Source organism: Bubalus kerabau, chromosome 6 (assembly GCF_029407905.1).
Source record: "Bubalus kerabau isolate K-KA32 ecotype Philippines breed swamp buffalo chromosome 6, PCC_UOA_SB_1v2, whole genome shotgun sequence".
Classification (NCBI taxonomy): domain Eukaryota; kingdom Metazoa; phylum Chordata; class Mammalia; order Artiodactyla; family Bovidae; genus Bubalus; species Bubalus kerabau.
The window spans coordinates 38289054-38361142 of NC_073629.1; positions in this window are offsets into that span (position 1 = coordinate 38289054).

The following is a 72089-nucleotide window of genomic DNA, read 5'->3' on the forward strand; positions in this document are numbered from 1 at the left end:
GTTGTTTAAAAACAAACAAACAAAAAAGCAACAATGGTTTAACATTGCAGCTGCCTAAGGAGGCAATACCAGTTGGACAAACAAGAAACCAGAAAAATAAATGACCCAATCAAAAAATGGGCCGAAGAACTAAATAGACATTTTTCCAAAGAAGATATACAGATGTCTAACAAACACATGAAAAGATGCTCAACATCATTCATTATCAGAGAAATGCAAATCAAAACCACTATGAGGTACCATTTCACACCAGTCAGACTGGCTGCGGTCCAAAAGTCTACAAGCAATAAATGCTGGAGAGGGTGTGGAGAAAAGGGAACTCTCTTACACTGTTGGTGGGAATGCAAACTAGTACAGCCACTATGGAGAACAGTGTGGAGATTCGTTAAAAAACTGGAAATAGAACTGCCTTATGACCCAGCAATCCCACTGCTGGGCATACACACTGAGGAAACCAGAATTGAAAGAGACACATGTACCCCAATGTTCATCACAGCACTGTTTATAATAGCCAGGACATGGAAGCAACCTAGATGTCCATCAGCAGATGAATGGATAAGAAAGCAGTGGTACATATACACAATGGAGTATTACTCAGCCATTAAAAAGAATACATTTGAATCAGTTCTAATGAGGTGGATGAAACTGGAGCCTACTATACAGAGTGAAGTAAGCCAGAAAGAAAAACACCAATACAGTATACTAATGCATATATATGGAATTTAGAAAGATGGCAACAGTAACCCTGTATAGGAGACAGCAAAAGAGACACTGATGTATAGAACAGTCTTTTGGACACTGTGGGAGAGGGAGAGGGTGGGATGATTTGGGAGAATGGCACTGAAGCATGTATTATATCATATATGAAACAAATCGCCAGTCCAGGTTCGATGCACGATACTGGATGCTTGGGGCTGGTGCACTGGGATGACCCAGAGGGATGGTACGGGGAGGGAGGTGGGAGGAGGGTTCAGGATGGGGAACACCTGTATACCTGTGGTGCATTCATGTTGATATATGACAAAACCAATACAATATTGTAAAGTTAAAAAATAATAAAAATAAAAGAAAACATGCAAGAAACTTGGTAAACTTAAAAGGAAAATATTTAAAATTAGCTATATGTAAAGGCTTTGAAAAGCTATGACATACCCCTAGGATCTGAGGCTTCGCAGGTGGTGCTAGTGGTAAAGAACCTGCCTGCCAATGCAAGAGACATAGGAGACTCACGTTCAATCCCTGGTTGGGAAGATCCCCTGCAGAAGAAGATGGAAACTGACTCCAGTATTCTTGCCTGGAGAATTCCATGGACAGAGGAGCCTGGCAGGCTACAGTCCACAGGGTCACAAGAGTTAGACAAAACTGAAGCAACTTAGCACACAAACTCCTAGGATCTAGAAGGACATCTGGTGTACAAGATTGTGTGCATACACATGAAAGAAGCATCACTTACCACTGGTTAAACTTGAGGCTCTGTGAAATTAGGAAGTGACAGGTAAGGCAAAGTTTCAAATTGCTAAAGCATTAAAGTTGTGTCCCAACATACTTAGAAAATCCTAAGGAAATGATAGAGCCTTATTCAGTTCAGTTCAGTCGCTCAGTCATGTCCGACTCTTTGTGACCCATGAATCACAGCACTACAGGCCTCCCTGTCCATCACCAATTCCTGGAGTACATTCAAACTCACACCCATCAACTTGGTGATGCCATCCAGCCATCTCATCCTCTGTCGTCCCCTTCTCCTCCTGCCCCCAATCCCTCCCAACATCAGAGTCTTTTTCAATGAGTCAACTCTTCGCATGAGGTGGCCAAGTATTGGAGTTTCAGCTTCAGCATTAGTCCTTCCAATCAACACCCAGGACTGCTCTCCTTTAGGATGGACTAGTTGGATCTCGTTGCAGTCCAACAGACTCTCAAGAGTCTTCTCCAACACCACAGTTCAAAAGCATCAATTCTTTGGCGCTCAGCTTTCATCACAGTCCAACTCTCACATCCATACATCATCAATGGAAAAAACCATAGCCTTGACAAGACGGACTTTGTTGGCAAAGTAATATCTCTGCTTTTCAATATGCTATCTAGGTTGGTCATAACTTTTCTTCCAAGGAGTAAGCATCTTTTAATTTAATGGCTGCAATCACCATCTGCAGTGATTTTCAGTTCAGTTCAGTTCAGTTCAGTCACTCAGTCGTGTCCGACTCTTTGTGACTCCATGAATCAAAGCACTCCAGGCCTCCCTGTCCATCACCGACTCCCGGAGCTCACTGAGACTCACGTCCATCGAGTCAGTGATGCCATCCAGCCATCTCATCCTCTGTCGTCCCCTTCTCCTCCTGCCCCCAATCCGTCCCAGAATCAGAGTCTTTTCCAATGAGTCAACTCTTCGCATGAAGTGGCCAAAGTACTGGAGTTTCAGCCTTAGCATCATTCCTTCCAAAAAATCCCAGGGCTGATCTTTAGGATCGACTGGTTGGATCTCCTTGCAGTCCAAGGGACTCTCAAGAGTCTTCTCCAACACCACAGTTCAAAAGCATCAGTTCTTCAGCGCTCAGCCTTCTTCACAGTCCAACTCTCACATCCATACATGACCACAGGAAAAACCATAACCTTGATTAGATGGGCCTTTGTTGGCAAAGTAATGTCTGCTTTTGAATATCCTATCTAGGTTGGTCATAACTTTCCTTCCAAGGAGTAAGCGTCTTTTAATTTCATGGCTGCAGTCACCATCTGCAGTGATTTTGGAGCCCAGAAAAATAAAGTCTGACACTGTTTCCACTGTTTCCCCATTTATTTCCCATGAAGTGATGGGACCAGACGCCATGATCTTCATTTTCTGAATGTTGAGCTTTAAGTCAACGTTTTCACTCTCCTCTTTCACTTTTCTCAAGAGGCTTTTTAGTTCCTCTTCACTTTCTGCCATAAGGGTGGTGTCATCTGCATATCTGAGGTTACTGAGATTTCTCCAAGCAATCTTGATTCCAGCTTGTGTTTCTTCCAGCCCAGCATTTCTCAGGATGTACTCTGCATATAAGTTAAATAAGCAGGGTGACAATATACAGCCTTGATGTACTCCTTTTCCTATTTGGAACCAGTCTGTTGTTCCATGTCCAGTTCTAACTGTTGCTTCCTGACCTGCATACAGATTTCTCAAGAGGCAGGTCAGGTGGTCTGGTATTCCCATCTCTTTCAGAATTTTCCACAGTTTATTGTGATCCACACAGTCAAAGGCTTTGGCATAGTCAATAACGCAGAAATAGATGTTTTTCTGGAACTCTATTGCTTTTTCGATGATCCGGTGGACGTGGGCAATTTGATCTCTGGTTCCTCTGCCTTTTCTAAAACTAGCTTGAACATCTGGAATTTCACGGTTCACGTATTGCTGAAGCCTGGCTTGGAGAATTTTGTGCATTACCTTACTAGCCTGTGAGATGTGGGCAATTCTGCAGTAGTTTGAGCATTCTTTGGCATTGCCTTTCTTTGGGATTGGAATGAGCCTTATTAGTTCATTGCATTTAAGCCTTATTAGTTCAATCATTAGCTGAACACTAACCTAACTGAACATACATTTCAGTGGTGACACAGGAAAAAGAATTCAGTGGGATAACATATTCAAAGTGCTGAAAGAAAGTCAAATAAAAATTTATAAGCCACAAAATTATCTTTAAAAATGAAAGTGATATTAAGATGTTTGTAGACAAATGCTGACTGTCAGTAGCAGTGTTGCTCTACTAGAAATACTAAAACTGGTCTTCAGGTTAAAATGAAATTACATTATACAATAACTCAAATCTGTGTGTACATCCACATACATTCACACAATTAAAATATCAAAAAAGGTAACAACAGTGTTCCATACAGAAGACCATATATTTTTATTTGTAAATGCTTTGCATATCTGATTTAAAAGTCACAGAGATTTAATGATGAAACCATTTTAATGTGTTTATAATGTAGAAAGATGTAATTTATATGATAGTAATAGCACAAGAAAAGTGGAAGTGCCAGAAATATATTGGACACAAATTATTATACAATGTTGAAATTAAGTTGGTAGTAATTCAAATGATATTGTTTTAGGTTAAGATATTGCCTTATTCTTACCAGGCTGTCATAACAAAAAAACATAGATCAAATTTCTTAAACCATATAAATTAATTTTTTGCAGTTCTGGAGGGTAAGAAATCCAAGATTAAGGGACTGGCAAGATAAGTTTCATTCTAAAGTCTCTTTTCTTGGCCACCATTTTGCTGTGTGCTTGCTTATGTGCACACACAGAGAGAATAAGTTCTTGTGTCTCTTCTTATAAGGTAGGGCCCTCATGACTTCATCTGAACCTAATTATCCCTCAACAACCCACCTCCTAATACCATCATGTTGGGCTATGGGACTTCAATATATGAAACTGCTGAGGTGGGAAGAACACAGTCCACAGCAAATATTAATGCAATCCCCAGGGCAACTAATAAAAATAATGATAATTCAAATAATAAAAGACACAAGAAGGAATTTAGAATAAAGTACTAGAAAATATTTAACACTAGAATGACATACCACTTTGCACTCACTAGGATAACTAAGAACAAACGGAGAAATAACAAACATTGGTGAAAGCTTTTAAGAAATTAAAAATGCTCATATTGGCTTTATTCCTAATAGTCAAAAGTGGAAACAATTCAAATGTCAACTGATGAATGGATAAACAGAATGTGGTGAATCAATAAAATGGAATGTTGGGTGTGTTAGTTGCTTAGTCATGTCTGACTCTTTATAACTCCATGGACTGTAGCCTATCAGGCTTCCCTCTCTATGGAATTCTCCATGCAAGAATACTGCAATGGGTTGCTGTTTCCTTCTTTAAAATGGAATATTACACAGCTGTAAAAAGAATAAATAAATTATATACACTATAACATGAATAAATCTGGGAAACTTTATACTACTGAATAAACCTGTCATGAAAGGCCACTTTTTGCATAATTCCATTTATATTGTGTGCAGAATAGGGAAAACATGGAGACAAAGAATAGATTTAGTGGTTACCAGAGACTGGGGAGAAGAGAGAGTGGAGAGTGACTATTAATGGTTATAGAATTTTTTTCAAACATAAAGGACTATTTTAAAATTAGTGGTGATCACTGAGCAATTTTGTGAGTATAATCAAATCCACAGAACTGTACACTTTAAAAGGGTAAATTCCATAGAATTTGAATTATATACAACAACTTTCTTAATCTGTCCCTAAAAATAGTCTTCTTGGTAAGGAATTTTCCCTTTTGATTTTCTTGTCTCAAAGATCCAAGGTGGGGAAGGAGTTGGGGAGGATTCAGTTCAAACTCTCTTCATTACATTTACTGGGGATAGAAAGTATTTGCTCAGAGACAATCAAAGGAACAGTTGCAAGAACTTAAAATTTATACATCTCTGTTCTACTTGCTTCACAGAAATAAATGATACATGTTGTAAAGCCTGTATATGAATTACTATAATATCAAGCAGATATAGTGAAGTCTATAAAAGCAATACAATCTCATCCTGTAGGAACTCAAAAGAGTGAAAAATCCAATCCATTTAGAGCTTTAATTTTTTTTACATTAAAAAAAAAAGATGGCTGTCAAAGCTTGTTCTCAATGTCTGTGAGTCTATTTCTATTTTGTAAGTTTATTTGTATCATTTCTTTTTAGATTCCACATGTAAAGGATATCATATGATATCTTCCCTTCTCTGTCTAACTTATTTCACTTAGCCAGGGGGATGGATGGGGAGAAGAAACTGCTTTTTGCTTTGCATTTCTGAATTTCAGCTTTATTTTTGTAATTTCACACTATACGGATTTACGGAATACAGAAATATATATATATATATATATATATATATATATATATATATATATATATATAAAAGTTCTGCTTAAGCATTTAAAATACATGATTGATGGCTGATTACTAAGTCCATGGAACTTTAGCCAACCAGACCTAGAGAACTCTGCTTATCAGCTCTTCACTTCTACCCTTAGCTCTGCAGAGTTATATATAACATTACAATTACTGTACTGTCTGCAGACATCTGCTTGTTGACTTAACCATTGAGTAGTTCACTAATTAGGGCAGGCCTTTAAGGACTTATGCTAAAAATCTGCTACTTTAGACATTGTTCATTATGCAATTCTGTTCCTTATTTAAAGCACCACAGGACAAAATTCTCCTAGAAATTTGGTTAAAAAATAAAAGAAGAAATTTCTCTTAAATAATGGACAATTTTGTTATAAGGAATAAGGATATATTGTACAGCACAAGGAAATATAGTCATTATTTTGTAATAACTTTAAGTGGAGTACACTCTATAAAAATACTGAATCACTGTTTATACATGAAACTAATATGACATTGTAGATAAACTATGCTTCAATAAAAAAATAAAAATAATATTATTTATTAAGCTTATTATCATTGGGTATCTTAAATGATTGGTGGTAAATTTAAAACTCACCTCATATTTCTATAAAATTATGACCTTACTCTTCATAATTCTTACTATTTCACATTTCTAATCCATCGTGTATATAACAATACCTATACCAAACTCTTGACACCTAAACCTATACTTACATTCACTTCTATTATCACATCTGCACATTCTCCCATATCTATATCTGTACCTATATATCATCTATATATCTATCCCTGTATCTAATTCTGTTCCTATTACTTTTATTATTTCCATACCTGTGAGACCCGGGTTCAGTTCCTGGGTTGGAAAGATCCCCTGGAGAAGGAAATGGCGATCCACTCCTGTATTCTTGCCTGGAAAATCCCATAGACAGAGGAGCCTGGTAGGCTGAGTCCATGGGGTCGCTAAGAGTCGGACACTACTGAGCCACTTCACTTTCTTTCTTTCACGTTCAGTTCAGTTCAGTCACTCAGTCCTGTCTGACTCTTTGCGACCCCATGAATTGCAGCACTACAGGCCTCCCTGTCAATCACCAACTCCCGGAGTTCACCCAAACTCATGTCCATCGAGTCGGTGAAGCCATCCAGCAATCTCATCCTCTGCATCCCCTTCTGCTCCTGCCCCCAATCCCTCCCAGCATCAGAGTCTTTTCCAATGAGTCAACTCTTCCCATGAGGTGGCCAAAGTATTGGAGTTTCAGCTTCAGCATCAGTCCTTCCAATGAACACCCAGGACTGATCTCCTTTAGGATGGACTGGTTGGTTCTCCTTGCAGTCCAAGGGACTCCCAAGAGTCTTTTCCAACACCACAGTTCAAAAGCATTAATTCTTCGGCGCTCAGCTTTCTTCACAGTCCAACTCTCACATCCATACATGACCACAGGAAAAACCATAGCCTTGACTAGATGGTCCTTTGTTGGCAAAGTAATGTCTCTGCTTTTGAATACACTATCTAGGTTGGTCATAACTTTCCTTCCAAGGAGTAAGCGTCTTTTAATTTCATGGCTGCAGTCACCATCTGCAGTGATTTTGGAGCCCCAAAAAATAAAGTCAGCCACTGTTTCCACTGTTTCCCCATCTATTTCCCATGAAGTGATGGGACCAGATGCCATGATCTTAGTTTTCTGAATGTTGAGCTTTAAGTCAACGTTTTCACTCTCCTCTTTCACTTTCATCAAGAGGCTTTTTAGTTCCTCTTCACTTTCTGCCATAAGGGTGGTGTCATCTGCATATCTGAGGTTATTGATATTTCTCCTGGCAATCTTGATTCCAGCCTGTGCTTCTTCCAGCCCAGCGTTTCTCATGATGTACTCTGCATATAAATTAAATAAGCAGGGTGACAATACACAGCTTTGACGTACTCCTTTTCCTATTTGGAACCAGTCTGTTGTTCCATGTCTGGTTCTAACTGTTGCTTCCTGAATTGCATTTAGGTTTCTCAAGAGGCAGGTCAGGTGGTGTGGTATTCCCATCTCTTTCAGAATTTTCCACAGATTATTATGATCCACAAAGTCAAAGGCTTTGGCATAGTCAATAAAGTAGAAATAAATGTTTTTCTGGAACTCTCTTGCTTTTTCAATGATCCAGTGGGTGTTGGCAATTTGATCTCTGGTTCCTCTGCCTTTTCTAAAACCTTGAACATCTGGAAGTTCACAGGTCACGTATTGCTGAAGCACAGCTTGGAGAATTTTGAGCATTACTTTACTAGCATATTAGATGAGTACAATTGTGCAGTAGTTTGAGCATTCTTTGGCATTGCCTTTCTTTGGGATTGGAAAGAAAACTGACATTTTCCAGTCCTGTGGCCACTGCTGAGTTTTCCAAATTTGCTGGCATATTGAGTGCAGCACTTTCACAGCATCATCTTTCAGGATTTCAAACAGTTGAACTGGAATTCTATCACCTCCACTAGTTTTGTTCATAGTGATGCATTCTGAGGCCCACTTGACTTCACATTCCAGGATGTCTGGCTCTAGGTGAGTGATCACACCATTGTGACATTGTACAGGAAGTCATGTAGATCTTTTTTGTACAGTTCTTCTGTGTATTCGTGCCATCTCTTAATGTCTTCTGCTTCTGTTAGGCCCATGCCATTTCTGTCCCTTATTGAGCCCATATTTGCATGAAATGTTCCCTTGGTGTCTCTGATTTTCTTGAGGAGATCTCTAGTCTTTCCCATTCTGTTGTTTTCCTCTATTTCTTTGCATTGATGGCTGAAGAAGGCTTTCTTATCTCTCCTTGCTATTCTTTGGAACTCTGCATTCAGATGCTTATATCTTTCCTTTTCTCCTTTGCTTTTTTGCTTCTCTTCTTTTCACAGCTATTTGTAAGGCCTCCCCAGACAGCCATTTTGCTTTTTTGCATTTCTTTTCCATGGGGATGGTCTTGATTCCTCTCTCCTGTACAATGTCACAAACCTTCATCCATAGTTCATCAGGCACTCTGTCTATGAGATCTAGTCCCTTAAATCTATTTTTCACTTCCATTGTATAATCATAAGGGATTTGATTTAGGTCATACCTGAATGGTCTAGTGGTTTTCCCTACTTTCTTCAATTTAAGTCTGAATTTGGCAATAAGGAGTTCATTATCTGAGCCGCAGTCAGCTCCCGGTCTTGTTTTTGCTGACTATATAGAGCTTCTCCATCTTTGACTGCAAAGAATATAATCAATCTGATTTTGGTGTTGACCATCTGGTGATGTCCTTATGTAGAGGCTTCTCTTGTGTTGTTGGAAGAGGGTATTTGCTATGACCAGTGCATTCTCTTGGCAAAGCTCTATTAGCCTTTGCCCTGCTACATTCCATATTCCAAGGCCAAATTTGCCTGTTACCCCAGGTGTTTCTTGACTTCCTACTTTCGCATTCCAGTCCCCTATAATGAAAAGGACATCTTTTTGGGGTGTTAGTTCCAAAAGGTCTTGTAAGTCTTCATAGAACCCTTCAACTTCAGCTTCTTCAGTGTTACTGATTGGGACATAGACTTGGATTACTGTGATATTGAATGGTTTGCCTTGGAAACAAACAGAGATCATTCTGTCGTTTTTGAGATTGCATCCAAGAACTGCATTTCAGACTCTTTTGTTGACCATGATGGCTACTCCATTTCTTCTAAGGCATTCCTGCCTACAGTAGTAGACATAATGGTCATCTGAGTTAAATTCACCCATTCCAGTCCATTTCAGTTCGCTGATTCCTAGAATGTTGACGTTCACTCTTGCCATCTCCTGTTTGACCACTTCCAATTTGCCTTGATTCATGGACCTAACATTCCAGGTTCCTATGCAATATTTCTCTTTACAGCATCGAACCTTGCTTCTATCACCAGTCCCATCCACAACTTGGTGTTGTTTTTGCTTTGGCTCCATCCCTTCATTCTTTATGGAGTTATTTCTGCACTGATCTCCAGTAGCATATTGGGGACCTACCGACGTGGGGAGTTCCTCTTTCAGTATCCTATCATTTTGCCTTTTCATACTGTTCATGGGGTTCTCAAGGCAAGAATACTGAAGTGGTTGGCCATTCTGTTCTCCAGTGGACCACATTCTGTCAGACCTCTCCACCATGACCCGCCTTTCTTGGGTGGCCCCACATGTCATGGCTTAGTTTCGTTGAGTTAGACAAGGCTGTGGTCCATGTGATTAGATTGACTAATTTTCTGTGATTATGGTTTGTGTGTCTTCCCTCTGATGCCTCTCACAACACCTACCATCTTACTTGGGTTTCTCTTACCTTGGACGTGGAGTAAATCTTCAAGGCTGCTCCAGCAAAGTGCAGCCGCTGCTCCTTAGCTTGGATGAGAGTACCTATGCCTATAAATGCATATCTATCTGAGACTGAAGTGTTCTTCATGGTTTGACTACATTTTTGCTTCAACCTAAGAACTAACGTGGTAGTAATAATTGGCATGTATTAGGACAACACCACATTTTACTTACTGGTTGACCTGAAGATTTGCAATAGGCAATTAATTTATATTTCTTGTATTAATTTTTTGTAAGTAAATATATCCTTATCAAAATTTCCTTTTGCAAAGTTGATTATTTTTTCTCTGACTTGCATATAAAACCACAAGTAAAATTGGAGGTTCTGGTGAGCTGCTGACAATGTCTTAAAGAATTAAAGGATCCTTAGAGATTCAGCAAATGAAGAATGAAGGCTGGGAATAAACACGTAGTTGGCAGCTTCTAGACATGGGGATTTTTTCTTCTCTCTGAGGTATATGCCTAATTTATACAATAGTGGTACATTGGGCAGGGCTAATTTCTTTTAGATTTATTTTTCTTCCTTCTATCTTTTTCTTAAACTTCTTACCTCTCTGTAGAATGACTCAAAAGATAAACTGTTACATTATCAGAGGAGTTTAATGAACAGTAAGCCTACTGAATTTAACTAACCTGAGTGCATAAGCATTTTTTCCTTTCTTTGAAGAACATGTTAGACAACTAATGAATGGCAAGCATGTGCACCATGTTTAATCAGGTCCCTGGTGAGTAATTTAAAAATAATAAACTTTGCATAAACATAGGTGATTATAATTACAACAAAAGCCAGGACAGGCCATACTACTTCCTACTTCCAAAACCACTATGAGAATTCTTATTGTCAAGCTAGTGTTTAGTGACATTTATTACTTTTGGCATTTTAAATTTCAGCTATTTTTTCTAGTGTATAGTGACATTTTTTCCATGGCTTTAATTTGCTTTCTCCAGAAAACAAATGACCTTAAATTGGCCCTGAATATTCATTGGAAGGACTGATGCTGAAGCCGAAACTCCGATATTTGGCCACCTGATGCAAAGACCTGTCTCATTGGAAAAGACCCAGATGCTGGGAAAGATTGAAGGCAGGAGAGGGGGACAACTGAGGATGAGATGGTTGGATAGCATCATTGCCTCGATGGACATGAGTTTGAGCAAGCTCTGGGAGTTGCTGATAGACAGGGAAGCCTGGTGTGCTGCAGTCCATGTGGTCACAGAGTCGGACATGACTGAGCGACTGAACTGACTAAACCAAATGGTCATTTCTATACTTGTTTTGTTCAAGCCTTCCCTCTCCCCCTCCCCTTTTTATTGAGCTGCTTTTTCCTTTTTAGTACTAAGTTCCAATTTATTCCTTTTTCTTCAGGTACTGTTATAATTTTCATATGAAATTATGTTGTCACATTTTAGCCATCTAACACTGAATTTACTCTACCTCCCTAAAAATCATGCAAGTGATTCTGAAACTCCAGGTGAGCATGGGAATTAAAATTTCCAGCATTATAAAGATTTTGCACTATTATAAGGATTCACCTGTCAACTCCTTTCCCTCGCTCTCTCTTTCTTTGCTCCAACTGGGATGTCCATCATCTCTGACCCATGTCCTTTCTGTGGCCTTTGAAGTGGTCCCACTACCTTGTCTCTTGCTCTTTTGGTCTGTCTTTCTTAACTACATTGGAGTGATTTATCATAACATAAATCTATACCAGCAATTCCTCATCTTTTAATCAGGCACAGCTCCTAATTAGCAGTACCATTTCAGTGGCACTGAGCCAGATTTAACTAGTTTTATCCTGTTCATTTCTAGTGTATGGGATGTAACACCTGTGAATGCTAGGGACTGATGGCCAAAGGGATATTCATGTGGCTGCCTCCAAGATGCTCAGTGAGAGAAGCATAACCCAATGGTGACACCAGCCTGCCATCACTTAATTCCCTCCATGTACCCCCCCTCTGTCACCAACACACTCCCAACCATCACTGCTCTACCTTTAATATTTGATTTCAGAATTCAGAAAACTTCACTATTTTTTTAAATTTTATAATATGTAATTACTAAAAGTAATTAATTGAGTGTCCCTTTTGTGTGAGGCATTAGGGTTAGGAAATAAAATTTAGGGAAGAATAAGAGGATGAGATAGCTGGATGGCATCATCGACTCGATGGATGTGAGTTTGAGTGAATTCCGGGAGTTGGTGATGGACAGGGAGGCCTGCTGCTGCTGCTGCTGCTGCTGCTGCTAAGTCGCTTCAGTCTTGTCCAACTCTGTGTGACCCCAGAGATGGCAGCCCACCAGGCTCCACCGTCCCTGGGATTCTCCCAGGCAAAAACACTGGAGTGGGTTGCCATTTCCTTCTCCAATGCATGAAAGTGAAAAGTGAAAGTGAAGTTGCTCAGTCGTGCCTGACTCCCAGCAACCCCATGGACTGCAGCCCACCAGGCTCCTCCATCCATGGGATTTTCCAGGCAAGTGTGCTGCAATTCATGGGGTTGCAAAGAGTTGGACATGACTGAGCGACTGAACTGAACTGAACTGAAGATTATAGCAACTCAATGAAGGTAATGTAGATGCAAGATATGTACAATGTGTTTGAGAAAAAATGTTGAACAGTATTTGGAGTATTCCCAATTTTTTTCCACTCTGCAACTGGACCATTTGACACTCCTGTATCCATGCTTTGACTCTGATTTTCAGCTCTATCCAAATTCCTTTTTCTTTCACAGCAAATTCTACAAAAACAATCAAATCTCTTTATAACACTTTCCTTGAATCCTTCCCATGCTAAAAGTTTTTTGATGTACCTTCTAGATATTGTGAGAGTTTATTTTTATATTTCTTTTTTTCTCATTGTTTCCTTTCTACCATGAATTACACTATTCTGCGCTTTTATAGACTCTCCCACTTGATCTGGACTCCACATACTTTTATAGCATAGGAACTCAACAGATGTTACAATTTTGTTGAACATGAAATATCTGAACTTTGGTATGAAGTGAGGAATAAAATTCACCTTTTCATAAAATAGCTCTTTAGGATGATAAATAGGTTAATCACTGCATAGAATACTGATCTGTAATACTGTGGTATATAGACGCTGAAGCAGAGAAATATTTCATTCATTCATATATATTTTCATTCAATAAATAGTCATAAAGAGATAACTATGTATCCACCACTTTTAGGCCCAGGACTCAAGTGATACCAAGGACTGCATTGTATCCTCTCAAAATTTATATGTTGAAACCTTAACCCCACAATGTGACTAATATTTGTAGTAAGGAAATAATTAAGGTGAAATGGAATCATAAGGGTAGGATCCTGATGCAACAGGATTAATGTCCTTATAAGAGGAGACACCAGGGAGGTGACTCTGTCTCTTTACCTTCTGGTGACACAGGGAGACGGCAGCTATCTGCAAGTCAGGAAGAAAGCATTCACCAGGAACTGTATCAACTGGCATCCTGAGCTTGAATTTCCCAGCTTCCAGAACTATGAGAAAATAAATTTCTGTTTTGAAGCCACACAGTCTATGGTATTTTATTAGAGTAGTCTGAGCAGACTAATACAAGTGGTGAGCAAGAAAAAGTCCTATACACATTCTAGTGGGAGAAACTAGTGTGAATGCTATTAGAATGAATTATGCCTGAGGGCCAATTCCCCAACTTAAGCCCTTATTAAAAGCAATGAATGAATGAATGAACCGAAAGAAATATTAAAAGTTTATAGATATCTCAGAAAAGAAAAATAAGGTAGTTAACTTGAAAGAAGAGAAAACTATCAGAGAACATCTTGAAAGAGGTATGAATGAAGAGAAGACGCTAATATTTGAAGAGGTCTGGGAACCATTACCTATTATGAGAAGATGAAATTGAGAGACATAACTAAATCATTTTTGGTCAAGTGTTAAATTAGGGAGAAATAAAAAGGGACTGTCCTGAGCTCCCTGGGAAGAGTTTCCCCAAAGGTTGAAGGGAATGAAGAAACGAGGGAAGGTTACTTTCAGTTCAGTTCAGTTCAGTTGCTCAGTCACGTCTGACTCTTTGCAACCCCATGAACCGCAGCATGCCAGGCCTCCCTGTCCATCACCAACTCCCAGAGTTCACTCAGACTCACCTCCATCGAGTCAGTGATGCCATTCAGCCATCTCATCCTCTGTCGTCCCCTTCTCCTCCTGCCCCCAATCCCTCCCAGCATCAGGGTCTTTTCCAATGAGTCAACTCTTCGTATGAGGTGGCCAAAGTATTGGAGTTTCAACTTCAGCATAAGTCCTTCCAATGAACACACAGGACTGATCTCCTTTAGGATGGACTGGTTGGATATCCTTGCAGTCCAAGGGACTCTCAAGAGTCTTCTACACCACAGTTCAAAAGCATCAATTTTTTGGTGCTCAGCTTTCTTCACAGTCCAACTCTCACATCCATACATGACCACTGGAAAAACTATAGCCTTGACTAGACAGATCTTTGTTGGCAAGGTAATATGTCTGCTTTTCAATATGCTATCTGGGAACAATGAACTATTATGAGAAGATGAAATTGGGAGACATAACTAAGTCATTTTTGGTCAAGGGTTAAGTTAGGGAGAAATATAAAAGGACTGTCCTGAGCTCCCTGGGAAGAGTTTCCCCAAAGGTTGAAGGGAATGAAGAAACGAGGGAAGACTGCTTTAGGATCATTGATATGGTTGGTCTGATCCTGGCCTCTGGTTTCTAGAAGAACAGTTGCTTTATTGCAAGGCAAGGCAAAGGTCTCAACATTTAAGAACGGTAGAAGAGACGATAGAGAAACTAATTTTCAGACAATAGCAAGTATGTGCGTGCTGATGGGGTTTTAGAAGTATTACTCAGAGAGTAGCAGCAATTGTGTGTAATCTGAAAAGCTAGATAGACCTACTATTATCCTGGACCTTCATCCTATATTCAGGATATTATGTCCAAGAGAAGTCAAATTTACAATTATTTCAAAATTAAAGAATGGTTAGTGTCTATATAGTAGATTCTCTTTGGTTGTTTGGTAGCATGGACAGTTAAAAGGGCAGAAGGTATTCAAAGAGAACATGAGAAATTTAACCTTAGCTTTAGTGATTATTAACCTAAGGATCCATGCAGTTATCATACTAGTAGGAAGAGCTAACATTTGTTGCACTTTCACTTTTTGTCAGATCTTGTGTTCTACATAAATGATCTCAACTAATTCATTCCTTTCGAGTGTCCATGTGAATTTGTCTTTTCAGCATTTGCTGAAAAAACAACACAGAGTGTTTCATAAACAAATTGTGAATTACTCTTTAAACCAAAAAGGATATTCACTCATGGAAAGACTCATACTTTGTTATTGGCTCTCTATTCTTCAATAGGCCTATCATTTACTTAAATAAAGGCAAATTAGCACAATCATCTGATTTTTAATTGGCATAGATCTGGGTGGAAGAGGTAATGCAATAATCAAAGAGTGGTCTTTAAGATGATCTACCTAGCTCATAATGATGAGTTTAAACAAATAGGTACAAAACTAAATATATTTTTATTATCATGTGTTTTATCATTCTTCTTACTTGGAGGGTAAATTCATAATTATTTCATGTATTTTGTCCCTTTCCACACACAAATATGTTAATTTAACAGTTTTAACTGAGGAACAAAGAGATCATAGATATAATATTTATGGAACTCTAAGCTGGGCTATCACACTAAAATGAAAATTTTGAAGAAAAAAAATCTGGTTACATAATTCTTAATTCATTATCTACATTCAGAATCTTAAAGAATTATGTCATACATGATTAAAAGAAATTTGAAAGATATGTTTTGGAGATAGCTATTGGCAAACTATTGTGAGTCAAATAATTCCCAAGTGTAAACAATAATGGATGCCTGACACTTATTTCAAGATTAGTGAGATAAGCTTTAAGAGAATTGAATGGAGATGTTGGCATGTATTTCCTGAAGTTGGTATGATAAAGAGGACACTTTTGACTCCTGCAATTGAAAGGGAAGAGGTGGGATGACCAGCCCTTCAAAATGTGAGCAAAGAAGGAATAAATGAATTGGGCTCAGCTTATATTTCCCAATTTGGACAAAAGATATATTCCCCAGAGATGAGGTATGGGGCACATGAGTAATACAGGTGGCTTTAGGTTTTCTTGGATCATGTCTGAGAGGGCTGCCCATGGGCTGGAAAACTCAACAAAGAGAAGTCATGGTTATCAGAAGATTCTTTGGGGCTGCTAAATAAGTAAGCAGCAAGACAGAGGAAAGTGCAAAATCTGTATCAAGAGGAAAAAATATGACAGATCACAAAGGATTGAATCTCTGAAGAAACCATATGTGATAAATTGCTTCAAAAACATTTGACAATTTGTCACAAGTCCCTATAACCACACCCTTAGGAAGTCCTTTCTCATGTGGACTCTGTGCTTGGTCACATGTTTTGTTTTTGCCAATGGAATAAAAACAAAAATGACACAGGCAGCAAATTTAGAACTACTGTGCCTCAGGGACAGCCTTCCCTTTCCAGGTTCTTTGTACTCTGCCATGTGAAGAAGCCATATTACCTTCTTGAAAGATGCAACATTAAACACAGCCAAGCCTGCTGTTCCAGGTTATATTAAACCTACCTCCAAACATATGGGTAAGGCCTTCTGAGACCATCAAGTCCCAGTGTAGCCATGATCTGGTTTATGAGCCAACCCAATCAAGAGAAGAAAAGCCCAGCCCACTCAATAGAAGTACACAGCTGATCTGTAGACTCATGAAATATAATAAAAAGCTGCTGTTTTAAAACACCAAGTGTTGGGACAATTTGCTCACAGGGAAAGTTAGTTGATAAACCATAGAAGTCCCATCTGAAATAAAGGAAGCTTTAAATATTAGCCAGGTCTAAACAGCTTAGTGTCACTCATGGCAGAAGCAGTGATTCAAGAATTTTGCCCTGCCTCCTTATCATTCTTGACTCTCTTCACTTTCCATTCCAGAGAGTTCAGAAACATCAAAAGTGAGCTGAGAAGGAGAAGGAGAGAAGGAGCAGCCCCCTCCACCAACTGCATACCTGGATGCTGGAGGGAATTAAGAATTAGCTTTAAACACATCAAAATGGTTAGAGTTTTGAGTATTATATAGGAGTGAACAAAATAACTTACTGTTCAGCAACTCTCAGTGAGGATGATGAAGTTAGGTGTTATTTGAAAAAGGAATGAAACAGCCTGAATTTTCATCCAGGAGCAAAGAAAAAAGCTTCTTCAATACATTTCAAGAAATACTTTTTTTTCTACCCAGTGAAAGCTCATTTCCTGATATCCTGATTATTTATAGATCAATTAAACATCCAGCAATTGTTTAGTAGCCATATATATATAATTTATATATATAATTTATAATATATAAGCTATATATTTAGAAGATAAATATATAATTAGAAGATAATTTATAAGCTATAGTTTCTTTAGTGTTCTGTTTTGAAATGTATGTACCTGCCATGCAATCAGTGAACCTCGAAAAGCTTTCTTCCTTCATAGGTTCACTGCTTTACCTTACAACAGAGTGACAACTTAAATGTCCTTAATGGTATTATGCTTCATTGATACTGGAAACAGATGAGCCTTAGTAACACTAATCCTTTTCCACACGGCATAATTATAAAATGGATGGAGTCTTACTCACATTTTCTTTTTTTTTTTTTTAATTTTATTTTATTTTTAAACTTTACATAATTGTATTAGTTTTGCCAAATATCAAAATGAATCCACCACAGGTATACATGTGTTCCCCATCCTGAACCCTCCTCCCTCCTCCCTCCCCATTCCATCCCTCTGGGTCGTCCCAGTGCACCAGCCCCAAGCATCCAGTATCATGCATCGAACCTGGACTGGCAACTCATTTCATACATGATATTATACATGTTTCAATGCCATTCTCCCAAATCTTCCCACCCTCTCCCTCTCTCACAGAGTCCATAAGACTGTTCTATACATCAGTGTCTCTTTTGCTGTCTCATACACAGGGTTATTGTTACCATCTTTCTAAATTCCATATATATGGGTTAGTATACTGTATTGGTGTTTTTCTTTCTGGCTTACTTCACTCTGTATAATAGGCTCCAGTTTCATCCACCTCATTAGAACTCACATTTTCTATGTGAAATTTAGACACAATTAGCAAGGTAAAGAATATGGTATTTCACATTTTGTATGTTACACTATGAATTCTATATCAGGATATACTTTATTTTTACCCTATTATTCCTGACACAAGGGAAAAAAATGAGCACTGTTCACCAAAAGTATTTGTTTATTAACAACTGAAAAAACGATAACCACAGAGCTGAGCTTCATTCCCTGTATATGTAGCCCACCTAGTATGGAATCTTGATTTATGTGGAAGTTTTCGTTATTTGAAGAACTACAAGGATCGTCTTTTCCCAACATTACTTATGGAATTATCTGAAATATAAAAATATGTTGCTCTCTAAAACATAAAATATTTCTGTCTTCACCTGTGATGAGGTTAGATGTTGCCATTTTTACTGTTAAAAGGAAAACCTTAAGTCAGATGTGTTTTGAATGAATTCTTGATTCACAATGGAGCTGCTCACAGCTAAAATGAAATACGTGATACATTCACTATTGTTTGTTCTCTCAGATTTCTAAATACAAAGACAAAAAGGACAGAAAACACTGTGTTTGGTATAACCTTGAGAATCAATCCTAACAGTTAAATGTCAAATTGCTGAGTTACTTTCTCTTATTATCTTCCAACTATTCTACATTCTTTTAATTGATTCAGTGTTGTAAAGATAAATACCTTGGGTTACATGTAACACAGAATACAGCACAACATAATGCAATTTCATATATAATCTTCTGTAATTGCATATTACACATGGCTGTACATGAAAGATAGAAACAATAATAGGATATGCAAAAAATATTTAGGCCAAACCTTATTACTGAAATTATATTGTGAAAGATCCTGAGATAGTTTTTGATCTACTGTGTCCAGATGTAAGCAATGAGATGATCAAATTTCCCAGATCTCCCTGGTTTTACATTAGATACAGTAGGGGATAACTGGCAAAGGGGCTCACCTTCCCAATAGTTAGAAGGAATTCTGGGCATTTTAAGGAGGCAAACAACTAATTCACAGTGAAAATTGATACATAAGGAGTAAGACATCATTAAATTGCCTGAAGACCAGCCACTATATGATAAAGGCAAGGTATCAAAATTGACCTTGCTATCAATATGAGACTGGACAAAACCTTAGGCATGAAATGGATGTCAGCTCTTTGAAATGCAAACAAGTACACAGGTAGCTTAACATCATTTGTTGTTGTTGTTTACTCAGTAAATCATGTCTGACTATTTTTTGACCCCATGGACTGTAGCAGGGGGCTTCCCTGGTGACTCAGTGGTAAAGAATTTGCCTGCAATGCAGGAGACACAGGAGACATGGGTTTGATCCCCAGGTTAGGAAGATCCCCTGGAGGAGAGCATGGCAACCCACACAAGTATTCTAGCCTGGAGAATCCCATGGACAGAGGAGCCTGGCGGCCTATGGTCCATGGGGTCACAAAGCATCTGACACGACTGAAGCAAATAAGTACACATGCATGGACTGCAGCCCTCCAGGCTCCTCTGTCCAAGAACTTCCTTCTCCAGGGGATCTTCCCAACCCAGGGATCGAACCCATCATCTCCTGCATTGGAAGGAGGATTCTATACTCTTGAGCCAACAGGAAAGCCTTAACATCATTTAGCCAGGACCAAATTTTAATGGAAAAAGGGTGGTAAAACACTTTCATTTAGGTTGAAAATAATTTTTATTATCAATGTTCAACAAAATACACAATTCCAAAAACGTAATGCCTTATTAATTTTTCACTGTTATTGCTCTAATTGCATTGCCAACCTCTGAGAGTTCTCTATTCTGCAGATACAGTTTAGTAATAATCTAACTCTTCTAAGTTGACAAATAATCAGAGTTTGACTAGAGAAATTAAGAGACTCATACAAAACTGATTCTATGATGAGTGTATAACAGTGTTACTACAAAATCAAGGATTTTGTCCCTATCCAAGGCGGTCAATATCAATAACCTCAGATATGCAGATGACACCATCCTTATGGCAGAAAGTGAAGAGGAGCTAAAAAGCCTCTTGATGAAAGTGAAAGTGGATAGTGAAAAAGTTGGCTTAAAGCTCAACATTCAGAAAACGAAGATCATGGCATCTGGTCCCATCACTTCATGGAAAATAGATGGGGAAACAGTGGCTGACTTTATTCTTTTGGGCTCCAAAATCACTGCAGATGGTGACTTCAGCCATGAAATTAAAAGACGCTTACTCCTTGGAAGAAAAGTTATGACCAACTTGGATAGCATATTGAAAAGCAGAGACGTTACTTTGCCAACAAAGGTTCGTCTAGTCAAGGCTATGGTTTTTCCAGTGGTCATGTATGGATGTGAGAGTTGGACTGTGAAGAGAGCCGAGTGCCGAAGAATTGATGCTTTTGAACTGTGGTGTTGGAGAAGACTCTTGAGAGTCCCTTGGACTGCAAGGAGAACCAACAAGTCCATTCTAAAGGAGATCAGCCCTGGGATTTCTTTGGAAGGAATGATGCTGAAGCTGAAAGTCCAGTACTTTGGCCACCTCATGTGAAGAGTTGACTCATTGGAAAACACTCTGATGCTGGGAGGGATTGGGGGCAGGAGAAAAAGGGGAGGACAGAGGATAAGATGGCTGGATGCCATCACTGACTCGATGGACGTGAGTCTGAGTGCACTCCGGGAGTTGGTGATGGATAGGGAGGCCTGGCATGCTGCGATTCATGAGGTTGCAAAGAGTCTGACATGACTGAGTGACTGAACTGAACTGAAGGCTGTCACATGTTTCCTAATGGTAAAAAGGTTGGAGGGCATGAATCCAAGGACTGCAGGTTATGATCGGAACAACATTTCTATAAATGTGAACTTTTAAATTTCTAGTTATAATAAGACAGATTATTAAAGTTTCTTTAATTGCAACCCACACTGTCTTAAATAAAATTTAAATTCCCTTGAAAAAACCCTCGCACACACATAAACAATTTCCTATCTGTTTCATTAAGTGGTGTTGCAATCAAATTATCAAGATCAGAAAATGAATGTGCAACTCGCTCAGTCACATCTGACTTTGTGATTTCATGGACTGTAGCCCACCAGGATTCTCTGTCCATGGAATTCTCCAGGTAAGAATACTGGAGTGTGTTGTCATTCCCTTCTCCAGGGGATCTTCCTGACCAGGGATCAAACCTGGATCTCCCACACTGCAGGCAGATTCTTTACCATTTGAGCCACTGGAGAACACTGAGTTAAACTGGCAGGAGTTGATAATTGAATTCTTAAAAAAAATTATTTGTACCTTTATTGAGATATAACTGATATAAAATAAGTTTAAAGTGTATAATTTGATGATTTGATGCACATATATATTGTGAAGTGATTGCCACAATATGGTTAAATAACATATTCATCAGTCTACATAGTTGTCTTCTTTCTATTTGCCAGTGAGAACATTTTTTTTTTAATTTTATTTTATTTTTAAAGTTTACATAACTGTATTAGTTTTGCCAAATATCAAAATGAATCCGCCACAGGTATACATGTGTTCCCCATCCTGAACCCTCCTCCCTCCTCCCTCCCCATTCCATCCCTCTGGGTCGTCCCAGGGCACCAGCCCCAAGCATCCAGTATCGTGCATCGAACCTGGACTGGCGACTCGTTTCATACATATTTTACATGTTTCAATGCCATTCTCCCAAATCTTCCCACCCTCTCCCTCTCTCACAAGATCTACTCTCTTAGGAACTTTCAAGGATAAATATAACTGTTAATTGTAATCATCATGCTGTACATTAAATCCCCAGAATTTATATATCTTATAGCTTTAAGGTTTTACAATTTGACTACCTACTTTCATTTGTATTTGGCAACCAAAATTCTGTATTATGATTCTATGAATTTTGATTGTTTTAGATTCTACATATAAGTGAGATCTTACAGTATTTGTCTTTGTTAGTCTGACTTACTTCACTTAGCATGATGCCTCAACTTTCATTCTTTTCATGAAAAATGGCAAGATTTTCTTCTTTTTTATAACTGAATAATACTTCAATATATGTGTATATATAAAAGTGCCCATATATTCATTTTATATGAGTCTTTATTCATTTGTTTACCATAGGCACTTAGGTTGCTTCCATATATTGGCAATCATAAATAATGCTGGAATAATCCTTGGTGGCTCAGCGGTAAAGAGTCCATCTGCCAATGTAGGAGACACGGCAACCCACTCCAGTATTCTTGCCTGGGCAATCCCACAGACAGAGGAGATTGGTGGGCTACAGTCCATGGGATTGCAAAAGAGTCGGACAAAGCATAGTATCTAAATAACAAACACTGAAGTGCAGGTATCTCTTTGATATCATATTTTTTTTCCTATGGATATATATACCCAGAAGTGGGATTATTGGATAATATGGTAGCTCTATCTTTAATTTTTGAGGAATTTCCGTACTTTTATCCATAGTGTCTGCACGAATAAACATTTGTCACAACAGTGCACAAGGGTTCCCTTTTATCCAGATCCTCACCAAACTTCTCTCTTATCTTTTTGATACTAGCCATTCTAACAGATGTGAAAAGGTATCTGTAAGTCATTTGTATATCTTCTTTGGAAAAATACCTATTAAGATCTTTTACTCATTTTTAATTGGATTATTTCATTCCTTTGCATGGGAGTATCCAGCTGTCTAAAGTTCACATTTTGAAGAGACTGTCTTTTCTCAACTGAGTATTCTTGGCTCCCATATCATATATTAGTTAGCTGTATATGCATGAGTTTATTTCTGGGCTCTCGATTGCATTCCACTAGTCTATGTGTATTTTAAATGCACATATCTTTTTCCATCCTTTACTCTCAGCCTATATGGCCTATATGCAAAAGCAATTTTCTTATAGGCAGCATATCATTGAATGTCAATTTTCTTTTAGTCCACTCAAAGTTTAGATGTTTTTATTAGATAATTTAATTTCTTTAAAGTTAACAGTGATAGATAAGGACTTACTGTTGCCATGTGACTCACTGTTTTAAGACTATTTCAAATAATCTGCCTTTGAATTAATTTATTCTTCTGCTTGGCTGAGCCTATTTTTAAAGCTTTTTAGTAAATTTTTAAATTTAGTCATTGTATTCTTCAGCTCTAGGAATTCTGTTTAAATTTCTGAATGAACTTTAATTTTTTTGTTGTTGAACTTATTTTCTTTTTGTGTTATTTTCCAAATTTTGTTCAGTTTTCTCTCTGTGTGTTCTTATAGTTCACTAAACTTTAAAAGTATTATTCTTAAATCTCTATCAGACAGTTCATAAATATCCATATCTTCAGGGTCAGTTATTAGAATTTTATTAGTCACTTTGGTGTTTTCATGTTTACATGATTTTGTGTGATCCTTGTATCCCCATGTTAGTATCTACACATTTAAGTAAGTGATCTCTTCTTCCAGACCCAAGTTTGTTGTTATTAGTTGCTAAGCCATGACTAACTCTTTTGCTACCACATGGACTGTAGCCTGCCAGGCTCCTCTGTCCATGGAATCTTCCAGTCAAGAATAGTGAAGTGGGTTGCTATTTCATTCTCCAAGGATCTTCCTGATCCAGGGATCAAACCCACATCTCTTTTGTCTCCTGCATTGGCAGGCAGATTCTTTACTGCTGAGTCACTGGGGAAGCCCAAATTTCAAATTTAGATTTAGGATAATCCATTTGTTTTTGTTCATATCAGTTCCAGATTGAAACATAAACACACATAAAATATAGAGCAACAGTTTTCCACTGCTTTATATATCAGTATAATTAAATAAAAATGCCCAAATTGCTGCTACCACATACGTCACAGTTGAGTTACATAGTCTTAGAAATTCAATAAATAGATTTTAATACAAAATGAATTATTTTCATCATATGGATTCTCAAAATGGTCACCAGTAAACTTGTCAATATCTTTTCACCTCAGTAAAATACATGAAAACAAACTTTTCAAAGAGAAAAAAATTGTGACCTATTCACTTCATTGTAATTTAAACTTGCAGGTAAACTCAATTTCAAAAAACTCATTGACTTAGCAATAGATACTTTTTATTATTTATTTTGTATTTATGGTATTTCATATTCAATACCACCACCTATTTTTCAGAGCCCCATTTCCCTTGTATCATTGTCTCTTGCAATTGTCCCTTTACCTGTCTCTCGCCATCTCTGCTAACTTTTCTTATGGAGTACTGTTATATGAATATTGTCAACAAGGCATTACTACATCTCCAAAGTAAAATCCAAACTCTTGAGCGATATTCAGAAGTGACTCCAACATAATTTGTTGTCCCAATCTTTTCTCAGATATCCTTATATACTCTAATGCTCCAATCACCAATTTCCTGAAGAAAAAAAAAAAATGTCTATTTTCTGCCATTTTATGATCTCCTATAGCAATTTTCAGTCTCTCTCCAACCATTATAAATATCGAGTTTGCCATGTCTCAACTCAATTCCCACTTACTCACAAAGTGTTCCCTAGTTATTCAGTGCATGCAACTCCTTTCCTCTGAAGATCTCTTAAATGTTCAGCATCTACTCAATGCCAGGCTCAATATTACTCATTGTGGTCACTTCTTTTATGGAGAGTTTTGGCTGAGTGTGGGAAGAGACACAAGTAAAGATATAATAAAAATATAATACAGCAGGTTATGGTAGCAGTCCAGGTTGGTGTGAGAGTATAAATAGGTGATGCTGACCAAACAAAGTGAGAGAAAGGAAATCCTGGAGACCTGTTCTGAGTCTTGAAAGATAGGGAGTTGGTGAAATGAGGATAAGAAAGGTATTCAAGCTGTGCTGTGCTTAGTCTCTCAGTCGTGTCTGACTCTTTGTGACACTATGAACTGTAGCTGTCAGGCTCCTCTCTCCATAGGAATTCTCCCAGCAAGAATACAGGAGTGGGCTGCTTTGCCCTCCTCCAGGGGATCTTCCTAACCCAGTGATTGAACCCAGGTCTCCCGCATTGCAGGCAGATTCTTTACCATCTGAGCCACCAGGGAAGCCCAAGAATACTGGAGTGGGTAGCCTATCCCTTCGCCAGGGGAGCCTCTGGACCCAGGAATCAAGCTGGGGTCTCCTGCAGATTCTTTACCAGCTGAGCTACCAAGGAGGACACCTATTTCCCACCTTTGGAAACAAGTTCATGTACTAGGTGTATTGTTTATTATGCACTAAGCATATATACTTCTCATTCATTCAAGACATAGGTGCTGAGTATATACAAATATGAAACTTTTAGCTGCAAAGAACAAAAATTCTCTTGATGGGTTTCAAGATTTTTTATATAAAACAATATTTTTGAAAGTAATATAGCTTCAAGGTGGACCAACTTGGTGGCTTTAACAATGTTAACCATTACCAAGATTCATTCCACCCTTCTATCCTGCCATTTGTGTTTTACTCCCCACTCTTGCCTGGAAAATCCCATGGGTGGAGGAGCCTGATGGGCTTCAGTCCATGGGGTTGCTGAGGGTCAGACACGACTGAGCAACTCCACTTTCACTTTTCACTTTCATGCATTGGAGAAGGAAATGGCAACCCACTCCCATGTTCTTGCCTTGAGAATCCCAGGGACTGGGGAGCCTGGTGGGCTACCATCTATGGGGTCACTCAGAGTCGGACATGACTGAAACAACTTAGCAGCAGCAGCAGGAACTCAAAAAGGAATCAGAGAGGATACTGTTTCCTTTCATGTATCAAATTTTAACAGTAAGGAACTTTTTTCTTTAAGTTGGCAAACAGATTTTCAAGCCTCAGTGGGGAGAATGTGTCACATGTCAAACCCTAGCCAGTCACTTGCAAGGGGAGTTGGATCATAAAGATTGACTTAGATCAACTAAGAATTATCCTCAGAGCTGAAGAGAGAAATGCAGTTCCTTGAGTCTTGTGTGGATGTAGTGCCTACCTAAACCAAACTGGACTCTGCTAGTAAGGACAGCTATCTGCAAGACTGACTATTTGCCATGCATCATGCATGAGGCTAGGAAGGGAATGTTGAACAAAACACATCATTCTGACTTTAAGAGGCTTTGAAAATGCTGAGTAAATCGTTTTAAAGTCACACAAGTAATGACAACAAATTTTTATTTTTTAAGAAAAATGTACAGGGAGATGTAAGAGCAATAAAGGCTAGATTTTATTTAATATGGTGTACCAAGCACAGTGGCTGTGATGGGTGATGCAGAAGCACAGCGGCTGTGACAGGCGGCCCAGAAGCTGGGCAAGAGGAGCTACCCCATGTCCAAGGTCAGGGGCAGTGGAGGAGAGGAGCTACTCCACATCCAAGGTAAGGGGCAGTGGCTGCACTTTGCTGGAGCAGCCCTGAAGAGATAGCCCACGTCCAAGGTAAGAGAAACCCAAGTAAGATGGTAGGCACTGAGAAAGGGCATTAGAGGGCAAACAGACTGAAACCACAATCACAGACAACAGCCAATCTGATCACACGGACCACAGCCTTGTCTAACTCAATGAAACTAAGCCATGCTGTGTGAGGCCACCCAAGATGGGCTGGTCATGGTGGAGAGGTCTGAGAGAAACTGGTCCACTGGAGAAGTAAATGGCAAACCACTTCAGTATTCTTGCCTTGAGAACCCCATGAACAGTATGAAAAGGAAAAAGATAGGACACTGAAAGATGAACTCCCCATGTCGGAAGTTCCCCCAATATGCTACTGGTGATCAGTGGAGAAATAACTCCATAAAGAATGAAAGGTTGGAGCCAAAGCTAAAACAACATCCAGTTGTGGATGGGACTGGTGATAGAAGCAAGGTTTGATGCTGTAAAGAGCAATATTCCATAGAACCTGTAATGTTAGGTCCATGAATCAAGGCAAATTGGAAGTGGTCAGACAGGAGATGGCAAGAGTGAACATCAACATTCTAGGAATCAGTGAACTAAGGTGGACTGGAATGGGTGAATTTAACTCAGATGACCATTATATCTACTACTGTGAGCAGGAATCCCTTAGAAGAAATGGAGTAGCCATCATAGTCAACTAAAGAGTCCAAAATGCAGTACTTGGATGTAATCTCAAAAATGACAGAATGATCTCTGTTCATTTCCAAGGCAAACCACGCAATATCATGGTGATTAAGTCTATGTGCTGACCAGTAATGCTGAAGTTGAACAGGTCTGTGCAGACCTACAAGATCTTCTAGAACAAACATCCAAAAAAGACGACCTTTTCATTATAGGGGACTGGAATGAGAAAGTAGGAAGTCAAGAAACACCTGGAGTAACAGGCAGCTTTGGCCTTGGAGTACAGAATGAAGCAGGGAAAAGGCTAATAGAGTTCTGCCAAGATAACGCACTGGTCATAGCAAGCACCCTCTTCCAACAACACAAGAGAAGACTCTACAGATGGATATCACCAGATGGTCAACACCAAAATCAGGTTGATTATATTCTTTGCAGCTGAAGATGGAGAAGCAAAAACAAGACTGGGAGCTGACTGTGGCTCAGATCATGAACTCCCTATTGCCAAATTCAGACTGAAATTGAAGAAAGTGGAGAATACCACTAAACCATTCTGATATGACCTAAATCAAATCCCTTATGACTATACAGTGGAAGTGAGAAATAGATTTAAGGGACTAGATCTGACAGAGTGCCTGATGAACCATGGACAGAGGTTTGTGACACTGTACAGGAGAGAGGAATTAAGACCATCCCCAAGAAAAAGAAATGCAGAAAAACAAAATGGCTGTCTGAGGAGGCCTTACAAATAGCTGTGAAAAGAAGGGAAGCAAAAAGCAAAGGAGAAAAGGAAGGATATATCCATTTGAATGCAGAGTTCCAAAGAATAGCAAGGAGAGATAAGAAAGCCTTACTCAGTGATCAATGCAAAGAATTAGAGGAAAATATAGAATGGAAAAGACTAGAGAGCTCTTCAAGAAAATTAGAGATACCAAGGGAACATTTCCAGAGAAGGCGATTGCACCTCACTCCAGTACTCTTGCCTGGAAAATCCCATGGACGGAGGAGCCTGGAAGGCTGCAGTCCATGTGGTCGCAAACAGTTGGACACGACTGAGTGACTTCACTTTCACTTTTTACTTTCATGCATTGGAAAAGGAAATGGCAACCCACTCCAGCGTTCTTGCCTGGAGAATCCCAGGGACGGGGGAGCCTGTTGGGCTGCCATCTATGGGGTCGCACAGAGTCGGAAACGACTAAAGTGACTTAGCAGCAGCAGCAAGGGAACACTTCATGCAAAGATGGGCTCAATCAAGGACAGAAATTGTAGGGACCTAAAAGAAGCAGAAGGTATTAAGAAAAGGTGGCAAGAATACACAGAAAACATAACAAAAAAGATCTTCACAACCCAGGTAATCACGATGGTGTGATCACTCACCTAGAGCCAGACATCATGGAATGTGAAGTCAAGTGGGCCTTAGAAAGCATCACTATGAACAAAGCTAGTAGAGGTGATGGAATTCCAGTTGAGCTATTTCAAATCCTGGAAGATGATGCTGTGAAAGTGCTGCACTCAACATGCCAGCAAATTTGGAAAACTCAGCAGTGGCCACAGGACTGGAAAAGGTCAGTTTGCATTCCAATCCCAAAGAAAAGCAATGCCAAAGAATGCTTAAAGTACCACACAATTGCACTCATCTCACACACTAGTAAAGTAATGCTCAAAATTCTCCAAGCCAGGCTTCAGCAATACGTGAACCGTGAACCTCCTGATGTTCAAGCTGGTTTTAGAAAAGGCAGAGGAACCACAGATCAAATTGCCAACATCCTCTGGATCATCGAAAAAGCAAGAGAGTCCAGAAAAACATCTATTTCTGCTTTCTTGACTATGGCAAAGCCTTTGACTGTGTGCATCACAATAAACTGTGGAAAATTCTGAAGGGGATGGGAATACCAGACCACCTAATCTGCCTCCTGAGAATCCTGTATGCAGGTCAGGAAGCAACAGTTAGAATTGGACATGGAACAACAGACTGGTTCCCAATAAGAAAAGGAGTACATCAAGGCTGTATATTGTCACCCTGCTTATTTAACTTATATGCACAGTACATCATGAGAAACGCTGGGCTGCAGGAAGCACAAGCTGGAATCAAGATTGCTGGGAGAAATCTCAATAACCTCAGATATGCAAATGACACCACCTTTATGGCAGAAAGTGAAGAAGAACTAAAGAGCCTCTTCATGAACGTGAAAGAGGAGAGTGAAAAAGTTGGCTTAAAGGTCAACATTCAGAAAACTAAGATCATGGCATCTGGCCCCATCACTTCATGGCAGATAGATGGGGAAACAGTGGAAACAGTGGCTGATTTTAGTTTCCTGGGCTCCAAAATCACAGTAAATGGTGGCAGCCGCCATGAAATTAAAAGATGCTTACTCCTTTGAAGGAAAGTTATGACCAACCTAGACAGCATATTAAAAAACAGAGACCTTACTTTGCCAACAAAGGTCCATCTAGTCAAGGCTATGGTTTTTCCAGTGGTCATGTATGGATGTGAGAGTTGGACTATAAAGAAAGCTGACCACAGAAGAATTGATGCTTTTGAACTGTGGTGTTGGAGAAGAGTCTTCAGAGTCCCTTGGACTGCAAGGAGATCCAACCAGTCCATCCTAAAGGAGATCAGTCCTGGGTGTTCATTGGAAGGACTGATGTTGAAGGTGAAATCCCAACACTTTGGCCACCTGATACGAAGAGCTGACTCATTTGAAAAGACCCTGATGCTTGGAAAGATTGAGGGCAGGTGGAAAAGGGGACGAGAGGATTAGATGGTTGGATGGCATCACTGACTCAATGGACATGGGTTTGGGTGAACTCCAAGAGTTGGTGATGGACAGGGAGGCCTCGCATGTTGCCGTTCATGGGGTCGCAAAGAGTTGGACACAACTGAGCGACTGAACTGAAGTAAGTTTTCTATGATGAAATGCATTTGACCTATACTTTGAGATCTAAGTCACAGAAAGGAAATAAAAAGAAGACAATTTAAAGAAAATTTTATTCCTAGCAAAGGAAAGAGCATCTGCATAGGCTGTGAGGCTAGTTTTAGTATAGCACCTTTGAGGAATGGAAATTCAGCATGAAATCAAAAGATGTTGATGAAAGAACTTATCAATAAGATTTCCTCCTTTTCTGCTAAAAGCCTTTCATTTGTGATCTCACCCTCATGTTACCTATGCTATATTCAAGCATCAAGGTAATAAGGAAATGGAAGTGTGAATTGAAGAAACTCTACTGATAGCATATCAGACTCTTCACCATAATAGTTATTATACTTCATGCTGTGTGTCAACCTTTCACTGCTCATTAATTACTCACCTATAGATCAGTCCTTGCTGCGATGCTTCTGGGAACATAAGATACCACAACACATCTGTTATTTTCAAGAATGTAGAGCAGGACTTCAAAGCCCCAAATTTAAATAGGTCACACCTCTCTAAATATTGTTTGGTATGATCAAGCTGTAGGAGCATTTCCTGATTTCCTCATGCCCCAGTGTTGGTTGAGGCAAGTGGGGTGAACGGTAGAACTGCTGTTTTCTCCTGTGGATGTTAACCAGATATCAGCAAAAAGAGTATTACTGTGCTTTCAATTAAAAAAACAAAAAGATAAAATAATGCTAAAGCTTAATATCAAAACATATAGAATATACTGCAAAGGTTGAATTTTAAGAAAAAATGTTTTCAAAAGGAAGAAAATGTGTAATATCAAACTAAGGTAAAACTGCTCGTCTATAATAATACTGCAAACATAATTCATCTTAGTTTAAACATAATGGGTCTGAGGTTACATTAATATATTCTGATCCCTGATCTTTAAATCTAATATCCCCAGTAAAAAAAAAAGTGTCTACAGATTATTTAAAAAGTAAAAAATGTCTCAAATTATTTAGTCTTCTATTTGCTTAAATTTTCTCAGTTTATGCACAAAGGATTTGAGTTCAAATGATGATACAAACATCTAGTCAAGGCTATGGTTTTTCCAGTAGTCATGTATGGATGTGAGAGTTGGACTGTAAAGAAAGCTGAGCACCAAAGATTGATGCTTTTGAACTGTGATGTTGGAGAAGACTCTTGAGAGTCTCTTGGACTGCAAGGAGATTCAACCAGTCCATTATAAAGGAGATCAGTCCTGGGTGTTCTTTGGAAGGAATGATGCTAAAGCTGAAACTCCAGTACTTTGGCCACCTCATGCAAAGAGTTGACTCATTGGAAAAGACTTTGATGCTGGGAGGGATTGGGGGCAGGAGGAGAAGGGGACTACAGAGGATGAGATGGCTGGATGGCATCACCGACTCGATGACTTGAGTTTGAGTGAACTCCGGGAGTTGGTAATGGATAGGGAGGGCTGGTGTGCTGCAATTCATGGGGTCGCAAAGAGTCGGACAGGATTGAGTGACTGAACTGAACTGATGATACAAACTCATCATTTGAACTCAAATTCTTTGTGCAGGGTACAAAATTTCAAGTAATTTAAAATGAAAAGGAAAGAAGAGAATGAAATCCTCTTTAGCGCTATTAGAAGCTTACAGTAAAAGATCTAACAAAGGAAGAAGAAACATAGAGAGATAAAGAAAGGATTAAAGAAAAAATCCACAGATGAAGCCATATAGTGTCAAGCTTATTCGTGAAATGAGTGTTGGCACATCAATATCAGCTAGAAAAGGTAAAGGTAATTTTAGTATCTCTAAACATACAGAGGCAGTGCTTGAACAAAAGCTGGAGATCTATATCAAGAGTGTAACTGCAGCACTTTGTATGCATTGTAAGATTTTTTTTTGTAAGTTGATGTGAACAAGGCCTGGCAGCTATTTACAGTCTCTGTTATCTGAGTGTTACTTTGAAGAGTAAAATAGGTGCTTGGAAGTGTTGGTTTCAGAAGACAGTTTATAGCAAGGTTATCATATAAATAAGTTTTATTCTGCTCTCAAAAAAACAAAACAAAACAGTAATACATAGTAGGTGGTTGAAGCAAAAAAAAAAAAAAAAAAAGAGAATGAAACTTAACTATTTTTACTGAAGACAGGTATAGTCAAAATTCAGTTTATTTCACTGTATAACCTTTGATTTTTATCTCTAACTTTTCTTCTTTGTTTCATTAATAATGTCTAAATACATTATGAAAAACCAATCCAATCCTGATTTTAGTTCTCCTCTTATTATTTCTTAAGTCATAGCAATGCTTTTTAAGTAGCTCTGTGGTTATCCTGATACCTTTCAGCTTTCAGCATGTTGAATAAGCATTTCACACAAACCACATTCTTAACATGCTGGGCTACAGGATCTACTGCTTTATACTATTAAGTGTATCAGTCAGGGTACAAAGAAAAGCAGAACCAAGATGAATAATATAAAGTAAGTGATTTATTACAAGGACTAGATCTTAAGCAACAGTGGGACTTAGTGGACTGGTTTCTGTGGCCAAATATCTGCATGTATACTCTTCAACCTGAGTCACTATACCTTAGCCAGAAAGTAATAAAAAGGAAAAGCTGGATATGGAAAAGAATAAGGGGGGAAATGAAACCCAAAAGGATACAATAAAACTCACAATTGTCTTGCACTACCTCCAACTTTGATGCTACAGGTGACCTGTTAAGAAAGTTCCTGCCCCAACATCAAAAACAAAACAAAAAAGAAAAAAAAAAAAAGAAGAAGAAGAAGAAAAACAACTCAATTAAAAAATGGGCAAAGGATCTGAATAGCCATTTTATAAAGACGGCATGCTGATGGTCAACAGGTTCTTGAAAAGATGTCCAACATCACTAATCATAAAGGGCTGGCAAATCAAAACCACAATGAGATATAACCTCACACCTGCCAGAATGATTATTGTCAAAAAGCCAACAAATAACAAATGCTGATAAAGATGCAGAGAAAAGGAAATCCTCATGTACTAGTGGTAGGAATATAAAATGGGGTATCCACTATGGAAAACAATATGGATATTCCTCAAAAGTGAAAAATAGAACTACCAGATGATCCAACAATTCCACTTCTGGGTATTTATCCAAAGAAAACAAAAATACTAATCTGAAAATATATATGCAAACTTGTGCAGAAATGTCAAATCACTATGTTGTATAACAGGAATTAACACAGTGTTGTAGTCAATTATAATCCAAAAACAAACAAACAAACAAAAATACATCTGTGGTTACCAGAGGTGAGGGGTGGGGAGATGCAGAATTGGATGAAGGCAGTTAAAAGGTACACAGTGCCAGTTATAAGATAAATAAATAGCAAGGATATAACATACAGCATGATAAATATAATTAATACCACTATATGTTATACATGAAAGTTACTAAGAGAGTAAATCCTAAGAGTTGTCATCACAAAAATTTGTTTTATACTTCTTTAATTTTGTGTATACATGAGATGATTGATGTTCATTAGATTTATGGCTCAGCTGGTAAAGCCTGCAATACAGAAGACTTGGGTTCGATCCCTGGTTTGTGAAGATCCCCTGGAGAAGGAAATGGCTACCCATTCCAGTATTTTTGCCTGCAGAATTCCATGGACAGAGGAGCCTGGTGGGCTAGTCCATAGGGCTGCAAAGAGCTGGACACAACTGAACAACTAACACTTTCAAACTTTTCAAACTCATTTCAAGGTGTAGGTCAAGTTATTATGCTATATACAAACTTATACAGTGCTGTATGCCAATCATATATCAATAAAAGTGGAGATAAATAAATAAACAAATAAATAAATCAAGTTGGTCCCTTTCACCAGAGAGCCACACATTCTCTTAGGACAAGTGCACTTGTCTTAGGACTAAGAGAAGTTGAAGCGGGAGATTTGGCAGAAGCTGAAGGTCCAGAAGCTGAAAGTCCAGATGCTGCCTTGAACCAATGAGATGAGCTAGAGCATCAGTGTCAGTGCCAGAGTCACTGTGGCATTTTACAAAGGTATTCAAAGTGTAAAGCGACACAGCTGCTGTTTCTCTTTGCCTTTCCCAAAGCATTTGAATGCATCTTATGACAATGCTAACACAAAACCACACAGTGAAGGAAATCTGGGAAAACACAGTACTAGCTTAGCTAAATTGATACAGCACTAATTCACTCAAGTCCACTTCCTGGCAGATATGCATACTTTAACTTCTAAATAAAGAGAGGAACAAACCATGATTTTGCCTAACATGCTGCAAGTACTCATGCAATAGAAAATATGCTAAGCATGCCCCCCAAAAAGAGGCAGTTTCTTTCCAAAAGAAAGTTTTTCTAGATGAAGATAACTTTAGGCATCTTATAACTTAAACACTGAGGTAAACTACTATTAATACATCTTATATTACATGGTAGAGGAAAGACAGAGGAGGAGAAATACCTGATTCATTTATGCACAAGATATAATATCAAAATGAGGAAGAAATACTCATAATTATTGCAATGCCTGATTCTGCAACTGCTCATGGCCAAATTTATTGCTTAAGCCATTCTATATTCCCTTGGCTAATCATGGTTTCTTACATGGTTGGTTGTCTCACACCTTCATTCATGAAGAATCTGGGTCATTTGTAATATTAGATTGTAACAGTTTTCTAATTACTTTAATCAGAAGGAGGCTCTGGCTGCAGCAGACCTGGGAGGTACCACGTATGGCATAAGTCCTCTGGGAGTAGGTCACCATTAGCCCTACCATAGAGCCCTGAGCAGATGACCCACAAACTGGAGAACAATTGTACCAAAGAAATTCTCATTTATTATGAGAGTTCTAGGACCCACAGCATATTTCCCAACCTGCAGATCTGGCAAAGGGACTGAGAACCCACAGGGAATTTGATTTTGGAGGTGAGTGGGATTTGATTACAGATTTTCCACCAGACTGGGAAAGCAGACTCCTGGAGGGCACAAACAAAACCTTATATGTACCAGGACCCAGGAGAAAGGAGCAGTGATCCCACAAGAGACTGAGCCAGACTTACCTGTGTGTGTCCAGGAGTCTCCAGCAGAGGTGTGGGTCAACAGTGGCCTGACATGGGGTCAGGGGCACTGCATACAACAGTGCTTGTATAAGTCCATTTTAAGGAAGTCTCCATTACTGCCATGACCCCTAACATAGTTTGGTCTCAGGTCAAACAACAGGGAGGGAACACAGCCCCACCATCCACAGATAATTGGATTAAAACATTACTGAGCATGGCTTCACCCATCAGAACAAGATCTAGATTGCCCCAAAACCAGTATCTCCCATCAGGGAGCTTCCACAAGCCTCTTATCTGTATCCATCAGAGGGTATACAGAATGAAAACCACAATCACAAAAAACTAACTGGCTGATCACATGGATCACAGCCTTGTCTAACTCAATGAAACTATATGCCATGCTGTGAAGGTCCAACAAAGATGGGACGGGTCATGGTGCAGAGTTCTCACAAAACATGGTCCATTGCAGAAGGAATGACAAAACACTTCAGTATTCTTTCCATGAGAACCCCATGAACAGTATGAAAAGGCAAAAAGATAGGACACTGAAAGATAAACTCCCCAGGCTGGTAGGTGCCCAATATGCTCCTGGAGAGAAGTGGAGAAATAACTCTGGAAAGAATGAAGAGATAGAGCCAAAGTAAAAAGAACACCCAGTTGTGGATGTGACTTGTGATGGCAGTAAAGTCTGATGCTATAAAGAATGATATTGCATAGTCTGATGCATATTCATGGAATATTCATGAATGATGCAATTCATGGAATGTTAGGTCCATGAATCAAGGTAATTGGAAGTGGTCAAACAGGAGATGGCAAGAGTGAACATTGACATTTTAGGAATCAGTGAACTAAAATGAACTGCAATGGGTGAATTTAATTCAGATGACCATTATATCTACTACTGTCACAAGAACCCCTTAGAAGAAATGAAGTAGCCCTCATAGTCAACAAAAGAGTCTGAAATGCAGTACTTGGGTGCAATCGCAAAAATGACAGAATGATCTCTGTTCATTTCCAAGATAAGACATTCATCACATTAAACCAAGTCCATAACCCAACCACTAATGCTGAAGGAGTTAAGTTGAATGGTTCTAAGGAGACCTAATAAGACCTTCTAGTTAGTCAGTCAGTTCAGTCGCTCAGTTGTGTCTGACTCTTTGTGACCTCATGGACTGCAGCATGACAGGCTTCTCCAGTAGCATATAGGTTTAGGAAAGGAGTACAACAAAGCTATATATTGTCACCCTGCTTATTTAATTTATACACAGAGTACATCATGCAAAATGCTGATCTGAATGAAGCACAAGCTGGAATGAAGATTGCTGAGAGAAATATCAATAACTTCAGATATGCAGATGACACCACCCTAATGTCAGAAAGCAAAGAGAAACTAAAGAACCTCTTGATGAAAGTGAAAGAGGAGACTGGAAAAGCTGGCTTAAAACTCAACATGCAAAAAACAAAGATCATGGCATCCTGTCCCATCACTTCATGGCAAATAGAAGGGGAAACAGTGGAAACAGCGACAGATTTTATTGTATTGGGCTCCAAAATCACTGCAGATAATGACTGCAGTCATGAAATTAAAAGCTCCCTGGAAGAAAATTATGACAAGCCTAGACAGCATATTAAAAAGCAGAGATATTACTTTGTTGGCAAAGCAAAGATGCAAGATGCAAAGAAATTACTTTGCATCTAGTCAAAGCTATAGTTTTTCCAGTAGTTATGTATGGATGTGAGAGTTGGACTGTAAAGAAAGCTGAGTGCTGAAGAATTGATGTTTTTGAACTGTGGTGTTGGAGAAGACTCTTGAGAGTCCCTTGGACTGCAAGGAGATCAAACCAGTCAATCCTAAAGGAAATCAGTCCTGAATATTCATTGGAAGGACTGATGTTGAAGGTGAAACTCCAATACTTTGGCCACCTGATGTGAAGAACTGACTCATTGGAAAAGATCTTGATGCTGGGAAAGATTGAAGGAAGTAGGGGAACAGGACAAAAAAAGATGAAATGGTTGGATGGCATCATGGACTCTATGGACATGAGTTTGAGCAAGTTCCAGGAGTTGTTGATGGACAGGGAAGTGTGGTGTGCTGCAGTGAAATGAGAATAAGAAAGGACACTTATTTCCTAGACTTGTGAGTCTTGGCTATGGCTAAAAAAAATAGTTATAAGTTAATCACTGATTTAAGGCATATGTTCTATCCTGGGCAACATAACCATAGTGTAGGATTATAACTAAGACTTCAGTAGGCCACTGAGTATCAGGCAAACTATTTCAAGATGATGGGTAAAAAAGTAGAAGTAGATTAAATGAGCATGATCATATTATTGCCTTTTACTTGAAGATGAGTTAGGCATCCTTTAAGTCCACAGATTTTGGCAAAAGCATTATAGGTAAAGAAGGCAAATCCAGATGCCAAGTATTTGTTTCTGTGAGAAAAATAACAGTATCACTCCTTCCATGATAGATATAGCCCAATGTAATTAACATGACACATGGTGCCTGCTTAATTCTTCTAGGAAATGGAAACATCATGAGATTCTGTTGGCCTCTTCTTTTACCAAGCAGGCCACCTTGCAATATTTATTGTCAGATTAGCTTCAGTAAGTGAAAGATTATGGTGTTGAACCCACAATTAAGCTCCATCTCTGACACTTTGAGCACTTTATTCATGAGCTCATTGTGAAAAAACAAACAAACAAAAAAAACAGAACTGGGTTGGCAGGAGGGAGAGCCACTGAATGAGTCTTCTAATACACCTTAATTATAAACACCTTAATTATTCCCTTCTGCTAAGAGACTGATCTTTGGTCAGCCTTCATGAGTAGCACAAAAATCTTCATATTCTTGACAATTCAGAAATGTCTACCCACATATATATTTCCTCAGTTATCCATGTCACCAGTTTTCAACTATCTTCTTTACAATCTCTGACCATTCATCCAAACTACTAGTCACTGCTTATGAATATCTGTAAATCTCTAACTCTAGCTAGCTCTTCTTTTAGGAAAAATTAACGATGCAGCCCACTACTTTAAGTTCTGTCCACTGGAAGAGTTTGCGTTCATCACTCTCTTTTAAGACCACCCTGAAGTTGGGCTGCAGACATCTATTTTTGTGTAGCATACCCTGCATTATCATTTGTAAATAAAAACTCATATTTTTTCCTCATTTAACTGGATAACATGGAATGCCCTAAGAGGCCATAGTGTAGGCTGAGAGATAGGAAGCAATGTAACAGGGCTTATTTGAGATGGAAAAGTGAAGTCGCTAAGTCGTGTCCAACTCTCTGTGACCCCATGGACTCTAGCCTACCAGGCTCCTTAGTCCATGGAATTTTCCAGGCAAGAGTACTGGAGTGGGTTGCCATTTCCTTCTCCAGGGGATCTCCCCAATATAGGGATCGAACCCAGGTCTCCGGCACTGCAGGCAGACAGTTTGTTTTACAGTCTTAGCCAACAGGGAAGCCTAAAACTCTCTTTCTAGTTGACTTCCATAGTTCCCAACTATGTTGGTGGACCATGAAGATTTAGGTAGTAATGTCAGATCAAAACATGTTTCAGTTCAGTCCAGTTCAGTCGCTCAGTCATGTCCTACTCTTTGCAACCCCATGAACCATAGCATGTCAGGCCTTCCTGTCCATCACCAACTCCTGGAGTCCACCCAAACCCATGTCCATCAAGTCGGTGATGCCATCCAGCCATCTCATCCTCTGTCGTCCCCTTCTCCTCATTCCCTCAATCTTTCCCAGAATCAGGGTCTTTTCAAATGAGTTAGCTCTTCACATTAGGTGGCAAAAGTATTGGAGTTTCACCTTCAACATTAGTCCTTCCAATGAACACCCAGGACTGATCTCCTTTAGGATGGACTGGTTGGATCTCCTTGCAGTCCAAGGGACTCTCAAGAGTCTTCTCCAACACCACAGTTCAAAAGCATCAGTTCTTTGGTGCTCAGTTTTCTTTATAGTCCAAGTCTCACATCCATACATGACCACTGGAAAAACCATAGCCTTGACCAGATGGACCCTTCTTGGCAAAGTAATGTCTCTGGTTTTTAATATGCTATCTAGGTTGGTCATAACTTTCCTCCCAAGGAGTAAGTGCCTTTTAATTTCATGGCTGCGATCACCAAATGCAATGATTTTGGAGCCCAGGAAAATAAAGTCAGCCATTGTTTCCACTGTTTTCCCATCTATTTGCCATGAAGCGATAGGACCAGATGCCATGATCTTAGTTTTCTGAATCTTGACCTTTAAGCCAACTTTTTCAGTCTCCTTTTTCACTTTCATCAAGAGGCTCTGTAGTTCTTCACTTGTTGCCATAAGGGTGGCATCATCTGCATATCTGAGGTTATTGAGATTTCTCCCAGCAATCTTGATTCCAGCTTGTGCTTCTTCCAGCCCAGTATTTTTCATAATGTACTCTGCATATAAGTTAAATAAGCAGGGTGACAATATACAGCCTTGACGTACTCCTTTTCCTATTTGGAACCAGTCTTGTTGTTCCATTTCCAGTTCTAACTGTTGCTTTCTGACCTGCATACAGGTTTCGCAAGAGGCAGGTCAGGTGGTCTGGTATTCCCATCTCTTTGAGACTTTTCCACAGTTTATTGTGATCCACACAGTCAAAGGCTTTGGCATAGTCAATAAAGCAGAAATAGATGTTTTTCTGGAACTCTCTTGCTTTTTCGATGATCCAGGGGATGTTGGCAATTTGATCTCTGGTTCCTCTGCCTTTTCTAAAACCAGCTTGAACACCTGGAAGTTCACGGTTCACATATTGCTGAAGCCTGGCTTGGAGAATTTTGAGCATTAATTGACTAGCATGTGAGATGAGTGCAATTGTGTGGTAGTTTGAGCATTCTTTGGCATTGCCTTTCTTTGGGATTGGAATGCAAACTGACCTTTTCCAGTCCTGTGGTCACTGCTGAATTTTCCAAATTTTCTGGCATATTGAGTGCAGCACTTTCACAGTGTCATCTTTCAGGATTTGAAATAGCTCAACTGGAATTACATCACCTCTACTAGCTTTGTTCGTAGTGATGCTTCCTAAGGCCCATTTGACTTCACAATCCAGGATGTCTGGCTCTAGGTGAGTGATCACACCATCGTGATTAATTGGGTCATGAAGATCTTTTTTGTACAGTTCTTCTGTGTATTCTTGCCACCTCTTGTTAATATCTTCTACTTCTTTTAGGTCCCTACCATTTCTATCCTTTATCGAGCCCATCTTTGCATGAAATATTCCCTTGGTATCTCTAATTTTCTTGAATAGATCTCTAGTCTTTCCCATGTTTAGTGATCACCATAAATTATGATAATTTCTCTATTCCATATAAAGACTGGGAGAAATGGCTTCAAGTAACATAGGAGAAGGCTAGGAGGAAGATAACATTTTGGCTGTATACCATGATCTTTCCTCTAAGCGACTGAACCTCCATTTGATTCAAAGAACACTGGTGCTGTGAAATAGTACAATCAGGGAACTGGTTGAATAGGCAAAATTCCCTATAGTGGTGATTCAAGTCATATTTCTATTCACTAGACCTAGAGCTTTTCAACTTACACAAATCAGTGAAATCTTAAACAGGCTGTCCATCTGTGGAAACATGGTACATTAGTCAATGCCAAATATATCTGCAGATGAGACTATTTTAGATTATTCCTTTGACTCTGTTTATCCACAAAATTAACAGCACCTATGTCTTTGATGATTTAGAACCTCCACTTGGCTATAGTCACTTTGGAATCTCATCATCCCTATTGCATACAGGGACCATGGTTTGACAGTAGCATTTCTCATATTTATTTATATGCTACAGAGAATAACCACAACAGCTCTTCAAGAATAAAGAGCATCATAACACAGCTCTTCAAAGTTCCCCTCATGAGGAGTGTCTTCTCGATCCCTCTGGAGTATAAGCTAAGGAACTAGTAGGCAAATTTTACATGACAAATCCTATTTAGCAAGCCAGTCTCCTTAAAACTTTGGGTAACTTTATCTACAATATAACCCCCAAGAGTTCTGGCATTTCCTTTTTCTTCAGGGTAAGCCACATTTACATCCACAAATCAGTCAACATGAACAGTTAGAGCCACTACCTTGTTAGAGCTAATTGATTCAGTTGAGAACCTCATATCAATAAATTTACCCCAAGCAAACATTATATTCTTTCCAACTGAATCCAGGACCCTTAGGAAAAAATTTCCACATATTCTCTCTCATAATTTTTTTTTGTCATAAGTGTCTGTCATAAACTGGGAAAATAATACAATTATATTGGTATGGATTACAGTACCTATGGTTCATACTTTGTAATTAATTCTCCAGGACCAACTGGACTTAAATCTAGTTGTATATCTAGAAGCTATGAACTTCCTGAAGAGGATCAACAGTCCCTTAAAAACATACAAGATCTTCAGGCATAAGAAGACTAACTTCTGACACAGAAGGAACAGCTATTCTTACAATGAAATGAGGCCCAGTAGAATTTAAGAGATTAAGTCCCCCAGCTTCAAGAAGTCCTGCCTGTATGTTCCTATTTCAATTTTCAGAAACTAAGTCCTTCTCAATCAATTACATCTAACATAAGGGATCCTATTAACAGAAGAACTCAATTTCCATTGCAAGTCAGCTATATACTCTGAGCTCATAATTTCATTTCTACAAGTTCTCCACTGTATTTATAACCAAACAACCAACTCAATTTTATTGTTTATTTTCACTAAAATATTTCAAGCCAGCCACTACTTGTCATGCACTCTTTCTCTTTCTAGGTGTCTACAGGTGATAATTCTGGGTAACTGTGTCATTTATGGCATGACAAGACTACCAGAGTCTACAGATGGAAACAATGGCAGGTGGAAACTGAGGCAGCTTGGAATAGTCATGTTTTACTGAATTTTTTCTGACAGATAAGTGGGTAACAGAGGTAGAAGCCTTTCTAAAGAACAGAACAGAATTCCTTATTTATGATTATTCATTGAGTGGAAAACTGATTTATCTTTCATGAAAATAGAACACTCTGATAGACTACTGATTAATTTGTTTCATCAGTTACAGAGATCAAACTCTCAGCATTTATTTTTACACCAAAATAAAATGATCTCTTTCATGTGTTAATTTTTGTGTCAGCTTCGTCTAAATGCCTTAAGAAAAGTTGATCTTGTATCCTTTACCAGTTAAGAAAAAAAGTGGCTATTTGGTCCCAGTTGAATCTGACAAGAAAGAGGCTAATTAGGAATAGAGCACCTGCTGTTAAGAAAAACTGTGGATTCCTATTGCCTTGAGTCATGCAGTCAATAAACACTTGTGGGTTTTTTTTTTTTTTTTCAAAGACAACATTTAGAGAGACCACAGATTTTAAAACTTCAGAATGGTCATAATTTAAAAGGGAAATGAAACAACAACAACAACAAAAACAAGAGTGACACCAGTCAGGAAAGTCTTCAAAACAGAACAGTCCTTGGGCAGCACTGTCAGTTCTATTGTTCTGAAATAAATGAGGGTCTACTGCTGAGATGGCAGAGAAACACTTCATTACCCCCTGAGTCCTGGATGACTGACTAAGGTATGTGTGCATAAATTGATGGGCAGACTACACTGGATATTTCTCTGTTTACAGTTAAATTTCTAGTGGCTTAGTGAAATGCCAGCTAGGCAATCTTTGATGCAGCCAGCAAAGTAAGGCTAGTTTGGGACACAGAGAAATTCTACTGCCTGTGGTTGCTCTCCACGGGTTCGGAACAGACGAAATCAGTTAGGAATCACAGAGGGAAACTGAAGTACCAAATTTCATTTGGTTTCAAAGTTGGGAGAACAAGTGTCAGTTACAAAGAAAGGAAGAGCATATAGAATTCAGAGTGGTTGCACCAAAAAAGACGGGAGATTACTGAGGCTGATAAAGATGAGGGCTTCCCTGATAACTCAGTTTGTAAAGAGTCCTCCTGCAATACAGGAGACCACAGTTCAATTCCTGGGTCAGGAAGATCCACAGGAGAAGGGATAGGCTACCCATTCTAGTATTTCTAGGCTTCCCTTGTGGCTTAGCTAGTAAAGAATCTGCCTGCAATGCAGGAGACCTAGGTTCGATCCCAGGGCTCCATGGGATTGAGCCACTAGGTACCCATATAAGGATATTTTGTCCAATTTAGTAGAGGGGTACCTAATTTCAAGATTTCTAAGCTTAAAAATAAATTTAAATGTTAGTCATATAAGTCAAATTAAACTACTATAAAAATTATTTAAGATGATATACTCCAAAGAATGAATACATTAGAAATAGTTGAATAAACAGGTGGGTTCATGGAAGAAACAATTTCATATTTTTTGACAAGTAGACAGGTAGTCTAAATCTTAAGGTCACTGACTCTAGGGTCAAACTAATTTGAGTTTGAATCCTGGCTATATACCTCCTACTACCTACATGACTTGAGCAATTAACTTCCCTACTTCCTGCTGGAAATACAGGTGGTTAATGGTTATACGGTCCATTAAGAGTTATTGTAAAGGATAAATAATCAAATGCATAAAAAGAACTTAACTCTGTTCACATTGAATACACTCCTACCCTTGTATCTGTTTGGTCCCAAACCTTAGTATTTATATATAGGTTGATCTCTCTGTCTTCCATTTGCTACTAAATGAGATGATTTCTTGGTTAAAATTTTAGTAAATTATAGATTGATGTTATATTGCATCCTAGTAACATTAAGGCATTAAACATTAATAATAATAATTACAAATAAATAATAATATATAATAATAATAATTGGAGGCACAATCATCCTATAGGCAGCAAGTTTGCAGAATCAAACTTTTCAAGAAAGCATTACTCCTTCCTGGTAATGAACTCTGTTATCTCAGAAAACTCCCTTCGCCTCTCTCAAGAGGACACTTGATGTCTTTTCAGTCAGGGAATTTCTAACACTTCAACAAAATCTCTTCAATTTTGGTCTTCCCTTTATGGGAAATGATTGTTTCAAATTATATGTGCTGAGATGTAAAATAATTTTTAATTAATTTTTGGAATAAATTATTGCATGCCCACGGTGAATAAGTCTCAGAGAAGGTACTTGTGTGAGAAATACTGATGAGACTCCCTGGGCATCTGAATATTTACTGGATTAAGTAGCTAGGCTTCAAGTATTTCAAATATAAATACATAATAGTATCTAAATAGCATTATTCAACCTGAACTTTAACATAGCAGAAGGTATTACTGACAAATACTGTGTCCATACTCAGTAATAAAACCATAAGTTGGTACTACATATAAATATATTCTACGTGTGGGTGCTAAGTCACTTCTGCTGTGTCCAACTTTGCAACCCTATGGACTGTAGCATGCCAGGCTCCTCTGTCCATGGGATTCTCCAGGTGAGAATACTGGAGTGCATTGCTGTGTCCTCCTCTAGTGGATCTTCCCAATCCAGGGAATGAATCTCCATCTCATTTTGTCTCCTGCACTGGCAGGCAGGTTCTTTACCATCCTACAGGGCTGAAATGTCCTATATGGCAGCTACTAGTCCAGTGAAGCTATTGAGTACTTTTGAAATGTGGCCAGCTCAATTGATATGCTATTTAAGTATAAAATACACTTCAGATATGAAGACTCTAAAAAAAATTTCAATAATTTTTTTTACCATTTATTGCATGTCAAAATGGAGAAGGAAATGGCAACCCACTCCAGTGTTCTTGCCTGGGAAATCCCATAGACAGAGGAGCCTGGTTGGTTACAGTCCATGGGATGACAAAGGGTTGGACACGACTGAGCAACCAACACACACACATGTTTAAATAATGCTTTTATGATTTTGAGTTAAAATATATTGTTAAAATTAACTTTTCCCTTCTACTTTTTCTATGATATGGTTGCTGTTAAATTGAATGTTACGTATGTGACTATCATTATATTGAATAGTGGTGTTCTGGAGAATAAAATGTGGAGTCTAATAACAATCATAATTTTACATTCATTTAGGGATTTAAAACACTTAAGCAGTATAGCTAAGAAAGATATTTTTGATGTATGATTTTTCAATTCTCTCTTTCTAACCTGAAAAACCTTTCCTTCAGACTTTCCTATTATTACATTACCTTTAAAAGGCTAAATATTTTTCCTGAAAAATTGGTAAAGAAAAAAATTTTAACAATTTTAAACTTTACTGGCAGGGTAAGCTATTTTCTACTTGAATAGGAGCTAAAAACTCAATTCCCCCACTCAGGAGTACTATGGTATTTCTATAAAATAACAGTTAAGTTCTCTTTGGTAGATGAAACTTAGGAAGTCTTCTATTTACTGTTCCTGTCATCATTGTTATCACCAAAACTGTGAATAGTACGATTATTCACAATAATATCTGTCATGTATTAGATATATAAGAACTTACTGTGCTAAGCACTTTAAGTCTATTATCTCACAACAATATTGTAAGGCATTAAGTCTATTTCACAGGAAAATAAAACAAATTCTTTGCTCAAGGCCACAAAACTAGTAAGTAATAGAAACACGATCTGCTGTAAAACCTGTACCTTTAACAACTATGATTTACTGTCCAATATTAGCATGGCAATAAAAGTGCTATTTGAGATACCACTCTAACTTTTGAGATGGAATAATCAAATTATCAATTGTACTTATGTTTCCATTATGAATGTTTGATTGCATATCATAAAAAACAATGTTCTATTTCTACTGCTTTATGAAAAATAATTCTAATTATTTAAAATATATTTATGTTAAGTCTTCTGCTTAATTCAAGTATTCACCCAACCAGTATATTTTGAAGGCAACACTAGGGCATTTTGGATACACAATTCAATTCCTAGAGAAGCATGCTTGCTGTTAAAGTCCCTATTCACTGAATTCTAACAGTGCCTCCCCATTCATTCTAATGACAAAGAACTCTCCCATGCATTTCCACATAGCTTGGTAGAGGACACGGTAGAGAGCAGAGTGTGTCTATGGTTGAATACCACTGAACATATGATTCAAATATTCACATTTAACTAAACCCTTATAGTCACATCCTTGTCATTAGAGTTTAATATTCTCCTGTGAATAGCAATCTACAACTCTTTCCCAATCCCCCACCCTCTAACAGGTATAATCTTTCTCTATTTCCATATTACAAAGTAGTATCAATTAGATCCTCCTGGAAATCTCCACTTACAAATTTAGGTATTTATTTGTTTGTTTACTTTTGGTTTTTAAACCATTACAAACTAACAGAAACTTTGTAAGAATTTAACATTTCTGTCAGACACCTTTCCTGAGTCATTTGTGTGTAATTTGCTGATTTGATGCTCTATCACTCCTGAATATTTAACTATAAGCTTCTACATTTAAGGTGACTCATAAAACCACAGCACAACTATCAAAATCTGTTAACTAGCATTACACATAAAGAAGATTATTTTCTAAAGATGAGGACAACCCAATATCTCCTCCATCTCACATGATCTTCTTACAATGTGAGTTTCACATTCCTCAGGGAATGTATGGCTTTGGTCTGGAGGAGGAAGAAGTGGGGGAAAAGTCTTTGTTTACTCTCCTTGCATTTGTGTAGGCTCTGTGATTTCTGGATGAGAGATCTTTCTGATTCTCCTGGTACGACTGCTATAAGGATCGAGCCACTGTGCCATGAGGAAGTGAAAGCATGGGCGTGGAGAGTCCACAGTGAGGTCCAGAATCTGAGCTCAGAATCAACCACCAGAAATGTGAATAAATAAGCCTTCAGATGATTTCTGCTACCAACCAGCAAATCTTTTTAGCTGAAACCCCTGATACCATGAAACGGAAAGAAATTATCTTCACTGAACCCTTTTTAAAGGAAAAAGGGTATTAGGAAATCCACAGAATCCATGATCATGATAAAATCATTACCATTTTATGAAACAATAAGATGTACAGGCTTATTTTGCAGTTCCCTACTCTAGCCTTAGAATCAATCATTTCTCCAAGGAGATCTATAAACTTTTAGTGGGGAGCGGTGTTTAAAAAACATTTGACCACTAAGTGTGTTTGTGTTTTATGCTAACCTACATGCATATCTATTTCCTGGCTTTGGCAGTTTTAATTCCCTACTAATGCATTTCTCCACTATTAAAACAACAGGTGTGTATAAATGCATGTAAGATATCTTTATTTTTTCTCTCTAGGAAATAAACAGTCTTTTTTCATAAATGTACATTTCCAATCTTTTTTCCCAACTTTGCTATTCTAAAGCAATAATGCTATTCATTTATTAATTTATAGACATCATAATTCTGTCCAGGCCAAATACACATACACTCACATACACATTTTATGCCACAGACAGCTTTACCAGAAAACTAAACAGTTAAGTACATTCTTAAAATTGAAATACCATGGGAGTCAACTGTGCAAATCTGTTTTTCTATGACAAATGACTATACAAAACCTGAATTACAATAGTATATACAATGATTTGGAATTATATTTAGACAGTAAGAGAGAGTTATGTCAATAAAAGAGAGTTAGATTTAGTTGATGGAATTTTAATTTTCATTAAAAATGCAGGTTCCTAACTAAGCCACATTTTCTAACAAAATTCAAGATAGGGTTATGAATATAGACAAACCTTGGTGAAAATGATATAGTCAAAGACTAATGAGTAGAATTTTATGTCAAAACTAGTGTTAGGTAGGGGGGGCACAGATTTAATATACATTCCCTATCTCAAGAAGTTTCCTTTCTAGTGAAAAAAGTAGCTGTGTAACTAATTAAAGTACCCTATGATGAAGGCAATAGTAGTGACATAGTAGTAGGTTAGATGTGCAAAACTTCTCCCACCAGTTAGCAGGGCAAGTGTTTGATGGGAAGGAACTCCTATCAAGCTCCTTGAAGCAGATCAGACAAAGTAGGAATCCACCTGCAGAATACTTTATAAGCAGCTTTCCTATTCTGGGAGTATTTTACCTCAATGAACTGATAGAAACACAGTTAAGTTGCAGAAGCAGAAATACGTTCAAAGCAGCCAAGTTCATAACAAGAAGAATAATGTCAATGTCTGAGCTAGTCTCTGAAGAGCTGTTGTTTTCCTCTATTTAAAAACCAGAGTTTTTAATCCCTTCAAATTATGACTGTGAATTTAAGACGACAGAAAGCAAAAATGGCATCATTTTCTTACCCTGAAAACAGATATTATGCTAATAATTTACTCTTGCTAACATGGTAAGTCTTCAGAACATATCATTTAAGGAAAACATACTTAATTAGAAATATATTTCTACACTGGCAGAGTGTGTGTAACATAATGTGCTTTTTTAAAAAGAAAGTTGGCAAAATTTCTCATGCTGGTTCTCTGTTTACTGAACAAGGTGGAGAATTATAATTAACAAGTCTTCTTTATCCAAATTTTTTTAAAATGTCACATTTCTTTAAACCATTTATGGATTACTCATTATTTCAATTCTGTCTGTCTCTCAGGAGTGTTTACTATATTTAGACTGATTATGTTTTAGTGCATTTTAAGATACTAAAGATAAGTAGGAAGCCATATAATGTCTTCTACATCAAGTTAAGTCATAAATTTATTCAAAGCTGCAGATAACTTTTATTTTAAAATAGTTGTTTCATTATACTGAGTTCTAGTACAAACATCATTGGATAAATATACTGTAAAAATTTACATTTCTTCACAATAATGGGAATCATAAGGCTAAATCCCTTTGTGTGGCTCTAAATATTTATCCCCATATGCTAGTAAATATACTCATGGACAAGAGCAATCATTCTCAGTGTTCACAATAAGTAAGAGCTGATTAATCTAGAAAAATAGGTATTTCCCATGTACAATAAGACAATGCAGAAAGAAAAAAACCTGAATATGCCATCAAGTTTTTCCCCATACACATATATAACTATATATGTATATATAGTTATATGATAATAATATATTAAAAATATATAAATATATAGTTGTATGATAATATATTAAAATATATTTAATATATTATATATATCACAAGTGTTGAGGACTTCAAAGACAGTTCTAATCTTGCTACTTGTAAAGGATGTGGTGAAATGGGAAGTCAGGATAAAGTTATATCCCTAAAACTCAGAGTAAAGAGACTTTAGTCACCCTCAGAAAGTAACTCTCACTCCATGAAATGTCCTGGCAAATTTGAAAGCTTTTTTCCTTCTCCTTTTAGTCAGACAGCTGATTAACACTGAAATTTAAAAATCTCACTCTGATTATAATACTTTATAATTACAGCTTTGTTGTTATTCCCAGTATACTCAGGTTGTTCTTTTAATAAGGTTATTCAATTGTAAGCCAGTATTTTGTGTTTTCCCCCCTAATCTGCTTAATCCAATTAAATTTTACTTCAATTCCTGTTTGGAGTCAACTTTATGGGGCACCACTTCATCTCAATCTTTCTGAATTTTTATAAATCAGCACAAGATAGAAGATAAACAGAAATATTTGAAAGGAAAGACAAAAACATAGTATATGAGGACTGTAGCTTAAAATATAAACTTACAGCAAATAAAAGGAGACAAAGCTCTGATTCAAAAATATATCCAAATAATAGGAAATAATGTATAAACTGAACGTCATGGACACTTGAATTTCAGCAAATGACAGAAAACAAATGAAGAGAGAATAAGAAAATTTGAATTAGGATATAATTAGGATATGTATCTTAGTCACATCTGGCTTATAGTTTCATCAGATGTTTACAAAGAAGGATTTGAGCATTTTACACATAAAATCTCCTAATATTAAAGCTAAATAAGTGTTTGTAGTTGCTATTGTGTGCATGTGCATGAATGTGTCTATATATATTTCTGAATATATGTTACACAGTATATAAATATACAGTATAAGCAAACACTTGAATAAATAAATACACATAATATAGATATCCTTGAAATCTCCTGAATTATTTTCCAATATAAGCAGGAAGAATTTTTTAATCTGATGGACTCTGTGGCCATTTTCATATAAGATATTGAGGCCAGGGCTGGCAGGCCAAATAAGTAGCACTTCTAGTGATAGTCTATTAAAGACTATCACTGCCCAAGAGCACTTTTGTTAGTTTGATATCATGTTTTTATTACATATTTTTATGATATAGCTTGAACTTATTATGTTACAGAATCATTTGGCAAAACATTTGTTCTCCATTTGCTAGTATAGTTGCATAATCCAAAAGTTGAACATGATGCTTTTTTCTTAGCTGGTCTGAAAATCAGTCATAAGTTAATCAAAAAGCTTTATCTCACAAACATTAAAGTTATCTGTTTTATGTGCTTTTTCTTGCACTGGTCCTTTAAGGGCTTAGACTACATTTTAAAAATCTTTTTATACCCAGCACTGGGTATACAAGAAACATATTAGGTCCCCAAAAAATGTTTGCTGAAGACTTAATTGAGAACCAAGTTATTGGTTCACTTTTCTCCATATATCATTTTAAAATCAATACTACATTGATTTGAAATTGAATAAAATAAAATCATACACAATACAGATATTATCATAGTAAATGATTAGCTTCTCCTTGATTTTTTTCTATCATTATTATAATAAAGATACCAATTGCTATTGAGTATTCTCTGGCAGGTCTTACTTTGCTGACCTACAGTGGACAGAATCTTGGATCTGTACTCAAAGAGCTCACAAGTCTCGTGAAAGCAATTCTAGCACAATATTTTACATTCTGAGATGGAGGTAAGGACATAGGCACAAAGGAAGTGCTCCAATTCATCTCTGTAAAGGGGAGTTAAGGTCAGTATTCAAAAGAAAATCGTATCTAAAATAACATGTCTTACTATGTCTATCCTCAGGGTCTAAAAATGGTCAATAATTAAGAAATATTTAAAGACTGCTTAATCTAAAATGATACTTTGACAATGTAATATAATTTCACTATTATTCCCTGTGATGTCCTTCTTGACTAAAAAACAAAAGAAATCTTCTCCTATACTTGAACAAACCACGGATTGTTCAGATTTAACACAGCATCATCTGTCCTTCAACTATTAATGTCCTTTTTTAAGGTATAAAAAATTTGTCAAGTAGGATGGAATTTGCGTTTATTTTTTTAAAAGGACTTCTTAAATGATTAGAATGAAATCAATCTGAATGTGCCATCATATAAAAATTGCCTTTCAGAAAGTTAACAGAAATGTAAATAGGATGGTAAATAGGTAAAAGGTAAATATGATCTCACATTAAGGAAATAAATTTAAGTAAAATTGAGAAATAACCCTGCCCTCTAGTGGTGCTGGATAATGGCTAAAAATATACTGAAAACACCATCATGTTGCTACAGCAAATCTTACATTTACACAAATTTGAGTAGAAACATTAAAACCTTCTATTTTACATGAGAACATTTGCATGTTTAAACTAATGATTTGGGATGTTGTTGGAACATTTCAATCCCTTTGGAATTTAGTAAAACAAACTGCCCTACATGAAAAGTGTCACCATGTCTCTGCTTGTGAATGGTATTACCAACATTGAATTAGATTCTCTGATGCAATCTTCTTCCCATTTGAATTCTGATTAAAACTTCCCTATCTAAGAAAAAATTTACAAAATCTCACAGTTTGTTTTTCAACCCCTTAACCAATTTACCTTGCCATCCAGTTTTCCACACTGCTCCAAGAATCCTTCTTCACACTGTGTCTCAGCTTGAGAACTGGTAAAACCATGGCTGTCTTTACTGGCACAGTGCTCTGAAGATCTGTACAAAGAATGTAAATTATAAACTTAGTATTTTCTTTTTTATCATTGCAATCTCTATATACTTGATTACATATTAGATGCCATCTAAAATGCATTTCTCCCATGGGCTTTTGCTACAAGAAAGGCAACTTTTTTTTTTTTCAGGCAAACATAGCATAATTGTACAAACAAATTACATTATAAAAGAAAAGACACATATACTGAAATATAAAGACAGAAACTCTGAAATCTAAAGTATCTGCACTTTTTAAATAAGCACATATTTTACCTTTGACTGTCATAAAAACGTCAGAGCTAGTCTCCAGTTGTGGAATCAAATTAAGAACTATTTGTTATTTTAGAATAACTAAATCAGTCACTCCATTTACAATGAAATAAATGTTCAAAGAGATCTACTGATTTAGCCAAGGTTGTACAGTTGATTTGTTGCCTGGTTCACTGGAAGCATTACATACATACATATAAAGTTCGTCGGTCAGTTGTGTCCGATTCTTTGCAATCCCAAGGACTGTAACTCACCAGGTTCCATTGTCTATGGAATTCTCTAGGCAAGAATACTGGAATGGGTTGTCAGTTCCTTCTCCAGGGGATCTTCCTGACCCAGGGATTGAACCTGGGTCTCCACAATCTTTTGGTTGAATGCTACTTTCAACATACCACCATACCTACAAGTATGATTTTCTATGGTTCAGAATTGTGTCATATCCACATTTTCATCCCAAGAATCTCTGACTATGTTGCCTCACAGAGAAAATGATAAGGAAGATGGAAGGATTATTTTGGAGTAGATCTAATGTAATCACAAAGTGACTATTAGAGAAAAGCAGGAGGATCAGAACCAGAGAAGAAATGATGACAAATGACAAGTGCAGGGGAAAGAGAGAGAGAGAGATGTGGAGAATACCGTGCCTTCAAGATAGGGTCATGAGCCGAGGAATGTAGGAAGTCCCTCAAAACTGGAAAAAAAAAAAAAAAAAATCTCACCTCAAGCATTCAGAATGAACATGGTCTTGCCAACCCATTTTAGACTTCTGACCTGAAGAGTTTAAGATAAATTTGTGTTGTTTTATACCAGTAAAATCTGCTGTAATTTGTTACAGCAGTAAGAGAAAACTAATACAATCCTAGGTTACAAATTCCATGACGTCTGGAATTATTCCTTCTCTTTTACTTATTCCATTGATCGTCAAAGTATAGTGCCTGAATTCAGTCTCAGCATCATCTGTGAGTGTGTATGTGTGTTAGTAGCTCAGTCCTGTTTGACTCTTTGCAACCTCATGGCCTGCACTCGGCCAGGCTTCTGGGGACCTACTAAATAGTAACTAAACCATTCCAACCTAGAAAAAATTAATCATAGACACCAATACAGGGGCTCATAAATCTGTGTTTTGAGAAGCCTGCTAAGCTGCGAATGCTAAGTTTGTGAACCACTGACTTATAAAAAGTATTTCCTTTACAGAGTAGAGGGAAGAACACGGAGTAGGGAGATAAATATATACTTGGATACCTAGAATTACTGAATTTTATATCTAACAATCAATACCTTGGCTGTCACTTCTCAATATGGTTAATTGATTAATACAATTTAAGTATTCCAAAAGATTTCTTAAATGAAGAGATAGGAAACATAAAAATTCCCCTCTCCACCATGCATTTTCCCATTAAGAAGAGGAAACAGGACAAAGAAAGAAGTTAAATCTAAAGCAGCTGGTGGAATAGTGTAAATACTTCCTGATCTACCAAAATAAGACTGGGAGATAGGTGAGAGTGGACAATTTTTTTCATTAATAATATGTGTATTTAATGTGTCAAATTAATAAATTAAGGTTCTAAAGAATAACACTAACAGTTCTATTTTTGGTTCTTTTAAAATATATAGGTATATGTGAAATACTCTCTATGAAACACTCAACCACACAGAAACAAACAGAGAAAACAAAAAATAACCCATTCCAGTCATCACTTTCCCAGAATCCTCACTCTGGCTGTAATCATCCTTAATGGTTTTACAGTCTTAAGTCCATGTTTAGGATTATTAATTTATATCAAAGCTCACTCTTAATACCCACTAATCCTCCCACCTAAAGGAATGCACTCATGTTTGAAGGTTTATTATCTCTATAAAGGTAATATAGCTATTATGCATGAAGAAAATAATTTTATAAGGAAACAGAATGTTTGTGTGTATGTTTAAAAGTATAAAATAAAATATATTCACACAATACAATATATATATATTATATAGGGCTTCCCAGGTGTAGAGACCTTGCCTGACAATGCTGGCAGGCCTGGCCGGCTAGAGTCCATAGGGTCACACAGAGTCAGACATGACTGAAGCAACACAGCCTGCAAGCATGCATATGTTATATATATATATTTCTTTGTCATAAAGCTCTTTTTATTTTGCAATATGTAGGTACATCTTATTTGTTTTATTGACTACATATCTCTCTAAATATTGGGCATCCTAAAATGTTTTATTAATGATTGCTGCACATTTTTACTCATGATTGATGCACATTGAAATGTTCCAAGTTTTCAGAACTGTTATACACACACACGTATGTACAGATATACATATACATTTCTCTGGTGGTTCAGATGGTAAAGAATCCTCCTGCAATACAAGAGATGCAGGTTTGATTTCTGGATCGGAAAGATCCTCTGGATAAGGGAAAGACAAGCCACTCCAGTAGTCTTGCCTGGAGAATTCCATAGACAGAGAAGCCTGGTGGGTTACAGCCCATGGGGTTGCAAAGAGTCAGCCACAACTGAGCAACAAACACCTTCATTTTTTATACCCTAGTGCAATTTCATATTTCTATAGAACAGACTTATGGACAAAGTGTTTGGAGTCATAATATACTCTTATTTAATATTTGGCTGAATATCACTAAACTGACTCTTCAAAAGACTTCATAAGTTTACAGTGACACAAAAGAGATAATGAAAATGAAAGACAATGGCTTATGTTTCAATTTAGGCTTAGATAGTGAATCTTAACAAAACTGAAATGTATAAATGTTTTTTTCTGTTTTTAAATCACACTTCAGTGATTACTTCTGTAATGTGTATTTTTAAAACTTTCCAGATTTTATAAAATCATATTTTGGTGGACTTTAGAGTAGGAATGCCATCTATTAAGATAATATCTTTATCCTTGAAATCCCCCAGCTGTCCTAGCACCAGTACCACTTTGCCAATGGACTGTAATGTGTCAGTGAATGCTGTTATTATTATTGTGTCTGCTTATTGCATACTTTCTAAAATAATTCAAAATGGGTGCATCTACACAATCAAATAAACAATATAATTACTCTACTCACCTTTGACCAAAGCATAATAAAGTACAAAATGCACCTTCAAAACCCAGAGGACTTAAAGGAAACATAATGTTGGATTAGATGAACTGCTAAGTGCTTAACCTTAATTGACATTACAATTTAAGTTTCATACGAATGTTAAACTAAGGGTCTAAATGGATGGTGAAGAAGAACATTAGAGTATTTTTAATATTTAGACAACAAAGCTTTTTCTGTACATTATTTTGAATGTTATTTTGGATAAATCATGGCAATTCCTCAAATAAATTAACTAATTAATTAATTTATATCAATATCTGAAGAAGGGAACAATCTTGTCTTATAAGTTGTATGCATATTCAATACTTGATTGCAAGATGAAATCCAATCAAAGAAATGTATTACCAGATTTTAAACTTTATTTCAATCAAAACAGGAAAAAGGTATATTTCTTAAATTTACAAATTTAAGAAATTTGTAACTATTTTTTTATTTAATCATTTAACATTTCCCATTATAGACATTTTCCATGACAGCAGGAACTTTTTTATTCTTGTTTAGTGATGTTTTATAAATGCCTAGCACATAATATGTGTTTAATAAACACCTTGAATAAGTGGAGGGCTGTATGCTCCAACAGTAACAGAGTACAATGGTCTCACCATTTTCTTACTAGTACTAACATTATTATTAATGCCAGTTAATTTAGCAGATGGGAGATTAACCTAATCATAGTTTTAATTGGAGTACTGGTGAAGTTTGAACAACTTTCTATATGTTTATATATAAACACATTCCTCATGTCAAATTGTTCATATGTTTTGTCTTTATCTACTAAGCCTGTATTTTATTTATTTTTATTTTTAATTAGATTGATTCTGTATTAAACAAATTAGCCACCTATTGTTTTGAGCAGTCTGCTGTCCTTTAGTAAGTAGGGTATCTCTCTCACTGGAAGTGTTTTTAGTAATCACAAAATTAATACTTTTTACCCAGGACAGATGTCTAACAAGTCTGAGTTTAGGAAGAGGAATACATGAAGGTTAGGTAGATATCAAGCTTCTTTTCTCCCATGCATTCCTAAACAGGACAAATAATTTATTCTTTTATATTCTGTTAATTAGTTTTAAGGGCCAAAGAAAATATATAAAGGTGCAATGTAAAACCTATTCTGCAAAGGTGAAAGTTTTTACTAGAATATTTTGATCTATAAGTAAATTGAAAGCATTATTTTTTGTTAGATAAAAACACCTTGAGAAAGATGAAATCAAAATAAGGGGAAAATGCATTTTAATTACTTAGATTCTGCTAGATATAATGAGCTTCACTTGGGAAAGTCAGCCAATATTTTACAGAATGTAGAAATGCAATGAAATTTACACTGCCATACATATGATTTAAAACTGCTGAGAGCCTTAATATGAAACCAAAGTAGATGCTATTTGGAAAATGGGCTATTTCAGGAAGATCTTTCTGGCACAATTAGGAGCCATTATTTCGTATTCCTTCAGGTTTGATTTCATTAGTAACGTGAAATTCATATTGTGTTAACACATTCAAAAAGGTGGGGAATTTAGGAGAGTAAGAAGTAAACACAATCCATCTGGGCATAGCCATATTTTCTAAAAAATTTCATCCATAGTAGTACGTGCTAAGTCGCTTCAGTTTTATCCAACTCTTTGTGACCCTATGGGGATTCCCTGCGGTCTCAGAGGTTAAAGCTTCTGCCTGGAATGGGGGAGAATGGGTTCGATCCCTGGGTTGGGAAGATCCCCTGGAGAAGGAAATGGCAACCCACTCCAGTACTCTTGCCTGGAGAATCCCATGGAGGGAGGAGCCTGGTAGGCTACAGTCCATGGGGTTGCAAAGATTCGGACACGACTGAACGACTTCACTTTCACTTGTGACCCTATGGACTGTAGCTGCCAGGCTCCTCTGTTCATGGGATTCTCCAGGCAAGAACACTGGAGTGGGTTGCCATGCCCTTCTCCAGGGGATCTTCCTGCTCCAAGAATTGAACACATGTCTCTTATGTCTCCTGCTTTGGCAGGCAGGTTCTTTACCACTAGCACCACCTGGGAAGCCCAATCATAGTCATAGTCCCTAAGAAATCCTAACTGTATTTATCTTAACTGCATCTTCAAAAACTCTTTAGAAAGAATTTAGTCTAAATAGATCCAATTTTATGAATCCCAGGAAAAAAAAGTATACATTTTAACAAACATTTCTAAATAGAAGAGGGAGGGCAAACCCTATAAAAGTTAGTAGTTTCTATATGTATATTTAAAATCTAGTGAGAATCTGGTGAGCAGTGTGACACATTAATGTACTGATAAATGATGCTTATGGTATCAAAATTCCTCCTAAGGGAAAGTTCTGGAGAAGGAAATGACAACCCACTCCAGTATTCTTGTCTGGAAAATCCCATGGATAGAGGAGCCTGGCAGGCTACAGTCATCTCAAAGAGTCAGACATGACTTAGTGACTACAGAGCAAATGGCAATTTAGCACCATTTTGTAGAAGGAGAAGTAAGGAAAGGAAGAAGAAGTATTATATTGGCAGTGTGGGAGTGAGAGAGGAAGGGGCAAATAAAAATAAGCTGGAATTTTAAGACTGACACACATGTAAAACAATGTGCTCTGGACTAGTCAGCATGTTGCAGTTCAATCACTGACTAAGCTCTATTTTTCTGGCTTTCTGAGTGGCCAGGGCCAATCTTCATTACTCATTGTGCTTGATTCATTTAATCAAGAATTATTACATATCAGTCAGTAACTGTGGGCCTTTATTTTGTCAAGTGGTACAGGAAGAAAAGACTAGATACATATTCATATTCAAATGTTTTAATTCTTTGACCCAAAAATGGCAACCCACTCCTGTATTCTTGCCTGGAAAATCTCATCGACAGAGAAGCCTGGTAGGCTACAGTCCATGGGGTGGCAAAGAGTTGGACATGACTGAGCGACTTCACTTTCACTTTCAAATATCTTTACTCGTGTGTGAAATAAGGAAAATTATATCTTCCTTATAGGAGTGGTCAAAAGATTTAATGAAATAATGCACGTTAAACATTTAGCACAATGCCATGCATATGGTAATAAAAAAGTAAATAGTAGACTTTGGATGATGATGATGTTATGTGCTTAGGGACTGAAAATAAATCATTTACTGAACTTTCTCCCAGTCTGTAATTCGTCTATCCATTCCGTTTACTCTGTTTATTGAAAACAGAATGTTTAAATTATTGATTAAAACTAATTTATCAATTTCCTTTTCATGGATCATGCTTTCAGTGTTATATTATTATTTAAGTATTACGTATTATTCAGTGTTAAGTATTATTTGCCTAAGCCAAAATCACAAATATTTTCTCCCATTTTTTTTCCTACAAGTTCTGAAATTTTAGGTATTATATTAGATCTATGATCCATTCTCAGTTATTTATTTTATATGGTACAAAGTTTTTATTGAAGCATATTTTTAAGCATATGAATATCCAATTATTCTACCTATGTGTTGAAAATAATTTTTACCACTTGATTGCCTTTGCACCTTTGTTGAAAATTAGTCATTCATATGTAGGGCAATTTATGTACTCTCTACACTATGTCTCATTCATCAATTTGTCTCTCCAATAACTGTCTTGGTTAAGGAAATTTAAAACAAATCTTGAAATCAGGTAGTGTTAGCTTTCCATCTTACTAGTTTTGGTTATTCTTGCTTATTTTCATTTACATACACATTTTAGAATCAATTTTCATCAATTTCTAAAACTAGACTTTTTTTTTAAGAGTAGTTTTAGGTTCACAGTAAAATTCTCTATATATTCCCTGCCTCTGCACATTGACAGGCTCTCCCATTCCATCATGCTCCACCAGACAAATAGTCACCATAGATGAACTTCAACTGATATATTGTTATCCCCCAGAGTCTACATATAGTTTACATCAGGATTAATTCTTGGTGGTATACATTCTATGTGTTTTGACAAGTGCATAATGACAGGTATACACCATTGTAGTATCACCAGAACGATTTTACTGCCTTAAAGTCCTCTGTGCTTTATCTATTTCCCCTTCTTTCCCCATAACCTTAATCCCTGGCAACCACCGATCATTTTCTGGTCGCCGTGCCTTTTCTACAATAGCATATAGTTGGAATTATACAATATATAGTCTTTTTAGATTAACTTCTTTCATTAAAAATATGCTTTTAAGTTTCCTCTATTTCTTTCTATGGCTTGTTCATTTCTTTTTAGTGGTGGATAATACACCATTTTCTTGATGGAATATTTAACCATTCACGTATGGAACGACACCATAGTTGCTTCCAAGTTTGACAGTTCTAAATAGAATTTCTACAAGCATCTGTGTGTAAGTTTTTGTATGGACATAACTTTTCAAATCATTTGAGTAAATATGGGGTAAGAGTATATTCATTTTTGTAACAAACCACCAAAATGTCTTTCCAAGTACCTGTAAGTTTGCATTCCCCCTGGGAACAAATGAGAGCTCCTGTTGCTGCACAAACTTGCTAACACGTGGCATTGTCAGTGTTCTGCATTTTGGCATTTCTAATAGGTGTAAGATTGTATCTCATTCTTGTAATCTGCTTTTCCATGATGATATTATCTGTTAAGGACTTTGGCCTAATTATTCATCAGGTTGTTTGTTTTCTCACTGTTGAGTTTTAAGCACTTTTTGTCCATTTTGGTCACAGTGCTTTATCAAATATTTTTTTGCCAATATTTTCCTCTAGTCCGTGGCTTGTCTTCTAAACCTTGTTAAGTGTCTTTCACATAGAATAAGTTTTTAATTTTAATGAAGTTCAGGTTATCATTGTTTTCTTTCATGCCTCTGGTGTAGTATCTAAAAAGTCATCACCAAACCCATCTAGATTTTCTCTTCTCATATTGTTTAGGAGTTATATAGTTTTGCATTTTTTTATATTTATGTCTAAGATCTATCTTGAGTAAATTTTTAAGAATATAAGGTCTGTGTCTAGATTTTATTTATTTATTTATTTATTTATTTTTTGCAGTTGAATGTCCAGTTGTTTGAGCACCATTTGTTGAAAATACTATCTTTACTCTGTCATATTGCCTTGTTCCTTTTGTCAAAGATCAGTGTACGGTGTTTAGATGGGTCAATTTCTTGGCTGTCTATTATGTTTTCTTGATGTATTTCTCTATTTGTTCACCAATACCATACTGTCTTTATTCCTACAGGTTTATAGTAAGTCTTGAAGTCTCTGCTGAGACTTTTACTGAGATTGAATTGTATCTATCAATTAATTTGGAAAGAACTGGTATCTTGACAATATTGGGTCTTTAGATATATGAACTAACTACAGTCCCATTTATTTAGATCTTTAAAAAATGTCACTCATTGATATTTCATAGTTTTCAGTGTACAGGTTGTGCACAACTTATTTTGGATGTACAAATATGAAATATGTTGAGGTTAAGTCTGATAAAAAATATGCAATACCTATACACTGAAAATGGCAAAACACTGCTGAGAAAATTTAAAGAAGACATAAGTAAATGGTGGCATTTTTACATGTCTTGGTTTAGAAAACTCAATAAGTATATTTTTATACTATTGGAAATTATTTTTATTTTTATCTGTAGTTATTCATTGCAAGCATAGGACATACATTTCTGTATGTATTTCTATACATACATTTCTTATATTTTTATTATTTCTAGGAGCTTTTTGTAGTTTTCATCAAACTTTGTACCTAGCAAATAATGAAAACTTTCTGAAATAAACAGCTCTATCAATGGATTTATTGACTAATAAAGGATCACATTATTTTGGAATTAGTAAAAACTTGTCATGATTAGTGAAAGCATTGAGATCACTAGTTTTGACAGGGACAAGATGGCTTTACTATTTAAAACATGACATGCTGAACTTCCTTGGTGGTCCAGTGGTTAAGAATCTGCCTGCTAATACAGGGTACACAGGTTCGATCCCTAGTCCAGGAAAATCCCACCTGCTGGAGGGCAACCAAGCCTTTGCACCACAACTACTGAAGCCTGTGCGCCCTGAAGCCTGTGCCCTACAACGAGAGAAGCCACTTCAATGAGAAGTCTGTGTACCATAACTAGAGAGTAGCCACAGGCAAAAGTAAATAATATTTCTTTAAATATTTGGCAAAACTAATACAATTATGTAAAGTTTAAAAATAAAATTAAATTAAATTAAAAAAAAATAAATAAAAATGATATGCTAATATGTCCAGAAATTCTACTTAAATGCATGTTACTAAAAAATAAATAAGAGTGATATCTTAGAAAATAGATGTATACAAAAACCTCTCAAGGGGACTCTCTTTACAGAGGCAGTTTTCCAACCACTATAATATTGGCCTTGAAAAGATGATTTCTCTAGGGAGGAATGGCACGTCTGTTGGTGTTCAACTTGATAGTTTTTTAAAATCTTCTAGTAATCAGTAATTATTAAATTAATTATATTAACTGTCTAGAGTTGCTCAAAAACAACTATCATTAAAATTAATATTAGTACTTCAGAGAGTGGCATAGTTTAGAAGGAACTATCATGTATATAATCACTTCTTACTATCACAAAATTAAAGTTGTTAAATTAATTATTAGTTGTTAAAGGTATTCCTTTATACAGAGGAGAAAACTTTTGTTTACATTATTTTGTCTAATATTTGTAATATTAGACAATATTTATAATATTGTCTAATACTACATATCATATGAGCCATCAGATCATATCAGATCAGTCGCTCAGTCGTGTCGGACTCTTTGCGACCCCATGAATCGCAGCACGCCAGGCCTCCCTGTCCATCACCAACTCCTCGAGTTCACTGAGATTCACGTCTATCGAGTCGGTTATGCCATCCAGCCATCTCATCCTCTGTCATCCCCTTCTCCTCCTGCCCCCAATCCCTCCCAGCATCAGGTTCTTTTCCAATGAGTCAACTCTCCGCATGAGGTGGCCAAAGTACTGGCGTTTCAGCTTCAGCATCATTCCTTCCAAAGAAATCCCAGGGCTGATCTCCTTTAGAATGGACTGGTTGGATCTCCTTGCAGTCATAGCCAGTACCAAAATCCAGGTACGTTGAGAAAATAATTTTTGATCATGATGCCAATGATAATTTCCTTAGAACAAGTAAGAAACAAATCAAAAATGAATATGAACAATATTTTTCACTAAAGCACACCTTCCAAATAACACACATTTTAATAAACTAATGTTTTTATTTGGTAACACCCAAATAGCCCAATGTAAACCTCAAAGGAAAATGTTTATTTTACTGGCAAAGAATTTATAAAAGCACAGTTTGTTCCAGTATTTTATGTGAAGTAAATAGCTATGTCTAGCTAAGATGGCCCACAATTCCAAAACAGAAACAGAATTATTTTCATGGGATATCCGCCATGGGCACCCTTCTTGACTGCTTTTTGTACTACACTACTCCAGGTGTTTTCAGTTAAGCATTATTGACAAAATTTGTTGTTTTAATTTCTCCCTCCTTTGGGTACTATACAGAATGCAGGAATCTGAAGCCTTGGCCCTCCTCTGCCTATAAGTAAATCCTTATCAAGTCAACTTGGCTTCCCTGATGGCTCAGAAGGTAAAGAATCTGCCTGAAATGCAGGAGACCTGGGTTTGAACTCTGGTTTGGGAAAATCCACTAGAGAAGGGAATGGCTACTCACTCTAGTATTCTTGCCTGGAGAATTCCAATGGTCAGAGGATCCTGGCAGGCTACAGTCCATGGGGTCACAAAGAATTGGACATGACTAAGTAACTAACACTTTCAGCTTTATTTTGGTTATTATAAAATGTAGGAATTGACATTTATCTCAAGCATTGGCCCTACTCTGCCTATAAGGAAATTGTTATCCAGTCATCTTAACAGTGGATTCAGACTCAATACCCAGTGTAATGTGCAATTAGTCTTCTGACCATGAATTTAGTATATGCTGTGACTGAAGTAACTACTGGTCTTCTCTGTGCCCACTGTAGGCACTTCTGACCCATTTTCATATTGGTCTGATTTATATTGCTGAGCTTCTGCTTCAGTGCCACACTCAGGTCTTCTAATAGACTTTTAGTCTGACAGGTGATGAGGGGAAGAGCCTTTTATATGTCTTGGTACAAGAGAAAGAGTATCCCCTATGCACTTCTTGTGATGAGAGCAGTTAATGAGTAAAGATGTCACATTCTCAGAATGGGTTTGAGAAGTTATGATTCAAGCTATGTGGCATTCTGCTAAATCTAGAAAAGAATTCCAAAATATGGAAAGTGAACAGGAAGACACAAATATGGCATAAGTAAAACAGCCTATAAGACTTTCTGAGCTAAAGTTCTGTTGCCCATTTTTACATATCCCCTTAAAGTGGGAGTGTGCATTCCTATAGTGAAAGCCACTCAGTTGTGTTCAACTCTTTACAACTCCATGGACTATACAGTCCAAGGAATTCTCCAAGCCAGAATACTGGAGTGGGTAGCCTTTTGCTTCTCCAGAGGCTCTTCCCAACCCAGGGATCGAAACCAGGTCTCCTGCATTGCAGGCAGATTCTTTACCAGCTAAGCCACCAGTGAAGCATGCATTCCTGTAAGAGGACCAATAATGGGGTAGAAAATAGGTTCCTTGTAATTGGAGACAGATCTTTGGCTACCTGATCTGTCTCCAAGCTGATATCAAGTTTTTTTGGGAAAAAATGCTGTATAAACTTGTATTTAAAAAAAAAAAAAAAAAAAGCTTACCAAGAATAGGATTTTAAAAGTTAAAGTGTAATAATAAACATGGAAAAATTAACTAGGTCTATGTAGAGAAAATATGCCATATCCCAGCACTGACTACTTATTCAGTTAGTTGTCAAGCTACAAAAATGTCAAGATATAAAAGGAAAGCTGTCACCTGAGCACTTTCACAAATTCAGAGAGAAGAAAGCTCAGTTAGTGATTTTTCATTCTACTTTTCAAAGTCGTCAAAATCTTGTTTGTTGGTTTGCTTGTTTTAGACTTAAAATAATAAGCTTATATTCATTTTAATCACACAGGCAGTGCACAAAATGTATCCTTGTAAATAATCTTAAATATCATGGCCAAAGCTATAGGTTTTATGCAGTGAGATATAAGATAATTCTAAGAGCCTTAACCATGTAAACAACTTTTCAGCTCTTTCCTATGGCTAGATTAAACATAACATAAAAAAACCTGTGACAATATAAAGATTTCTGCTTCTTTTATTAAAAATGGAATGCTTAATGTTATCAAATTTTTCTTTGTATCTAAACATTTTAGGCTTTGAATATTATGTGGCCAATCCTAAGACCAGAAAAATTTTCAGCCCTATCCCTTCTTACCTGGACACCCAAGTAAACATATCTTCCTTTTTAAAAATCAGTAACTGACAAGGAGATATATTTTGTGTCAATCATATTAAACCCAAAATTTCCTGCAACTTTCTATGTCCTTCTAGTTTACAAATATGGTTTTTCTTAATTTCAGTACAACTTTCTCCAATCATATAGCAGAGATTACATTTTTGTTCCATACACTGGGGATTTCAATTAATCTTTCCTTGAATGATAGTGCCTGTCTTCTATATTAAATTTTTTGTGAATTGATGTGATCTCTTTATCTTTTCTTATCTTTAATTTTCAGTTAACTCAAAGTTTTTCCTCAATCAGTAAAAAAAAGTCAGTGGAATTTATTGCCTCCTTTTAGTTTCTCTTCTTTTTGTTCTGGTTCTATATTAATGGCATTTTTGTCTTCATCTTGTTTCCTCAGTTTTTCAATTTACATTTTAATCTCATTCTGTTGTTTGAATGTATAATGTCTCAGCTCTCATTTCCTCACAAAATCCACTACCTCATTAAGTAATTCTGTATTATGAAGTTAGCACTGGGGAATTTTCTTCTATTTGTTGAGTTACATATTATTTTATGCTAGATATTTGCATCTAATTTTTAAATATCCTTTCCCTTTTCTATAATATATTTGCTGTCGCCTTATACCTTTCCCTCTTTTGAGTCATATGGTTTTCTTTTATTCATGGAGAGTTCAATTCAGGTTATATACTGGCTTTGATCTATGGATGGCTTTTTCTTCTTGAACTTTCCACATAATTTGAGATTTGTTTGTGTTCACTTCTTATTTACAAGCTAAGAATCTACTCTGTCCCCTAAACCAAAGCCAACTATAGAGAAGGACAGAAGTTAGCTAGAGCCAGCTATGGACAATAACTATGTTGTCTTTTCTAGGATTTCATTAAATATCTTTTCCTGGGTTTATTCCACCTCAGTTCAGTTCAGTCACTCAGTCGTGTCCGACTCTTTGCGACCCCATGGACTGGAACATGCCAGGCTTCCCTGTCCATCACCAACTCCCAGAGCTTGCTTAAACTTATGTCCATTGAGTTGGTGATGCCATCTTATTCTACCTAGAAGAATATGTCTTATTCTGCCTAGAAGAAGACTATTTTATTCTTATAGAGAAATACTCTCAGGATGGGGATAACTCTTTCAATTCAGGATGAATCTAATTCTATACATTCGCCTTCTTCATTTTGCCTATAACATTACAACAGCAGTTTTTCTTCTGCCATCATATGCATTTAACCAATCTATCAACTTCTCTTAGAATGTAGGTAAATGTAGCAACAATTTTGTAGATCCTCTTTCCATGTCAATTCCATTTTTGATAAGTGGGAGGTTTATAAAAAGTGTCATTATTATGTGTTAGAATCGTTCTCCTCTTTTCCTTGGACTTTTGCATCTTAAAATTTATGGCATAGGGTTGAGGTATTTTTTTCTTGTTTAATAATAGCTATAGACTTTATTTTTATTTATTTTCATATCTGAATTATTTAAATATATGTGGTGTATTGAGAATCTACAACTTGACTTCCCACTATCATCTTGACTTAGAAATCCATAAAGAAATATGAGAAGTGAGATTAAATTTGCATGAAGCTTAGTCATCAGCTTCTTATTCAAAGATAGAATGTGTGCCAATTTCATAGCAATATTTTCTATACTTCATGCATTCTATACATAAACTACTATTTTTGGAATTTAAAATGTGCTATATTTTAAAAATTATGATTCACTTGATTAAAAATTCAGCTCAAAGAGGTCCTTCTTGAAATATGCATTGACCATGCACACTGACTGATTAATACACGATTCTTCAGGCTTAAAACACAAAAGGAAAAGCAGGAAGAAGAAGGAGAAATAATACAAAAGAAAATTTGTGAAATATCTAATTGGGATAGAAACTATTGATTCATTTCCAGGAATCATGGTCTCTCTTACTGATGGAACATCAATCTATCCCTCTAACATATTTTAACTGCAAGATGGTTACCCAAATAAAGCTATATTTTCCAGCATCTTACTATAGCTAGATGTAGATATGTAGCCAAGTTTAGGTCAATGGGATGCCTGTGCAACTTTCAGATGGTACTATTTAAAAATGAAAGTTTCCTTTTCTCCATTATTTCTCCTTCCTCAATGGAAAAAGGAGGAACAAAAACATCACCATGAACCTGGACATGGAAGCCCAGCATACCAAGGATGATAGAGCTGCCTCAACAGCCATGTAAAGTTCATCTCTGGACTCCTTCATGTGAGAGACTCTTCTGTCTTCTTGCTGCTGCTGCTAAGTCACTTCAGTCGTGTCCGACTCTGTGCGACCCCATAGACAGCAGCCCACCAGGCTCCCCCGTCCCTGGGATTCTCCAGGCAAGAATACTGGAGTGGGTTGCCATTTCCTTCTCCAATGCATGAAAGTGAAAAGTCAAAAGTGAAGTCACTCAGTTGTGTCTGACTCTTAGCAACCTCATGGACTGCAGCCTTCCAGGGACCTCCGTCCATGGGATTTTCCAGGCAAGAGTACTGTAGTACCAAGTATTCTTGCTAGAGTGATTTTATTAAACACAAGAGTGTTCTTATCACAAAAATCTAGTCTCTATCCTTACTAGAACACAATGTGTGTTAACGTTTATTCATTTACAAATAATGGAAATCCACAAAAGAATATATTATGATGGCAAGAAAGAATCAGAAAGATACATATAGTTATCGGTGTGTGCATGTGTGCACATGTGTGTGTAAGTATTTGCTCAGCTGTGTCCAACTCTTTACAGCCCACCATGCTCCTCTGTCCTTGCTATTTCCCAGGTAAGATTATGGAGTGGGGGGCCATTTCCTACTCCAGGGGATCTTCCCAGCCCAGAGATTGAATCTGTATCTCCTCTACTGGCAGGCCTGTTCTTTACCACAAGCGCCACCTGGGAAGCCCTACAAAGTTATCTAGGTTTCCATAGAAAAGAAATGTTAAAAAAAAAAAAGGAAAGATCTATCTTTTTCTTCCTTGCTCCATTCTTCTCTCTTTCCCCACTCTTTCCCTTAGGATGGGCTACATTTATAGGACCTTAAAGGTTATGGGAGAAATTAGGTATAAGTAAAATAGGAAACTGTTGAAAAATTCAAAGTAGGATATTGAACAACCATGGTAGCAGTAGAAAACAAGAGAAATAGATTCATTTGATATTTATGTTGGAGGTTAAATCTATAAGGTTATAGTGAAAGTGAATTTGCAAGATACTTCTCACTGTCTGTTGAAAGACTGGACATATTAGGTCATAAACACCCTAAAGGCAAAGATCATTCTTTTGTTTAAAGCTATTACCTAGCACCTAAATCAATGCCTTTTATATAGCAGGCACTGAATTAATACCTATTCAATGCATGAAGTAAATGGTACTGTTCACTAAGATAATAACAACTATGGATTTGGAGTTTCATGTGGAGCATTTGGACACATTAATTTGGAAATGTTTCTGACTCTTCATAATAGAGATGTGGATTTACCAGAGTTGAGAAACAGAAAGGGAGATAAGCAGTACAGATAGAAGATAAAGATTTATAACTTCTGTATACAGGTGTAACATAAAGCCATGAGTAAAGATAAGAAGGCTCTACATTCTCCCTGAATGAAAAATAAAGAAGCTTATGGCACAACCTGAGAAATTCTATGGCCTAGAAAGATGGTAGATAAGAAAAGTTCAAAAGAATAGCTTTATCAAGAAGTTACTGCCTCCACATGTCCTCAGCATACTAAAACCATCTACCTGTGAATAAAAGGCCATGTGGGCCATTTAGAGAACTTCTCAGTGGCAAAATAACAGAAAATGACAAAAAGAAGGAAAGTATGGGCTTTCTTTTCCAAGTTGTGAGTAGCTAAGTTTGCTTCCTGAGCAACATGATGCCTGAACACATATGAGCAGGATTTAGGGTTTTAATCAAATACAATTTACAGCAAAATTATTGTGCATATTTAATAATGTGACTAATCCTTATTATGCTTCATGGTAATTAGGCACAATGTTAAGCAGCCTGAATAAATGAATGTGATTAGTATGCTGTTAATATAGCTAAACTCATTTTTTATTGTCAACTGAAGAATAGAAAGGCAAAAATGTAGAAAGGAGGATGCTTTTTGAGGCCTCTTTGAAACTCTTTTATTAGTAACCTGGTAATAACCTTCTTTGCAAGGCAAAGCTCCTCAATCAAAAGCCTTGCTAATTGCCTTACAAGAAAAGCCAGTAATAGTGGGACTCTGAGATTCATTTCCTGACTTGACTTAAACTCTGTCATCTCATTGACAGTTAAAGATGCTTCAGAGATGAGAAGGAAGTAGTTTTCTAGAATTTACACAAACTGGCATCAAATAAGAGGTAGGTCAAACCAAGGGAGTCCAGGAAAAAGCCAAAGGCAAAATTGGAAAGACATCATAATAAATGTAAATGTTAGATTGAAAGAAAGATTGTGAAATAAAGCCAGAAATGACTTTTTGTTTTTGTCTTTCACAGTGCAATCAAATCTACTACTTATTTTTTAGGAAAATCAGAGAAAGTTCCATAGCTTCTGTATAGACTTTTAAGATAACATAAATTCCTACAATCATCTGCAGTCACAAAAGTAGTGTCATTTCAGTAGTTAATATTGCCAATCCAAATGAATTAATTAAAGTTTATAAACTCTAATGAAAAAGTGTTTACATCTCAACTTGGTCTTTGGCAGAGTACACTCTTTTAGTGGAAAAAGGAGTTATGGCAGGCCTCTTTCTTTCCAAAATTTGTTCTTCTATACTCTGTCATTCACATTGCAAACTCTGGTTTCTACTTCTTCCTAATTCAGAGAGAAAAAAATGAGGATGCTTATTGGGGGCCAGAAAAGTTCTTACTTGACTAAAATAGTCATGATGTAACAGTTATTTTGTTCTCTGGACTTCTTATTGTATTTAGGATTGAATCTATCTTTGTTTTACCTTTTTGTCTTCCTATTTCCATACTCAGAAATGCTACCAACTCCCTCAACAACTGTCATTTTAATTTAGAACACTGTTTTTAGGGAGTCATTTTATAATGACAGGAGAGGGTCATTTAATTCAGAGGACATAATAATTTTAAACAGTTGTATGCCTAATAAAGAATGAAACAAAAACTAATGACATTGTAACTCATCAAATAGAGTTGGATATTTTAATATTCCTCTCAATAATAGATATGATTCAAGCAGAAAATTAGTAGATATAGAAGGCAAAACAAGAAAAAACAAAATAAAAACTGTTAGCAAACATGACCTGAATAACATTTACATAACAACATAAACACCTGAAACTAACATAATATTGAAAATCAACTATACAAAAAATTTAAAAATCCCCAATGAACAATCCAAAAGAGAAATTAAGAAATAATACCATTTATAATAGCATCAAAAAGAATTATATATTTAGGATTAAACTTAATCATGGATGCAAAATGTAAAAACAAAAACTACATAAATTTAATTATAGTATTAAAAGAGATACATATAAATGGAAAGGCAATTCAGATGAAAGTCAATATGTTAAGATGTCAATACTACACAAAGTGATATACAGATTTAATGTAATCTTTATCAAAATCCCAACAGTGTTCTTTTGAAGTAACAGAAAAAAATCTAATGTAAAATTCATAAGAAGTTTCAAGGGATCCTGAATTACCAAACAATCTTGAAAAAGGTTCGGGATGGGGAACACATGTATACCTGTGGCGGATTCATTTTGATATTTGGCAAAACTAATACAGTTATGTAAAGTTTAAAAATAAAATAAAATTAAAAAAAAAAAAGAAAAAGAAAACGATAGTTGGAGGACTCACACTTCCTGATTTCAAAATTAGAAATCTACAATACTTAAAATCATGTGGTATTGTCAATAAAACAGACATATAGACCAACAAAATAAAAATATATTTTCACACATATGGCTGAATGTTTTTGATAAAGATGTCAAGAGCACACAGTGGAGAAAGGACAGAGTTTTCAACAAATAGTGTTGGCAAAAATGAATATCTAAATCCAAATAATGAAATCAGACTCGTCTCTTACACTTTACAAAAATTAATTCAAAATGAATCAAAGACCCAAATGATAGAGCTAAACTTATAAAACTTAGAAGAAAACATATGAATAAGTTTCATAACACTAAATGTGGTCATGATTATGTGATATGAAAGTATAGGCAATAAAAGTAAAAATAGCTAAATGTGATGACACCAACATTAAACACTTCTGTGTATCAAAGAACACAACAAAGCGAGAAGGATATAAACAAAAAGGGGAAAATGATTTGGGGCTTACATACATCCGACAAGGGATTAATATTCAGAATGTGTAACGTATCATGGTGTTCGTCACTCAGTTGTGTCTGACTCTTTGCGACCCCAAAGACTGTAGCCTGGGCAGGCTCCTCTGTCCATGGGATTCTCCAGGCAAGAATATCGGAGTGGGCTGCCATTCACTTCTCCAACAGAATGTGTAAAGAATTCTTAATCATAAGAAACATAAATCAAAGCCACAATGTGATCACTTCACACACATTAGGCTAACTGTTATTAAAAAATAATAATAATACATGTCGGTGACAATGTAAAAAAAGTAGAACTCTCACATACTACTGGTGTGACTATAGACTGGTGCAGTCTCTATGGAAAGAGAATGTCTGTTCCCTAAATAATGAAATAGAGAATTTTCATATGATCCAGCAATTTTACTCTTCAGTGTGTATAACCAAAAAACTTGAAATCAAGGTCTTCAAGAGATAACTGTATACCCACTTTCAAAGCTGCATTATTCATATAGCCAAGAGTTTGAAGAGACCCATATGTCTATCTGTGGATGGATAGAAAACAAAATGTGGTGTATAATACAACGGAATGTGATTCAGAAGTAAAAAGGAAGCAGATTATGGAAATTTTACTAAGGAAAACAAGCCAGTCACAAAAGGAAGAATACAGTATGGTTCCATATATATGAAGTAAACAAAGTACTCAAATCCATAGATACAAAAACAGATTGGTGGTTACCAAGGATTGGTACAGGTTGGAGTATGGCTACTCAATGAATATACCATTTAAGGTATGCAAAATGAAAAACTTTTGGAAAGTGACTGAACAACAGCATGAGTATATTTAGTACTACTGAACAGTAAAATTCAAAATAGATAACATGGTAAATTTTGTTATCTCTCTTGCAGTCCAAAAGACTCTCCAGAGTCTTCTCCAATACCACAGTTCTAAAGCATCAATTATTGGTGCTTAGCTTTGTTTATAGTCCAACTCTCACATCCATACATAACTACTGGAAAAACCACAGCTTTGACTAGACAGACCTTTGTTGGCAGAGTATGTCTCTGCTTTTTAATATGTTGTCTAGGTTGGTCATAGCTTTTCTTCCAAGGAGAAATCACCTTTAAAGTTCATGGCTGCAGTCACCATCTGCAGTGATTTTGGAGCCCA